General features: G+C 39.0%; 1 protein-coding gene across 2 annotated transcripts; it reads left to right on the top strand.

The window, feature by feature from the left end:
• Positions 1 to 35935: 35935 nt before the first annotated feature.
• On the top strand, positions 35936 to 68629 carry GRAMD2B (GRAM domain containing 2B). Of its 2 annotated transcripts, none has more exons than XM_032206485.1 (14): positions 35936 to 36058; positions 47894 to 48016; positions 49975 to 50062; positions 50357 to 50423; positions 51399 to 51502; positions 56998 to 57093; positions 58104 to 58175; positions 58298 to 58378; positions 59053 to 59164; positions 60850 to 60972; positions 61110 to 61197; positions 61668 to 61769; positions 63711 to 63804; positions 67465 to 68629. In XM_032206485.1, the coding sequence occupies exons 1-14, from the start codon at positions 35967 to 35969 to the stop codon at positions 67504 to 67506; spliced, it is 1284 nt and encodes a 427-aa protein (XP_032062376.1). In that variant the 5' UTR covers positions 35936 to 35966; the 3' UTR covers positions 67507 to 68629. The 2 variants fall into 2 exon arrangements, with proteins under 2 accessions (XP_032062376.1, XP_032062375.1); XM_032206484.1 differs by having other exon boundaries at positions 61107 to 61197.
• The last annotated feature ends 3460 nt before the right edge of the window (positions 68630 to 72089 follow it).

Genomic DNA, 72089 nt, shown 5'->3' with positions numbered 1-72089 from the left:
ACCTGAATTTGCTTAATAAGAATAGAGACTGATTTGCCATTGCAAATGCTGAAGCATTTCAAAGAACAAATAACTAGAATCCACATTTCCATTTAATTTATTTATCATTTTCAATTCCAAGATGTACCTAGTAATAAAAATTTGAAGTGGATAAGAGTGTAATTAGGTTTCATGTCAGCCTCTGTGTGGATTTTCTTTTTCTTACAGTTTTAGGAAGCTACATTGGTAGTGCATAGTAGCATACAAGGAATGTTGGAGGTCTCCAGTAGTAGGAAAACAAACACCGTGTGCCTGATTTAAACAAAAGATCCTTCTCAGTGGTTTTCTAGAACATAATAAACCGCAGTACAGCGTGGCACTGTGGTCTGGTGGAAGAAGTTGCAAAAATAGCAACACCTATTGTTTTTCAACAGCAGATTTGCTTACATATCTCACTGCCAGTAATAATAAACTGCCTATTTAGTCCTTGTTTACATTTATGGCACACTTTTGCTTTTAAAGAAAGGTAAAAGAAAACATATGCCCTATCACATTAGTCTGTCTTACTGTTTAACATCAGCTGTAATGATCTTTCAAGAGTCTGACTGAAAGCCTGGAGTTTCTCTACATGATGTCCCTTTAGTCTCTTCAAAAACAGCACAGAATGCCTGCCGTGTAGAATTAGGCCTAATCTTAATTATCTTGCTGTCTATTTCCTGAACTTAATTAACTTTCCTTAGTGCTTTTCTATGCTAAAAGGAGGACAAAACCCATTTTGTCTTATTCAGCATTTCGTAATTTCTTTTCCCTCAATTCCTAGGACAACAAAAAGCTCTTCACAGTCCTAATTGCTATGGCAAAAGCTAAAATACAGATTTGAAAGAAAAGCTATAACAAAAAATTTGAGAATGTACAGCCATGCATACTAATAGAAAGGCAGAAATTTGCAAATGTGGAAAGATAATTCATTCTAGCCTCTAAATGAACTGACTTTAAATATTTAATTACCTTGTTAAGTAAATTCAGATTACAGGATTCAAAACCTAGTCATTACAGGTCATCAGGCTGTTTTAGATGGAGTGCAAATTGTCTGTTAATACTCCACAGTGCTTAAATAAGTTTAGAATAATATAGCAGCTAATTTGCATGGCCATGCCCTCTTTCCCTTATTTCTTTTCCAAGTTTTTCTGTGCTCTGGCCACTTTTACCATATTGAGAACAACATCTCACTTTCCTACCAGTGGAATTTCATTTCCTTTTTTCATACTACAAATAAAATAAAATAAAACAATATAAAATAAATAAATAATAAAATAAAATAAACATACTTTATAAAAATAAATATACTTTATAAAAACAAACAAAAGGACGTACTCTATTTTTCCCTATTCGGGATGTAAAAGGGGAGTTTTATTTAAACTGACTGTTTAAAAAAGCCAGTACAATTACTTTAATTAAAAGAGTACTTTCTTCTAAACTCAGTCAACTTCAATTAGTTATTATGGTGCCTTTAATACATATGACTTTCTCCATCTCTACCCTGGTTTCATCTCCAGGCATGATCAGAAGAGATTATGTGAACAACTAGCTGATATACAGGTGTTCAGCTAAGCTGCTTTTTAACTGAATTGGAGACAGATCAGATAAGTAAACAGACAGTAAGTGGACAGCACTCATACCCTGCTCAGAAGTCTACCAGCTTTGACAGAACATTTGGCTTAATATCTCAGGATTTGATCCTGTCAGTCTTTGACTGTCAGCAACAGAAGCCAGACTCAGATATAAAAATAACCAGCATCTAAGAATAACATAATTAGGTCAGTTGAACATCCAGAAAACAAGGTGTGCTACTGTCGTCTGTAGCTACATTTCCCCTAACACCCACAAACAACAATCAACTGGCTTAACCATATCTATCAGCATGAAAAAGAAAGCTCTAACATGGTAGATAATTAATTACAGAACTATGCAAGAATTGCATTTGTAGTCTTCTCCTTGGGGAGGTACTGGCTCAGTGAGTTAGATTCTTTCCCCTTCTGCCATGACCTACAACCACTGGCTCAATTTAAGCAGCACTAATGTGCTGAACAGTGTCACTGCCCTCAGAGTGGGCTAGGTACAGCCCCTCAGTTCACAGGAGACCCTTATCAATGTTTCTAATTCTCTCCTGTTCCTTATACACAAGTTCTCCACCTCTGTTCTTTAAAGCACTCAACCCTACTACCTCAGTCTTCTGCCATTTATATCTGACACTTCCCTGCTTTCGAATAAGATGCAGTTTGTTATAAACAAGAGATGCAAAACACAACTGGATGACTATTTTACTTTCAAAGTTTCCAGCACAGTGTAAACTAGAACAAAATTTCATCTGAATTTTTTGAAAATGCAAAGAAATAGTGCCTTTCCCTTCAAGACCAACCTTTCCCATGAAACAGATCCCAAAACAGCTTACTGGAGACCAGCTCTGAAAATTTCTTTTAAGCCAGGGCTGTTCATGCTGCTGTGAATCCTGCTGCATCAACAAAGACCCACCAAAATTCCTGAGGGCAGCTGAAAAGATTTGCGTATAGGTAAGTGACAAGTTGGATTTTAAAATCTTAACATATGAAACTCAAAAAATAAAAAAAAATAATAAAAAATAAGTAAATAAATAGTAATAATAATAATAGCTTTATCTTTAAGTGGTTTAATGTTTATATCACAGTACCACTTGTCTTTGGACTTGTAAACTGTTTTCAGCTCATAGACCAACTAGATTAATTCCCACATGATTGGAGGGCAGCTTGACCAACAGATCAGACAAAACATTTCTCAATTCCTAGCCTTCCAGCACTAGGCTGATGGTGTAAGAAACTATTGCTTAAACAAAAGAAAAGTACATTGTCTTCAACCACACACCTACCACCTTACTGTATTTATTGAAGTTCTTGTATCTTGATCTTGTATCTTGAAGTCAGTGACCTGCTCTTCATGATATGTCAGTTGCTTCATAAAAGCTAGTTAGTAACTGCTTTGTGTTCTTAGAGAATGTCTCTTTAGCATGGGACTGAACTGAAGATAATGAGAGGATTAGCTAGATACACCAAATTAAACTCCCATGCAAGAGAAACACAGACTGTATTTATCAAAACCATTCAAGAGCAATAGATTCTCTATATCTGAGTATTAACAGTACTAGTAGCTACTAGTAGGTACTAACTGTATCCAGTACTAGTAGCTACTAGTAGTAACTACTAGTACCAGCAGCTGCCTGGAGCGTTTTATAAACTGTAGATTTAATTCTCACTGAAAGCTGCATCCAGAAACACATATATACACATGCATGTGCAAACCCACTCAACATTCATTTGAAAAGGAGGCATGGGAAATAGGTACATTCTTCACTATTTTGAAAGCGTACTATCATATACTTTCTGATGTATTTCTTTGAAATGAAGGAGGTGGTTAGGAGAGAACAGACTGAGGAACTAAACATCATGTAGAGTAAGTGTTAAAAGAAACTAAGCTCACATTATCCAAACTTCACCACCATGTTAAAAAGGAATGAAATTAACAATTAGGTAAACATAAACAAGAATTAAAATAAACCCTAGTAAGTGACTCTTTATAATAGCAGCCCAAACCTTTTCTACGTAAATAAATAAATAAATAAATACATAAATAAATAAATAAAAATTTAATGGCTCATTTAAAAAATAGTTTCTAGCACCAGTTAGAAGAAAGATGCTCATGTCTTCATATGCAGTGGGTTTCCAAGTTTGTTTTATGTTGGACAGAAAATGTACTAGTTTTATTTTACCTACATGAATAATAATAATAGTAATAATAAATTCCATATCTGCCAAAGCCACTAAGAGTTTATTAGATACATTCAAATGAGCCTCTTCCAGATTTTCTCTACTTCAATACATATCCTGGTTGTCAGTGGAAACAACAATAAAGCATAGTATTTCAGGAGAAAGGGGAAAAAGCAATTCAAGGCTACAGAAAAACTTAGATCAAAAGTTTAAAGAAACTTTTTCTTCCATGTTTTTATTTTTTTTCCTATGTGTATGTGTCTTGATGATTTTCTATGGTTATGTATTTACAGGAGTTACAGTTAAAATTAATATGAATTTAACATATTAAAATGAGAACATACCTCTCCACTCTTAAGACTTCAGATTTCTTCCTATGTCTTAGGGATTCTGAGATGACAGGTCCCAGCAGCTACAGAAGCATTTAACATACATACAAACATAATGCACAAACGCATTCACACATAATATTTAAGTAAAGCTCCAGTGTTCATTGATTGACTCTTCCTTTTCTGCCATGCTACACAAGTGAATATCCACTCCTTTGCTCTAGTACAATTTATCTAACGGTATTCCCATATAAAAATACTCCTAGGATTTTTCAATAAATTAAAATATTTTCAAAATAGGAGAGCTTTAAGAGGAAGTGTTCCTAAGAAATAAACATTCTTTCTGCTTGTAACACCTTTTGTTTGTTTGTTTGTTTCCTTTTTAAGATTGTACTGGTATCTGTAGAGCAAAGGAGTGGATATTCACTTATTCTTTGAATCCAGGCCCTTCATAGATATGGAAAATCAGCTGATATATAACAAATACAATACTATATTCTAATGTAGTTGAGATAGGTCTGTATTTATTTATATATATACACTTATACCCACAGCTGTATACAACTCAACTGCATTGTAAAGTATTGACTTTGATTTATACCTACTGGTTTGCCATTTATTAGACAGCCCATCAGAGATCTTGTGTAATTATAATGTTTTAATACTTTTTTCATCCCTGTATCTTCGTTGTGACTTTGGCACCCACAGAGCTTGGTTTACTTCATTTTTGTTCTGGCAATGAATTAAGATTTCCAAATTCTTTCTATAAATCTTACTTTTCTAAAATAATTAGCTTAAGTTAAACTATGAAGAAGGTATAAGAGTTGAAAATTCCATTACTTCTTTCTTACTTCTCCAGTGGAATTTACAAAGGACATGAATATTTATTTTTCTGCCCTTCTGATCACTACCATTCCTATATGTTTAGTCAGTACAGGACAGACAACACTTGTAACACTCTTTGCAAACAAACACAAAGAAAAAAATCAGTAATATATTTCCACTTTTCCAGTGCAACTTTTGTTCGCATTCATATATCACTGTTAACAAAAAAATCTGCTGTTAGGCCCTAAAAGAATTAAAGGGCAACTCTACTTACAATGTTATGTTGCAAGAATAGTGGGGAAGAAGCACAGTGACATAGAGCATATTATTCATAATTTAAGTTATGATTTCTTACTTGCTGGAAAATAGTTTGTATAAGTTTAACAGGAAATCTAGAACAATATATCCTGTTGCAGAAAGTCAACTAAGAAAAAATGTCTCAAACATACTTGCTGTTACATCCAAATTATACGGAGGCATAAGGCAACTGGAAACTGCTAAATAACAGAATAGAAAAACAAGAAAGGTGGCAGAGCACAAAACTAACATAAATTCAGATGGCGAGATCAGTCTGCACGTCCCTTTTCTGGGGCACTAGGTACCAGGGTCATCTAGGCACCAGAAGTTTATGATAATGGGCATGTTTAACACTGAAACAGAGCAGGATAAAAACTAGTTCTTTTACACATAGTGGCATCATTTAATTACAAATACAAGACAGCAGCACAATTTGGAAGTGATAGAAAGTAAAGGCATAAAGTAACTGAGGTGAGAACAGCAATAAAAAAATAACACTCCTGGTTCTTAGGAAGGAAACTGGGGGGGGGGGGGGGGGGGGGGGGGGTGAGGAAAAAATAAATAGCTTTCAGGAAAGTAGACTTTTATAACCTTACAGATGTGGTCACAGAGGTCTCATGGGATGAATGTCTAAAAGAAGAGAAGGGAATAAGATCTTGTAACCTTTAAAGGGAACAATGGTAAGGGCACAAGTGCAAGTTCTCACAGTGCAATGAAAAGATAAGGAAGGCTTGGAAGACACCAACTTGGTTAATTCAGTTTTTCCATGAATTCAAAAAGAAATTTATATTTAGAAATCAGGTTAGATTATTTTTTAATGCCATTTGTAATTTAAACACACAGGAGAACTAAGTCTAGAAAGACCAATTCTTGAAGAGTTAAGGAGAAAGTAAAGTTATTTTGTAAATAACTTAATGAGAAGACAACCACCAAACAGGTTGGTTTGATACACAATGGAGAGGAAGTGCTGCTTTGCAGTCCTCAGTGACTGCCACATTCAGTATCAATTTGCCTCCTTCTTTACACAGTATGTCATCAGACAGTTTGTGTGACCAGCCCTAGTAACAGAGAGGTAAGATCTCCAGCTATCACAGGTTAAAGAGCATGTTGGATGTTTTCAAGCTGGCAGTGTTTTGAAATCCATCTTTGAATGTACTGAGACGAGAGTCCCCATGAACAATGGAGACAGTCTAACAGTGCACTAGGTCTGAGCAGGGAAGAGGAGAGTGCCTTCAAAGAGCCAAAGGAAGCAACTCCAGCACTGTTAGCAGCTATCTCTCACAATTCATAAATGACCTGGAGGAGCCCAGACAACTGCGAATAGTACAACAACAACAATAACAATAATGGTGTCTGCCATTGAAAAAGGAAAAAGAACTTGGGAGTCAGAGGTCTGTCTGTCAGCTTACCTCCACTTCATAAAAAAAAAAAAAAAAAAAAAAAAAAAAAAAGTAGAACAAGAAAATTTCTGTACCACAAAAGTAGCCCATAGAGCAGTACCAAATTAATCTCACTTCCTCCCTTCTTCTAACAGGGTATAGACCCTTCCAGACAGGGGAGACATAGGAAGCATTAGTAGCTCAACTTCTCATCTTTAAGCCTTGATTACAAAGCTGTTTCAGATTACATTCTTGTAAGAAATATAATATCAAGAGACATAAACATGTAAGACAAGCTAAACAGCAAATTTATCAGCAGTTTAGTGACAAATTATAACAGGATACAGACTGACTTTTTGCAGAAGTCTTTCCCATGTCCAGATCTATTTGGTACTTCATTGCTAGCTTGGATGAAAGAAATAAGACGTATGTTTAGTAAATTTATAGACAATACCAACCTGGAAGAGACCAAGCTGAAAGAATGTATTAGTATGAAAATCCCGATTAACTGAATTCTAACTCACTACAGCAGAGGTTAGGCAGTATTCAGTAAGAACAAATGCAAATTTTCATGGTTAGAGATAATCAGTTGCACAGTCAGAGGGTAACAGATGACTGCACATGCAGCTGTGCTGTAGAAAGAGATCCAGGAGTTAACTGGGTTGTTTGTGATACAAGGGAAAAAGCATAATAGAACAGGCTTTATCACCCATGAGAATTTCTTCACACATTTAAGCAATGGAATTGCCCTCAGCTTGAATGTTATGCCTGGTTTTTGGCACTCATTCAAAAAAAGATGTGAGCAATCTGGAAAGAGCAGTAAGAATAATCAGGGGTTTGGAAAACTGGAAGAGCTGAAAGAACTAGGGTTGTTCAGTCTTGAGGGATGTGGTAAAAATCTTCCATTGAGGAAGAGTTATATGAAAAACATATATTGGAATAAATTCTTAAGGTCCCCTGTAAACCTCAGTGATCTTAAAGGTTGAAAGTTTTACACTACATCCCATGGAAAAAATAAATAAATAAAAATAAAATAAAAAATCTTAGCATCCAGGTCTTTTAGAAAAGGAAGAGAGCACTTATCATTACTCTTTTGAGATCAGGCTAGACAAATCATTATGACAGACAGTAGAAACATACTAAATGTTTTAAATCTCTAATGAACTTCAAGATGAATTCAAATATTCAAGTAAAAAAGGCTGGAGTTGTGGAAAGAGGTGAGTGACTGTCCTATAGAGGTGAGTGACTGTCCTATAGACGGTATGCTTCTGAATTATTTGAATTACATTAAGGATATTGTACTTCAAGTAGGTATCCCCTTATTTTTCTTCCAATTATCAGTGACTACTGCATCCAAACTTCACATTGTATTGCCTTTAAATCTGTCTAGATTGTCAATTTATGATACATATTATTTGCAAATCTGATATTATTTCAGGAGCTGAATCGTGAAAAGGTAGAAAGTAATGATCTCATTCTACCTTAGCATCTGTAAACTTTGCAAATGGGATTAATCCTCATGGGATTAAAGAAACAAAAAACAACTGATTGATATTCAGTGTCTCATTGAAAGGTATTCATCACTTAAACCATAGAACATTTTCTCACGCCAAACCACCATGTCTAGTGAGATTATATATTGCCTACTGTGGTATTTGTTACCTGGGCAGACAACTCAAATGTGATACCAGAAACGCAGCAGTAGATGGCATAATTACACTGTGATCTACTGGAAATTCTAGGTCCACTTTGCTCAAAAATCTCTTTTGCTTAAATGATTAATTTAAAATACATAAATAAATAAATAAGTGCCTCTATCTAACATTTTCCTCAAAACTGAGGAAGGATGAAGCTCACTGATGTACTGTAAAAGCAGAAACAATGTAAGGGAAAATATACATCTGTTTTCATGTTGGAGAAAGTTGTGTTCCAACCCCAGTTTTTTGTAACAAGAGCCAGAACCAAACTGGAACTCAGTGTTTAAATTTACTACTTGCAATTTTACTTTACAAAACTTTCAGAAAAGATACTCATTGTGTTCTTCTGCAGATATATAGATATCATTAATGTTACTAACCATTGCTTTAGATTTTTTATTTTTTTTTCCATGCAGGTTTTATAGTAAGTTCAGTGTGGTGAAGTCTAGTTGGAGGCTGGTAGCTAGTGGTGTCCCCCAGGGGTCAGTACTGGGTCCAGCATTTAACTTACTCAACAACCTGAATAATGGAACAGAGAGCACCCTTAGCAAGTTTGCTGATGACACAAAGCTGGGAGGAGTGGCTGATACCACAGAGGGCCATGCTGCCATTCAGAGGGACTTCAACAGGCTGGAGGGTTGGGCCGTGATCAACCTCATGAAATTCAATAAAGGCAAATGCAGGGTCCTGCACCTAGGGAGGAATAACCCCAAGCACCAGTACAGACTGGGGGCTGACCTGCTGGAGAGCAGCTCTGCAGGGAGGGACTTGGGAGTCCTGGAGGACAGCAGGCTGACCATGAGCCAGCAGTGTGCCCATGTGGCCACGAAGGCCAACAAGATCCTGACTGCATTAGGAAGAGTGCTGCCAGCAGGCCAGGGTGATCAGCCCTGGTGAGGCCACACCTGGAGTGCTTTTCTGGGCTCCCCAGTACAAGAGGGACATAGAGCTACTGGAGCAAGTCCAGAGGAGGGCTACAAAGACAATGAGAGGCCTGGAGCACCAGTCGTACGAAGACAGGCTGAGAGAGCTGGGCCTATTTAGCCTGGAAAAGAGAAGGTTGAGGGGAGACCTCATCAATCTGTATAAATATCTGAGGGGAGAGTGTCAAGAGGATGGAGCCAGTCTCTTTTCAGTTGCATCCAGTGACAGGATGAGTGGCAACAGGCAGAAACTGAAGCACAGGAGGTTCCGGCTCAATATGAGGGGGTACTTGATTACTGTGAAGGTGACAAAGCACTGGGATAGGCTGCCCAGAGAGGTTATGGAGTCTCCTTCTCTGGAGATATTGAAACCCCGCCTGGATGCCATCCTGTGCAACATGCTGTAGGTGATCCTCCTCACCAAGGGGGTTGGATTGCGTGATCTTCAGAGGTCCCTTCCAACCTGCCTATTCTGTGATTCTGTAAGGTTGATTTACTTAAATGCTACAGTTTTGCCTTTGCTTTGTTTTTCTGTTGTTGTTTTAAGGAATCAATGTCATAATAATAAATAAGTGTATATCAGAATTTTTCCCTTTACTATCTCAACTATCATAGGTCTTCAGAAATTTCACCTGAAGTTGTTTTAAATTATCAGTAAAAGCCCTCAGTGCCTTTCAGATAATGATGTCAAAGTGATGAATGGATATTACAACATTTCGCTGTAAAATAAATAAATAAAATAAATAAATAAATTGCCATAAAGAATATAATATAACAACTTCAGAAGTACAGGCAGCAGTAAAACTAAGCTTCCCTACCAGCAGGAGTCACCAATACCTTAAAGAAAAATGAATTGCCTGGTGCTTTTTTCCTTTGGACATAAGAATGTTTCAAGAAGCATGTTGTCTTGCAATGTACTTTGATCTTTATAGACTGCAGAACAAACTCTCCAACATATATCAGCATTACTTGTTCAAATGATTCTCATTCACTGGATTGTACTGCAGGCTTTGAAAAGTAAAAAAAGAACAAGGAAGGTATCCTCAAACTCCTGTAACATGACATAGCATCTAGGGATATCAGCATCTCTATCAGATCACACTAACCCCTTTAGAATCCCAGATCATCATTTCTCCATCTTAACAGTGCCTGATTTTGTTAATAAAAACATATATGTATACATATATATATTCATATTTTATGGCAAAACTCTGTCAGCATAACCACTGCTCAAGCGGCTACGTCAACTGGTATCAAAAGAGACCTACAGTGTTGCCAGGTTTAACACCACTCATTACTGCATGCACATTCACTGCATTGTCCATAGACAACCTATGGCAACAAGGAAGCTGGAGCCAGAGGAGCTATGAGATGTCATTGACGTAGTTCATTTTTTAAAAACAAGACCTTTAAACAGTACAACCTTCACAATATTCTGTAATGAGATGAGGAATGACCATGAAAATCTTATGTTCCTCACAGAGATTTGCTGGTTACCTCATGGCAAAGGGCTTTAACAAAATGTCAAAATTAAAAAGGAATTATGCATTTTCCTTTTACAAAAAGAAGAGCCTTCCAATTTTACTGACTTGCAATGTGAAGTCAAATGAACACCAGTAGTATGGTGCCTAGCAGACATTCTCAGAAAAATAAACAGACTTAAGGTATCCCTTCAAAGTGAAGGTGACCTTTTAACAATGAATGAGAAAGTAATTGCTTTTCAAAAGAAAAATTTGTTTACCTCAGCAGGCAACTCATTTTTCATAAGTCTGTCTACTTAAATTCACAGTAGTGTTATAAGTGGAGGTCAGACAGTTAAAACTGACAGACATGAGTGTTTTCAGTGCAATTGGATCATGATCCTGAAGAAAGTTGCAGCAAGGAAATGGGTTTAAAAAAAAAAAAAAAAAGTGTCAGAAGTTCAGAAAAGAGCAACAGTCCAACCCAAAAGTTTCAAATACTGGAAGTATGTAACTACTTAATAAACAAACATAATCTTAGCTACAGCTACTAATTACCAATGCTATAGCTGAAATCCTTTAACAGCATACACTGAAAAAATGGCATGCATAGCCAAGTCCTGGAGATACCATTATCAACATCCAGCTTCTCAGCCTGGGACCTGCACACTGGGGCAAGATGCAGGAAAGGTGGACAGAGACAACCCCAGCTGATGAACAGCCCACTTTCTGCCCACTAATTCATAGTGCTTCTGTCTTTCATTATGGACCACATTTACACAGTAAAAAAAAAAAAAAAAAAAAAAAAAAAAAAAAAAAAAGAGTTCTTACTGCTTTCAGGCTATAGCACTAAAAGAGTCGGGTAAGACAATTCTTGAGCAGAATCAAGAATTTGCTTCACATGGGCCATTACTCCTCTAGTTTTTGTTTCAATGAGCATTAGCTGCAGTCAGGTTCCAGGTACTCAAATCATCCATTCCCTTGCTCTACGCCCTAACACCTGTTCACAAGTGATCTGCATTTTGGGAGCTCCTGGTACTTCAACTAGAGGCTGAGCTGATTTCAGAAATCAACAATTACCAATGAAAAGCAGCGATTCATTAAATCCTGATACCATCACTGTCTGATCACGTCAGCCCTAAATTTTAATCTACACAGCGATAGCTTTTGTTTTGTTTGACATTTTCCACTCCTGTGTCAAAGAAGTGCCAAATAGCTCCCAATTTGTTTGATTGGTTTATGTATAATTGGGATGTTATTTGAAGCTATTCATGTGAAGCTGCAAAGACAGTTGTTCTGAAAAATACAACAAGAGCAAAAGATTTTTTCTCAAAAGGAACTGAAACAGCTATGCAGAGTCTGAATGAGATGTTAAGCATAAAAGCTGAAGGCCCACAGAGCACGCACGCGTTCTGATGATGTAGTCCCTAAAGGCAACATGGGACCCAATACAATTTCCACCATATACTCTCAGTAAAAGCAGGGCAGGTCAGGATGACTTTTCTTGGGTTGCTGTACTCTTTGTCATTTCATCAACAGCCTCTTTATCCTTTTATAAACCAGGTAGTCTGAATCCTGGAAGGAAAACAAGGTATCACAAATTTAATATCCAGCTGAAGTTCCTCTGAGAAGAAATACATACAGACATATTCAGCTAGCAGCTTTATCTGGCTTTATAACAGGCCTTGGAGATTACATATCACCAAATGCACACTTCAGATTTACTTCCCATGGTTTGGGATGAGATGAAAGGCTAATTTTCCAATAGTACACAAATGCCTACACTTTGATTGATAACCAACTGAGGGAAGAGCTTTGTATTTATTAGAATGTAGTCGGTTCAATAAGTAACATGGGAAGCATTACTAAATCAATAGTCCCTTCTTGCCAGGGTTGTTGATTGTTGCAGAGTGTGCTGACACCCTTCTGCTTTCCTGCACACAGAGTCTTTGTACAATAAAATCAAGCATACTATGAAATCAAAACACCCCTGGATCTTTCTTAGTGTGCAACAGCTCATTCACTTGTTACCATAACAACAACAAAAGATGCAGTGGATGAGAAGTTATTCTCAACCTGGAATATCTGAAGAACTGTGTTCTTCAGGAAAATAATCAAAAGGCACTAAATACCCTCTTCTTCAATTGTATAAAGATTACAAGCTCCTGCAAGCTAAAAACATGCTTTCAAAGTGTTCCTGTGTAGTTTTAGCTAGCTCAGACAGAAAGACAATAAGTAAATAAATCATAATCCTAAAGAATTAAAACAATTAAAGCTGTCTAAGTTTACTTGATACAACACCTGAATTGTTCTTCACTTGTTTTTTTGGTTTGTTTGTTTTTTCCTCAGGCACTTGTAACAAACAGCTGTCAAATTAAGTGCTGTACAAGCTTTCAGGGGGTAAGCTATTAAATAAACAATTTTTTCAATGTAATCCAACCAGAAAATTAATTTGTTATTAAAGCTTAGCCAAAGTGCAAGCCAGGAACTCCAGATATTCATTTTAGTGCATTAACAAACAGAACACATTACTTATATCTCTAATGTAATACTCAAGACCAAGTCGATTTCCAAAGCAAACTAGGATGAGTATCCGGCTGATAGAATATTTCATCAACTAGATAGTTTAAAAGAAAAAAATGTCCACAGAAGCAGTTTAGAATGATTTTAGAGCTTCTTCACCTTCCACAGAAGTTATATATGGATGTGCTGAGGACAGAAGAATTCTCCTTTTTACTCTTTCAAATTGCTGTTATAATTCACTGACACACATGTATGGTTTTCTTGATCAGCACAGTACTTGCTTGTCTCAATACTTTAAGCACATTCGTAAGTACAGGTCTCTCATCACATTATGCTTTCCAACACAACATAAGGGAAAGCAAAACAAAACAAAACAAAACAAAACAAACACCTCAGAAAAATAAACGTACAAGAATGAGGATTCAGTTTAACCAAGAGAAAAAAATGTATTAATGGAATAGGAATATATATTAGGAAAATATTCAACAAAGTTGCCTGCACTCACAAGCCTCTTGCTGTGGATGCAGTCAAATAAATAATGTCAGGACACACATAACGTGTCTACAGTGATGCTTGGTCCCATATCTGTGCAACCAACTAGGAAATTTCGTGCTTATGATATAATAGAGCTTGAGTACATAGTGTAGCTTGTGCAGTAAGAGCAAAACTATAAAAGGTTTTATGTAAATATAATACTAAATACAAGGGGGTAGCAATTAAAATCAAAAATACAGGGGGTAATAATATAAAATAATAAAACAGATACAGGGGGTTAGCAATTCTAGCTACCTAGACCATTGCCCACAGACAACGTTGCCCACAAACTGTGCAGATACCTGTGTGCAACAGGCAGAGATACTAACAACTGGGCAGAAAAATTCAGTCTCCCAGGTCAGGAAAACCAGACACTGCAAAAGTCTTCAAAAGCCTCAGATTCATAAATAGTTAGATGTAGATGAACTAAAGGTGTGCTAAAATATGTCAGCGCATTTCATGGTAAAATTGATATTCCTGATTCATCTTCTACCCATCTTCTTTTAGCGAGTATAATCTACAAAATGTTTTTTTTCAGAGACCTTTTTGTACAAAGGTGACAAAAACAAATTTGGGTTGTTTTTTGCTTTTCTCCAGGGGTGGGAGTTTGTGTTTTAAAACCACAGATATCAAACAAGCAAATCACAAAGACTCATTTTTCCCCCCCAAAAAAAAATAATAATAATAATAATAATTCCAGTTCTACTTTCCACTGTGGTTTTTTTTTAGAACTGAAGATGAATGCTCAAGTCCACAAATAATTTCAGTGGTGAGCCCTTCTCACGAATTGGCCAACCAGCACTGCATGCACTTCTGTATCAGGCTCAGGACTATACCACCACTTATAATTCATCCCAGGAAGCTCAATATTTCCATCAGAATATTGTTACAAGATTGCCACCCAGGCCTAGAGCCAGAGATTCAGTCTGTGAGCATGTTCTACCACCATGGCACTCCTGTATCTTTTAGCAGTGTGGGGAACTAGGAAGGAAATAAGCAATAACCACAACGAGTGCATTTGAGGATAAGGCATAGGAGGTGGACATTCCATGTGAAACAGATGAAGAGCTTCACACAGATAGGTATATTGCTACAGGGAAAAAAAACAGCACAAGTCAGAAGATCACTGAACTGTTCCCAGAGACCTCTCAGCTACAGAAGTATCATGTCCTGTTCACATTTCTGTGCCCTGTCCTATCAAATGAAGCACTGTCATCAGCACAACCTCTCCAGCACTAGCTTGGCAACAGCTTTCACACCAGCTTTGATCCCCTGTCAGATTACTACATTATCTGCATCTGCAAGCTTATATTGTACAATAGGCAGTCTGGATTAGTGTTCATCATTTTAACAAGTGTATTCCTGAGAGCAGACAAACTATGGATTACACAGGTATCTACAACAGTTTCTGACTAAGCATAAATTTACCAGCAAACACAAAAACAATTCATCTTTCTAAATCTAGATTCCATAGCTAAATCTCCTTGGATAATACTTTTGCCCCATCATTTTCAGGATATATTCAAGGTTTGCATTTGACAGTCAGATCAATTAGGATCTGGTATTTGCCACTCTCCATAACTCATTTCAGATATATCATTTAAAATACCTGAGACCTGATATTTTAAAGCTCTTGCATAAAAATTAGATGCTGAGAAATTCCCACCTGCAGGTCAGTGGAGAAAACAACAACAAAAAATAAATAAATAAATAAATAAATAAAATCCAACAACAAATAATATTAAACAGACAAAGCTAATGCAGAGAACAGACTCAGCAGTTCTGCAGCTAACTAGCCTTCTCAGAACTACACATAGCACCCTCTTTTCCTTTTCTTTTATTGAAGGCTTGAGATATTAATTCACAAAAGCTAGTTATCATTCATCACAATCATTCTGCAATGCTTGATTTATTCACCATAATTTTTATAGCTTCTCTTATAATTAACAAACTACAAACATCCACATCACAAGCGAGCTACAGATGAGGCAGCAGGACCTCACTGGTACTCGCTTATATCAGGTGGACACCTTCTACTCTGTTCTTTGGTAATCTCTGGTGCATAAAATGCAATATTGTCACAGAGGCTAGACAATGTTGAGTAAAAAACAGCATAAAAAAACTTTTTTTTTGTTCTCATAGAGAAAATATATGACTTTCTTCTATTAAAAAAATTCTTACTTTCTATCATTTTCCATTAAAAATAGCAAATACAACAAAAAATTACTAAGAACTTGTCTTGATATCTGGCTGCTTTCAGAACAGAACTTCCTCATTTGTTCTATGATTCCTGAATCAACCCCTTAAAGTAGCTTTTATTTATCGTCTTACAAAAATAAACATCCCTTGCACATCATTTTATGAGTCAGAAGGACTGATGGATCATACTGCAAAAAGTTTACTTTGGAAGAAAGGCTACCGATGAAGTGCTAGATTAACTTTTAATAAGTTCATTGCTGAGGTAGTCAAGAAGTTCCTAGACCATTGATTAGTCAAGCAGGAAATATTTGTAGGGGATGCTCTTTAACTGAAATGATGTGATAATAGTTTTTGCACGATAAATGGAATATGCTAAATGCCCCCCAGTCTGTGAGGAAGGAGAAAAGAAAAAAAAAAAAAAAAATTGCAGTACTGTTCCATGTTGACTTCAGGACCTACACTTTGTCTCACTGCTGTTAGCTACCGTTCACGGTGGCCCTTGACCATGGCTCAGGTGGAGGAGGAGAGCAAACGCCTCCTGCCAGCCCTCGCGGTGCCAGGATCCAGCAGATGGAGCTGTTCTCCCACAGATTTAAGAACTGTGCGTTTCAACAAAAAAGCAAGAATAGGAAAATATTCACTAGGGGGCGTGCTGTAGGTTTCTTTTTTTTTTTTTCTTTTTTTTTCTTTTTTTTTTTCTTTTTTCTTTTTTTTTTTTTTTTTCTTTTTTTTTTTCTTTTTTCTTTTTTTTTTTTTTTTTTTAATTGTGGGGTGGTATTTGTTTGTTTATTTTTAAGGAGAAAAGTGGAGAAAGCTCCGGAAGAATATTTTATCAGCTTCCTCTCTTAATGTATCTATATCACATCTTTTGCTTGAGGCAATGTTGGATCAGAAAATTACAATTTGCCCTGCTATTAGGAAGTTTTCTTTTTTCCTATTTTTTTAAACTGTTGTGGTCTACAATAATTTATTACTTAGACTACTCTAGTGATGTTTTCTATTATTCAACCAAATCCTAAATTATACCATGAGGGAGTCTTCTTACTTTACTAACTCAAAGAAATAGTCAACGTTAGAAAATAATGTATGTGGAAAGTACAAATTTCCTTTGTAAGTAAAAAAAAAAAAAAAAAAAAAAAAAAAAAGAGTTTAAATTAAATTGCAGGTAATATAACCTGATTTTTTTGCAGTTTTATATGTATATGTCACACGTTCAGTGCACACAAAGACTCTTTTTTCTAGATGACCTATTTCATTTTGTCTTCATTTCAAAGTAATAGTCTATGGCCTTCCATACCTCCTGAGGGCATACCAGGAAAATAAATTCACTGATCAGAGGGGGCAAATGATGTCCTGGCCAGATGGAGAAACGAGTAAATGATAATAAAAGATAGAATTTTCAGAAAAAAATGGTGTAAAAGTGTGACTTGAGCAACATGAGTTAATAACTTTGTTAAGGAAAAATGTTTTAAAAGATTATGAAGGGTATCATATATAGTTGTAGGGAAACTTTTCTAAAGGGGATGGGAAGAAAGGTGTGAAAAATACTAAGCCATTAAACAAGCAGGAAAAAAAGCCATAACAAAACAACAACAACAAAAAGTGGAGAATTATCCAGTTTTACTTTCAATAGAGTTCAGAAAATAGGCACCTTGTTGCTGAAGGCCTGCATAAAGTTAGAGGAGAATTCAAGACAGTGATTGCAAGAAGCACGTTACCATCTATCCTTCCTAGTTCCAAACAGAAAGTTCAGAAACAAGGCTGAAACCAAAAGTTAGGTTGAAAATATATTAGGCAAGAACAAATCCTGTGTTATTCTGAAAGAAATATGTTGATGAAAACTGCTATTGCACATGCAAAATTACCACCACACCAAAGAACCATGTATAAAATGGTAAGTTTGAACAGTGTTTGTAAGGATATAGTCTTCTTATGGTGCTTCGTCTGCTATTAGCTTACTAGATAGTTTCTTATGTGTTTCGTTCACCATAGAAGGTATTTTTCCACACAGCATAATGGCCTGTACTGAAATTCTAAGTCATAGAATTCTAAGTTATAACCTATGTAACCCCTGGAAAGTACAGAATGCTTGATGCATAAAGCCAGATCTTAGTACAAAGATTTTTGAAGCTTTTCCTTGTACTTTCAAACACATCTTTTTAATTTAATCAAGATTTATGCTAACATTTTTCTTGCAAGTCTTGCCAGCTTTGTTATTTTTTATACATATGCTTTGTCTAGTCTCATCCAAAAAAAAAAAAAAAATGCTACTAGAACATTAAAATGTATATGTAAAAAAGGTTGCTTAAAAATTGACCCCAGTCACCGCCACTGGAGGAATTTATACAGAGACAAACAAACCAGAATTACCATGGATCATCTCCTTTAAGTAACATTTCACTCAGCATTGATTGGTAACAGAGACTAGATCAAAATCAGCCTTTAGCCTCAGCTTTAGCCCTTAGCCTTCCTCAAATACCTTCATATCTTCAAGATTCACGTAATGTCATTGTAAAAAGTGGTCTAATGCTATTCAGGGTGGTGTTTGTACAATGGTTTAACCTCCTCATTAGAACACCCACAGAGGTATTTTTGACCAATGAGGCCCTGTTGTTATAACCTATCACTGCATAATTCCATTGTCTTTACTAGCAACTAAAGTGGGGCAAATTCTCTTAAGTGATAAATACCGGTACTGGTATTCCTATCTCCTTTGCACCTCAAGGAAAAAAAAAAAAAAAAAAAAAAAAGGACTGTAGGCTTATATAATTTAAATCCTGTACATAGCTAAACATAACGTAATGTTCAAGGACAAAGAGCCACACCTGAACTTTAGTTTCTCTTTTGCCCCAACATGTCTCTTTCTAATTATCCTACTCTGGTAAAATAAATAAATAGATAAATAAATAAAACTTTTCTTTTAACATACTTGCACAGAGAAATACAGCAGATTAAAATAGATTTTTACTTGCAGGGGCTGCAGTTTATTTCTGGAAAGGCAGTCAAAAGGAAAAGGTTTGTTTTGTTTTTTAAATGTACTTTATTTTGCTTTCAGGAAACTACCTCCTGTACAATCATATAAGATTAAATCAGTCTGTCTGATTCTTCCTCATATTGTTTGTTTTAAGCACAGCAAAATATATATGATAGGAGGTAGGATGGGAATGTAACTGTTGAACCTGTATTCTGACAGGACTGCTAGGCATCAGAGCAGTAATTTGCCACCTTCCTGATAAAGAACAGAAAAACAGGTTTGAAAATATGGTTACATTTCCTGGACATGTTTATATTCCTCATGGGCTAGTCTAACAACTTTCAGAGAAAATCAGAGCAATCACATCCATGATTTGTTCAGAGTGTTGATTTGATTACCGTCGGCAAGCTTCTATCAAGTGAGTTTTTTCCATAACTCTTATCTATAAATTAAGTTCAGTGTTGCAGCACAGGGTTGTCTGACAGTGATCTCACTGTAAGTCTGACAAAGTATATGAATCTTTTATTCATTTCAGTGGTGTTTTACATAATACCTTAAATGCTCATCCCGTTTAACGATTTAGTGTACTGACATATTACAGCCGGCCTTGCTGGACTACTATTCCTATTTTGACCTTGTTGCTGATTTTTCTGATAACTGCATTACTAGCTGTTATCTCACTGTATGTCCCACATGTTATTATTGGCTCACATGTCTTTCTGGCACTGTTACACTAGATAAATGCTACTGGAATTTCTTTTTTTATTCACTAATGTCTTCAGCCACACTACCCTCAAGAAGGGGTGCCAATGCATAGCCAGTGTTGGTACTCCACGCTGTGGAAACCAGTACCTCATTTACAAAGTGGAGTGTTTGATACAGCAGAGTCTAGATGGAAGACAGCTAGCACAAGCTCACCTCAGAGATGATGATAATTCTACAAGTAAGCAAAATTTTTCAGCATACCACAGTGCTGCTTACTGAACTTACACTGCCTTTCACATCACCAGCATGGTAAGCTAATGCCAATTCTCATTCTTAGCAACATTTTACTGCAGGCCTTGGCTGTAATCCTCACAGTGACCACAGAAAGACAAGAAAGGTGCACTTTATGAACAGAAAACAATGGAGAGAAAATGCACAGGCTTGCACAAGGCAGTGAAAGAAAAATAAATAAATAAAGGCATCCCTAACCATCAAGGACAATGTCAGATCTGAATCAGAGCAGCTGCTGTTTTAGGTAACACAGAAAATGAAAATGATTTGAGCCAAATCAACAAAGCAAGAACCCAGTGCTTTAGGCTATTTGATAAGTGTTGCTCTGTCCCCGTTCCCCATTATTTTAGGGTTTATAACATACTAATTATGCGCAGGCTTATTCCATAATCTTACAAGACTGTAACTTTTTAGACTCAGAACAAACTGATGAAACACTCAGTCATGCACCTCCCTCCTCTTTTTTATAAAATCTGTAAGGTTTTGTGGCTAAATTCCAGACAAGATGGAAACTGTTTTGAAGCTGTATGTAAAAATATTCACTATGATCTCAAATCATAAGTATTACATTCTGCCATGAGTACAACAGCTGGTTTAGTGTTGATTGGATTTATTCTTGGGTGAGTAACAAGAATGAATGTTTCCTTCAGAATGTATTTCCAGTCATCTCTTTACTTTTTTTTTTTTAGTAGTCTCTCTTTATCATCACTTCAACTTACAATCTTTATGCAGTTTATCAGCCACCTATTGGAAGGCACAAATGATTTCTCAGCAACCAAAGATCTTACTCTAATACCCAGAATTTTCCACTTTTTTCTTCTTATCTGATAACATGGGATCACTTCATCAGGATACAGTGAGTTAAAACAAATGCAACACAATTCCATGTGTTGTTAATATATGTCATGGTACCTCTTTCCCCAGAACAAATTCTTCAGGAGAAAGTGAAAACAAACCACCATTTCTTTTACTGGAGTAACTTGCTTTGAAAAAAATTCCCAGCAGTCATGAGGATTAAAACTAAACAAAACAAAACAAAACAAAACAAGAAAAAAAGAGAGAGAGAGAACTGTAATTTTTTCAGAATAAATTCTAACCTCTTAGTGGTGGCTGTGCCTGAGAATAAAGTTGTATGAAGTTCAAGGGCACCAATCATTTCTTTAATTTCCTCTACCTGCCTATCAGAAACAGTTGCAACAGCGCTAGACTCCAGAAGATATAGCCTAGCAGGTGAGCGATAAAATGTCAGGGCCAAAGGTAAGAATTAAAGGGTGTAGTTCAATAACTGAGGAAAATAAGCAGCCAGATATGAATATGGTGTTGGAGAAAAATAGAAGAGAGGAAGAGAAACAGTAAGTAAAAGGGGGAAACCTGTTTTTGTCATAACGGCCACCGAGAAACAGTCAGAAAAATGCATTTAAGCTTACACATCACTGAGCTACCAATTTCTGCAGAACATGGTGAACAATTCTCTGGGGAGAAGTCAGTGTACAGCAGATAGCTACACCATCAGGAGTATCAGCTTCTCTCCACACCTGATCCACCACATCAGAACGAGAAAAGATATACTGACAAAAATGGTTTCTTTTAACTACTGCTAAGAGATCTGAAACAAGCAGAGAGAAAAGTAAGCACTGTCTCTGCCACATGCCTCTATAGATGAAGTTTATCTGAGCATAGAAAATTTTATGGATACCAATATCCAAAAGAGAGTGTCTGTCTTAAAAATTGGCAGACTAATCACAAACTAAAATGCTTGCACATACATGCATCAGAACAGGACAATCCCCAGGCAGATCATACTGTTGAGAATCTCTTCCTGTAAAAACAGCATGAATTCAAGCCATTCAAGATTCTTATACAGCTGTGTGGACTCCTAACTATAAACTACCATCTTCTTCTTTCCCAGCCCCAATACAATCTGCAAAACATACCACACTCACAGTCGTGCAGAGGCATTAAAAATCCATCATAAGTTCAGTTTGTCTGACACTAATAGTAAGGAGAGGAAAGCTCCATGTCTTGGGCATACAACAGTACCACCACTGCACCTTCATTCTTTCCACCAGAAAAAAAATCCTTTAGGGCCTGCTTCCCTTCCTTCTAGTGGCAGCTACTGCTAGTGCTGTCAACATCCAACAAATGAGAGCATTCTTAACAAGCAGCAGCAACACATTTGAGGTCACCATCTGTAGTGGGTTTACGTGGCAAGGTTTTGGTAGCAGGGGGCTATAGGGGTGGTTTCTGTGAGAAAGATCTAGAAGCTGCCCCATGTTTGGGAAGGGCCCCATTGTTTTCCAGATCCGAGCCAATAAGCGATGTTGTTTGCGCCTCCGTGAGAGCATATTTAAGACAGGGAAAAAACACTGCGCCACACAGCAGCCGGGAGAGTCAAAGGAGTGAGAGAACAGCCTTGCACCAAGGTCAGTGTAGAAGGAGGGGGAGAGGTGCTCCAGGCGCCGGAGCAGAAGTCCCCTGCGGCCTGTGGTGAGGACCATGGTGAAGCAGGATGTCCCCCTGCAGCCCATGCAGTACCACGGTGGAGCAGGGTTCCACGCTGCAGCCCGTGGAAGAGACCACGGTGGAGCAGGTGGCCCTGCACCGACGGAGGCTGCCGCCTGTGGAAGACCCCTGCCGGAGCAGATTCCGGGCCGGACCTGTAGCCCGTGGAGAGGAGCTCACGCAGGAGCAGGTGACCTGGCAGGAGCTGCTGCCTGTAGGGAAGCCAGGTTGGAGCAGTTTTCTCCTGAGGGATGGACCCCGTGGTACGGACCCATATCTGGAGCAGTTCTGGAAGAGCTGCTGCCTGTGGGAAGCCCACGCCAGATCAGTTCATCAAGGACTGCATCCCGTGGGTGGGACCCCACAGCACAGGGGACAAGAGTGACCGAGAAGGAGCGGCAGAGAAGAAGTGCTGTAGACTGACCATAACCCCCATTCCCTGTTCCCCTGCGCCGCTCGGGGGGAGGAGGTGGAAAAGGGGTGGATGGGGGGGAAGGTGCTTTTGTGTTTTTTTTCCTTTGTTTTCTCACTTCTCTCGCTTGTTAGTTGTAGGCAATAAATCTTACTATCTCCTTATGCCGAGTCTGTTTTGCCCGTTACAATAATTATTGCGTGATTTTCTCGTCCTTATCTCAATCCTTGAGCCCTTTTCACATATTTTCTCCCCATTCCTCTTTGAGGAGGGGGAGTGAGAGAGCGGCTGTGGTGGAGCTCGGCTGCCCACTCGAGCGGAACCACGACACCATCCCACTCTCTAGTTTTGTTTCTCATGGCTGTGGATAATGCCAGTGTTGCTGCAACAAAGTTCACATAGTCAGATAATATCAGCTCTGTAGCCACAAGAGCATTTAACTCACTAGGCAAGTACATGATCTGGCTAGTTTAGCACCAACATTGGGAAACCTGGAAGCTCTTCAGTACAAGCACAAGAAGAAATTCTTCACTCAGAGGGTGGTGAGGCACTGGCACAGGCTGCCCAGAGAAGCTGTGGATGCCCCATCCCTGGAGGTGTTCAAGGCCAGGCTGGATGGGGCTTTGGGCAGCCTGGTCTGGTGGGAGGTGTCCCTGCCCATGGCAGGGGGTTGGAACTGGGTGGTCTTTAAGGTGCCTTCCAACCCAAACCATGCTATGATCCTGTGGTTCTATAAGCATACTCAACATGGTCATGTTATTGCAGGCTGGAAAGCATACACTTAACATGTGTTAGCATATGACAAAAAATGGTAATTTAGAGAGGGTCAGGGTGCTCAATAAGAGAACTTAACTGTTTTGTGGACAAACACATGGATACATAAACTTTAAGGAAGGAAACTATGTAATAGTTGCTCCTTGCTGAAAAAATTCCTGCTGTTACCCATTCAGGAAAAAAATTCAACTGCTCTCTCTCTTATACTTGCTCTTTAATGTCCAGAGGGAATAGAGTTGTCATGAAAGGTTTTCATTACTTTTTGATATACTAATACTGTGTTTTCAAAGATAAATATTTCATACTAATAATTTACAAGCTCTGTATCATAGAATCATAGAATCAATAAGGACCTCCAAGATCATCTGGTCCAACCACCCCCCTACCACCAATGCCACCCACTAAGCCATGTCCCTAAGCACCAAGTCTAACCTTTCCTTGAACACCCCCAGGGACAGTGACTCCATCACCTCCCTGGGCAACCCATCCCAGTGCCTGACTGCTCTTTCTGAGAACAAATGCCTCTTAATTTCCAACCTGAACCTCCCCTAGAACAACTTGAGGCCATTCCCTCTGGTCCTATCACTTGTCATCTGCAAGAAGAAGCTGACCCCCAGCTCCCCACAACTTCCTTTCAGGTAGTTGCAGAGAGCTATAAGGTCTCCCCTGAGTCTCTTCTTCTCCAGACTAAGTAACCGCAGTTCTCTCAGCCTCTCCTATGTCACTTAAGTTTTCTCATCAGTTACAAGGACATTTGTTTCTTTAAAAAGAATAAGGACTTAGTATCACAAGTGGGTAGATGTCAACAAAACAAGAGAGCCAAGGCAAATTCTCCCTATGACTAGAGGAAGAAGACAGCTTTTCTTTGTTGTATGTGTTGAAGGTTATATCACCTGTTTTATGGAATAGGAATAGAGTAAAGAAAGACTGCATAGCTTACCATCCCTGTGTCTGTAGTCTATGATCACACAGAATCAAGCAGAACCAAAGTAACAGAAAGGCTCAGATGGCAGGAACCAAAGACGTATAGCATAGCTACTGAAAGATGCATTCATTCTGAAAAATTAACTTAGGAAAATTTTGAGCAGCTTGAACATTGCTCCTAAATACAGATTGTTTCATTTGTTCTGTTTCACAGGGAATATCTAAGAGGATCAAGAGTGTGTATTTCTTCTTCTTTTTTTTTTTTTTTTTTTCCTTTCAAGAAAAGATAGAGTCGCATCTATTTGGAATTTTCACTTCCAATAAAATGGTTGTTTCATCTTTACCTTTACTTCTTGACTGTTATGCTAATCCTGTATTTTAATAGTTACTGTTCTTCCTGTTGTTTCTGTCATTTGCAGAGTTCATTACAGTTTGTCTAGTACTGTCTGCAAAATGAATTTTATCTTTAAAAATGCAAAGACCAGGTTTTAAGTATTTAGGAAGGTGTGACTTGGGGGGAGGGAGGGTTGAACAGGGAATGACACATTCAGAAAGACAGAATAGTTTGATTAGATTTCATTCAGCTTAGCAGCAAAATATGAGAACAGTCCAAATGCATTTGTATTGTTTCACAATCTATTTATAGATACTGACAAGAGAAAGAGAGAGCTACACTCCGCATGTTTGTTCAGTCTCACAGACTAGGGCTTATTATCATGCAGACCCTAAATGAACATTAGCTTAAGTTCTGGAGATCTTGGGGTGTTGCTTCAGTTTTATAGGAGGGTTCACAATTTAAAGAAATGCTCCTTAACATTTCTTTTACTAACCTAATCATTATAGTCATCTTCAACAAACAGAAAACCAAGCAATTTTGTAGTTAATGTTTGCCAATTCCTATGGAAAATGAATAAATAAAAATGATTAGGCAAACTGGCTTTGTTCAGTTGGTGTTTGGTGCACTGAGATTTAAAAAGATTTTCCATGGTTAGGATGAACTGTGATGACTTTATTTCATGGCAACTACCTGCATGCATGTGCACAAATATGTTACTGCAGAAATGCAATATAATGACTTTGGCATGTCAGAACAGGTGGATATAGTCACTTCTGAAACATATACTCATGTTGTTCAAACTTGGAAAATTAGAGACCAGCAGATAATTCACAAAGTAGAATTTCTGACAGATCATGTTACTACTTTCAGCACAAGGCTGGCAATGCAACGTCATTTGAATTAAGAGTTCTTGGCTTTTTTTTTTCCTAAATTCATCCAAACAATTTATTGCTATTTGTACCAACTTTCCAAAGACATAAATTTGATGAAATTTGTTTCAAAGTGTATCTATGAAGTGCTGCAGGTATAAAAGAAAAAAAAAAAAAAAAAAAAAAACTTGTGATGTCACATCAATGTGTTACTGATTAACTGATTTTAAAACCAGCCCGAGCTGGAGTCACACCAAGAATGCATTTCCTACAGCAGTGAAAGGCTGTGCGCTTGAAGGATCGCTCCAGACCCAAACTTACCTAACTCTGCAGTTAGCACCATTAACATGATGAGAAAAGGGAATTCTTTGGAAGACTCGGTTTTTCATTTTGAAAGTCAGAGCAGCTTCAGAAAGTCAAGTAATGACCCTCCTCCAGTCAGCCCTACAGAGAGTTCCGGATCAGTATTTATAAGGTAAATTCAGGGGCGTTTGGGTGCTCTGTACATACTTGATGCAGGGAGGGACAGGGGAGCAATGTAGGAGGGCACCGGTACAAACACAATGGTGGAAATACCCTGATGGGGAAGCTTAATTTTTGAAGGCAATGCACACAGAGCTGATAATTTATCTTACATTACTGATTGCACTGGGAAGGGGAGTGTAAAGGAGGAATTTGTTGGAGGGGGGACAGGAGGGCATTGTTCTCTTTTCGTGTAACTTTTAGACTGAAGCAGGTCTTTGAGTGTGTATGCTAGTATATAAACTCAAGTCTTTAAATGACCTCTGCAAGGTCATCAAATACTATCTACTATCTTTGTACAAAACAAATTTAAACTGGGATAGAACAGGGAATTTGACAAAATATTTTGATGTATGTTTTGGCCTATAGGAAACTTTACAATGCTTATTAAGTTATGTTTCAAGAGAAATTCTACCATCAGAAAAAGGAGTATTCATGCAAGTTGAGATATTTAATGGCTTTTCTGATAGAGCAATTGCAAATGATTGTCAAGGTGAAATCTCTTTTCTTACTTTAGAAGTGTGGACTTGTTGGGTTGTGAAGTTATAATGAGGTAGAATTCATTGTAAGGAAGAGTTCTGGACAAATTGTGCACATTTTAGACAGCATGGATAAATGAGGAAATGCAGAGTCAGATGGTTGCTGGCACTCCGCATTTATTCCTTCCCATCTACTGCAGGAGAGGGACAGGTAAACATCACCACTATCTATGTCAACCCATTATGAATAAATTATCTTTAAAAAGCTATTCAAAGTAACATTAAATATTTATTGTTCCTTAACCAACATGAAAATTCGTTAGTAAGCTCTGTCTTTCATATCTGCTCATATCCACCTTGAAGACTGATTTGCAGGGAGCACCTCTATTTATTCTCTGTGTGACTAAATTAAATTTCTTTGTAGCTGGGTGATGGGTTGTATCACTAATTGGGTCACGAGTATAAATAAGTCTGCTGGCCTCATTTTTCCCCTTGTGAAATGTTATTTGGGCTTTTTAATACTATACCTGTATAATGTATTTTCTTACAACTCAAATGTCAGAGAGTTAATGTCCAACAGTCTGAACACAATAAGGAACCACAAATGTAAAGTTTTAATTAGAACTCTCAGGGGCTTTTACCTAGAAGTAGTTAGTCAGAGCTTGTTTTTTAAAACAGCATCCACACATGTATTTTTATGCTTCTCTTAATCTTTTCCAGTTAGGCAAGTAAGTACAGAGTAAATACAGTGGTGGACAGAGGGTTCAACGCAAGTAGGTTATGTTTAACCACTTGTAATTTGGGCAACAAGAAGTTTGCCCTCTTTTCTCTCTCCAGCCTGGAACTCTGAGCAGACAGATTTACCCACTTTTTATTTACCACTAGATAACCTGTACACAAAAAGCTACCATATACACTTTGATAGCAACATGATCAACCCTTACAAAGAACAGAGTCCTTTGCCTTGTGTTTCTCAATAATCAACCTCCCTGCCAAGTAGCAAGTGGCAGGGGGCAGGCCTTCCAGAAATAGAATTTATTCAACTGTTTCTCCAGTAAGAAGGAATCGTATGATCATAAAGCTCTGCATGAAACTATACCTCCATCAGCAGAAAATACAGAATAACAGGCTGTAAATACAAGGCAATCTAATAAGAAGCATGCATGATTGCACACGGTGAGCTTAGCAGTTGGACTGGGCTTGTTTTCACTGAACTTGCTTTTCATGTGTTTGATGCAGTCATGATATGCTTATCTAAAATGAGGCACGTGAAAAATCAAGGGAACAACTCTTGGGAAAAAGAAATGCAGACTCTGCGGTTTCACATGCTGTTTTCAATACCATCCTATTTTCTGAAAGGATATTTCCTATTAATGAAGATGTATCCACAGAGACAATTTAACTATATTAACGATTGCTCCTGTTCATCCTAATTATTCATGCCTGAGGCCCAAAACTGCCAATATACCCAAGTTTTTATACACTTCCGTTTGCACCTCACTGTAATTGGCACCATGCAGATGAGCACAAATTTTCCAGCATCCATGGGGTTATTAACATTTCAGACTAGCGAGCTCACAGTTTATCACCATGGCAGCATGTTATTCCTGACACAGAGCAGAACTGATTTCAGAAGCAAATTATGATTCTGAAGCTATAGCTGAGGTGTCACCCATGCATAATAGATCAGAGAGAGATGTGGACACATGTATATTAAGCATTTTATCAGTATGAATGTATTGAGTTACTCTGACATTAAAATGAAATATTTTCCAGTAGTCTCAAAATATTGGCCAGAAAATGAGGATTTCAACTCCCCCACCGGAACTCATCTTTATAATGTGAGTCAATATCCTGCATCCAGATCTCCTAAACTTTAGATAAACTTCAAGCCTTCTGGTTTTGACCAACCTCCAGAACAAATCTGAAAAAAAAAAAAAATACTTTGAACACAAGGAAATATGTTTTTTCAGCAATTTAGATTCAGAACTAGTGACTAGATCAGATCTATACCAGAAGCTCTGTCAATGTCATACTTCTAAATATGTTAAGATCAACCTTAGCAGCAATCAACTGCAGGCATAAAAGATCTAAGTATATCAGATATCTTAAAAAAAAGGCGTGGAGGGAGGGGGCAGGAAGGGGAAGCAGGGGTTCAGCATTGGCCATTGGCACTCATTGATACTAGGTAACATTAAAAAATCAGAAAGAAAGAAAGAAAAAAAAAAAAAAAAAACATAATATGAATGAATTATAGAATTATGTTTTCTAAAGGCATAGTCATGGGAATGGAAGTCAAAAGGGTCTTCTTGACTTGTCATCTTCAGAGATTTTTCAATGTGATGCACCAAAAACCAGTTAATTAAATACTAGTTTTTTTCTATCTCTGATCTGCCACTAATATTTTTCCTACAGCAGAATAAGAGAAATATATATACATATTTGTAACACAATTTGTAACATAAATTGTAATGACTGTTTTATTGCAGTTGCATTTTTGTTTGGGTACAACAAAGGATTCATACACTTAGGCTTTCTTGCTGAAAATTTTTATATGGGATTGTGAACTTTTTTTTAACAAAATGTCTTGTATGTTAAAATTACAGACCTCAGAAACATATTCAATGTACTGTTGTGAGGCTGAGGCTTAGTTCGGACAAGTCCAAGCAGTAAAGTTAAAGAGATAAGTACATACCTACCACACTCCAAAAGGCATATTACGTTGCCTTTATAGCTTAATTACAAGTACTTGAAACACCAGCAAACACTTCACAGTTCAGTGGTTTGTATCTGGGGTTTGGTGCTCATGCTGTATGGCCTTCCTATCCAGGATGTACCTAGGTAATATTTTCCTCAGAATAATATAACTCCTGCTTCTGAGTGAGATGAAACAGTAAATCCATCCAGTTTATAATTCACAAGTCCATCCAGTAATTATTATAATCCAGCTTATCATTCACAACCACCTCCAGCGTAGACTGTGAGAACCCATAGCATCATGAATTTTTTCATGTCATCTTGTTCTCTTGTGCCCATCACTTTAAGCTTGCTGTCCTCAGGATAAGAGCAATACCTTTCTAAGCTCCCGGAAAGTCTGGACAATAGATATATTATTATATATATATAATTATTTATATACATATATATTTTTTGGGAAGATTCAGTGTATCCTCAAGGAAGCTGTGCTAGCTTTCACTTTCTTACATACTTAATATACTGCTGCTCCTCAGAGACTGAATGATTCTCTTCACAACGTGATCACCAAATTTAGATGTACAATGAATGTGTAAATGCATGTATATGTGGTCCAAGAAGGTGTATGTATATATACACTCCTGTACCACACACAGATCGAAAAACTGCATACATGCATGCACATTATTCATCATTATTCATTAGACATGTAATCTGTTTGATGCCGTAACATACTGGTGCACCTGGATTGAAAATTTTGTCCACATAATCTACACAAAGAAAAGTGACACGTGCATGACACCCAGGATTTCCTTTGGACATTTACAAACAAATCAAGCTAAGCTGATCCACCACAGCAGAACAAGCAATATTTTTACTTAGCTCTTGTTGCCTAGCTGGGCAAAGCATTAAATGATGGTCATAAATGCAGAAAATAAATGAATTTTACTGCCATGGGATTTGGTACTTTCATTATAAGTGACAAGATCTAGGCATCACCGCATTCTAACAGTGCCATCCATGAAGCATCCAGGGCAATGTATTGCTTGGGAAATATGCTATGACTGCTTTTTTTCCTCATGAAATATGAGGAGACAGTGACTTGTGCTTTTCAGCAGTGCCAGCTGGCTGAATGCTATCTCGTAGAGAGCAAGAATGAACTACTACATGTACCAAGGCTGCTGTGTTCAGAATATGAGAAAATTGCCATGAATGATTTGGGGAGAGAAGAATGTTCCTTTGCCTCACCACTTCCACTGTGCTTTGCTGAGGCTGCATATTGCAGCCCCCCTTTTTCATATTTTTCTTTTGATGCATTGTGTAAGTATGCAGTGTGTCTTCAACGACTTTACACAGTAAGTTGTGTGAAGGGCATTGGTATTGAAATGACAGTGAATGTGCTGATGGAATGCATGTGCAATGTTATTATACATTCACCATGAGGGAGGCTGACACCATATTACTAATACCCCATAAGTTTTCTGTGAAAATGTTTCTGCTTTTTCCTGCTGGCTGCTACAATGCATACTTTCAGTGTGGTCTGCTGCATCCACTTCCTTCAGTATTCAGCCACTACGTACAGCCTCAGCATCCCTCACTGTCTATGGTGAGAAATGCTCCAGCTAGCTGTAAAGCCAACCTAGTTCACGTGCCCCAGGCACTTCCCTGTCTGAAGGGTCATACAACCAACACAGTAATCTAGGCTCCTTTAAACCAAAACAGGGATGGATAAGTTGATAGGACTTCTAGCAAAATGATCAGATGAAACCTATCACTTGCCATAGGTCTCTATATCACACGCTTTTAGAAAGGAATAAATTATGAAAATATTAATCCAGGCAGAGAATGGGGATCAGCTAACCAAAACTGCCTTTTAGCCTTTACAAAACTCTCACTGCGTTCTGGCACTAGTTATCTTCTACTGACTGTTTACAATGTTGATTTATTCCATTCGTTTTGAGCACACTTCAAGTATGCTGAGTGATTTGCAGATGTTTCTGAGCATTCCTGCTTGAGATAGGAGTATCACCAACACTAAATCAGGTCAGGTGTGGTTTTATATAGCTGAGACTTGAAACCTCCAAAGATACAGTCTACAGCCTCTCTGGGTAACCTTCTACAGTGCTGCACCACTCTTTTAGCATATATTTTTTTTTCTCTTTTGCAGTCTGCACCTCCCAAGCTGTAAGTCATTTCACTGTGACCTGTGGGTGCTTTACATACATTCTGGAAATTAATTTTTCTTACTTACTTACATCTTCTCAAATGCGTCTAACTTGTGTCTGGTACTATCACAGCTCCCAGTCATATGCTATTTATCATACATCTGCTTTCCTATTGTATTTCCACAGAGCAATATAAGGATTTATTTAATGGTTCTTTCATCACTTAATGGCTCCCAAGACATTTGAGTATCTTTTACAGAATCCTAACAATGCAGAATATCATATAGGAAACTGAAGAAAAGATATAACTTGAGATGTGGTCTGCCATTCAAAAGTAATAGTATTGAGGCACTATAAAGGCTGTATCTTTTTGTATCTTTGTTTTTTTTTTTTTTTTTTTTGATTGCACCTGATTTTGTCATTTTTGAGAAACTGTTCCAATTGACATTTCTGATAAAAATCACCTCATTCATGGAAAGCATTTAGACTGTAACACTATGGTTTAGAAATTCATTGTACTGAATATAATAGCCAAATTTACCTACAAGTTCTCTACTATTTGACTTTGTACTGAAATTTGTAACAGACAAAGGATGTGAAAGAATAATATATGCTGTGAGAGATAAAACTCAATGACTTTATTTTAATCATCACTTACTGTAGTAGAGGCTTCTCTTTTAGATCAGATTTGCTTTCAGTTTAAAGTAGAAAAGCTTTTGTTCTGCATCTAGTATTGCAAATGAAACATTAAAGTACGGTCTTTCAGATAGCAGACTTCATTAATTATGCAGAAGACACCAGACCAAGCTTTAGGTACTCAAATTCATCTTCAACATAGGGACATCCATCTCCTAGAAAGTTGTTTTACGCAGTCTTAAACTCAAAATTTTCTTAACATGGAAATCAACTGTAACACTGAAAGGAACAGATGGAAGAGTTACTTTCAGAGCAAAACTTGTGGACTTAGGAGAAGGAATGGCACAAACAATTACAGAATAATTCTCTACTGAGTAGATAGATATGTGCTCAATATATACTGTAGTCATGTATATATAACCCTGTATGTCACTGTAGTCACTTCCTGCTTTGTTCTGTCCCAAGGAAGTTTGCTCACATTAGGCATGCTGATATCCACCATATAAACTGAGAAATACTTTATGAATATCCTTAATTACTGTACTGAAATAAAAATACAAGTTAAATAATGCTGATTATCACAATCTCTTCTGACCCAGTTTATTTCCAGCTAGATTGCCTTTTTTTTTTTTTTTATCTTTCATTGGCCATATTATATCCAAGAATCCCTAGGCATGAGTGGTAGTCCTACTGCTGTTTTATACTGACCTTCTAGGTGTGTCTCATTGGGCCCCTTTACCCTTCCCTTCCTCATGTTATTCAAGACAAGTGGAGATTAAGGACTCCCCCTGGATGATGATAGCAAACACTGGAATAGGGATAGGGAATGAACTTGATGACTTGGTGAGTCTCTCCCTGTTCAATTTTACTGTTTTCATATGTATCTTTTTTTTTTTAAAAAAAAAAAAAAAAAAAAAAGCTTTTCATAGTATTTCAGCTCTAGTTTTTCTTCATTCACTGTGTTATACATAATTTTAAGGTCCTACTTATTGAAAAAGGTATTCCTAACCTCCTTTGAAATTTTGACCCTTTAGGTGAGACTCTTCAGAGTGAAAGCATGTCAATTTTTGCCTACCTGGCATCACTAGTACTGCAGGTATTAAATAGTAATCTGAAATTTTAACACACTAATTTATTTTTCTCTCCCCAGTCTGAACTTCACCAGCTAGAAAAATACAGTTCAGATTTTCACACAACAGGTCTCTCTCTGTTGTTGATGGCTTCATCCTGACATATTCTCTTTACCATATCTATTATACACCAGCAATTATACCTGTACAGTAAAGGCTCCTTTGTGATTTTTTGCATATTTAAGACTTGCTGTAGCATATAAAAATAAAAGCATAAAGCTTTTGAGAATATTCCACCCACATGACCAGCTGTACATTTGATAGTTTAATATAACACCTCTTGTACTACTACTCTCTCTCTCTTTACTACTGTGAATTCTGGCATTCACAGTTTTTATCACTCTGGAATCTGTCGTTTGCTCTGGAGCTGCTGCACTGTGCACATTTTGACAAAGGTTGTCCACAGAGTTTCTTTTTCAAATCCTCCAAAAACAACAAGCTACAGCCATGGCTTACTACTTCCACTGATATTAAAGGAAAATAACAAAATTTGGAAGAATCACTATCGAAAACTTGCCAGAACCAAGTCTCTGACAAGGGTTAAGATACCATGATATGGGATAAAGTATCTAGTAAGGATTCACTTTTAGTGTCTATGCTGCAGGAATCAATTTATTTGAATGTCACTTTCTTTTTACAGCAAATACCTTGACTATTCAGTGCAGCATGTTTTGCATACCTTGAGAATGGAGCTGGCTGAAACTACAGCTGCAGAGACTAAGCTCCAGGGGCCAAGCAGCTTCTTCCCAGTTTTTTCACCACTGTGGTCGAGGCAGAAATCTCTGGAGAGGAGTGAGCAAAACAGACAGCAGTAGCATTTCTCTGCTGTAGCTAGATCTGTCAGAGCTTGAAAGCCAAAGTGTTCAAAAGGCAAATGATTTTATCTGTTCAAATATCTAAATGCTAGACTCTCACCTACTGGAAATCAGCATTATTCTGCTGGAGGGAGCAGCGCTACACAAGAAAACTAAAATAGTAACTGATACATTTTCAGTGCATCCCAGTAATGAAAGGCCTTCAAAAACAGAACAAAGGGAAGCCTGTTACTTTTTCTGCTGGTTCTAGACATACTGTGCATGCCATGGTAGTGCACACTGTCAGTGAGAATAACTCCCAGGGAACCCAAAACCTCACACAGGTTGCTGCATCCTAGCCAAGGGTCCTGGATCCTAAGAGACACAGGAAGACAGCACTGCCTTTCAGCTCCAGCTCTACTCACAGCCCATACACCTGAAGTGGGGCCTATTCTGTTTTCCTTTCCATAATCAGGACACCACTGTACAGCCACTGGTTGTGTCTGGCATACAGTGGTGATGGAGGGAATGCCAAACCAGCTCAGGTGCTGCACAGGGGAGGATAAGGCAGCAAAGTCTCACAGATACAGGACCTAACAGGTTAGGGTAATGTTTCCTAAAACTACAGCTCATTTGTTTTTCTGCGCTTGCCTTGGTTTTCACATTCTTATACATAAACATTAGTTAATGGTTTCTCCCAGAAGTACAGCTATTTAAAAATTCTTACTTCCCACTCAGCTTGGTGCATGGAGTTTACATTTTATAGGTCTGGAGCTAGCAAAACCCATCCGGTCTAGTTAAGACCAGAAATTAATCTCACATTTTCTGCAGGATGTCCAACCAGTTTTGGCAGTCCTGATCCTTTTAACCTTTGACACTTGTTTCTCTTTAGCCATTTCCTGAATATATTGCAACATTACCTAATGCTTAGTTCTTTCACTTTTCAAGATACTGTGCAAGTGTCAAGCATCTCTGAATCTTATCAATGCCACTGGAAGATACATTAGCATCAATATCCTACTCTGGTATCCACAAAGAGTTTTCTATGTGTTTTCCCCTTACCTCCCGTGAGTCTGGTGGCTGAGATGAGTGTAGATGAAGAAAATGTGATAAAACTACTATTAATTTCATTGATATATTCTAATGCATTAAGCCATGAAAATCGACCTTTTCCTAGAGACTTCTTTTTGAACTTTCATCCCAAGGTTGGCCTTTTTTAGATTGCGTCCCTAAAGCCACAGACTCTGTCCTTCTGTGTTACGGTGCTTCGTGAAAACACTAGTTCCCCAAACTGAACTATTTGTCAGGTGTTAACCAGATAAGGAGAGCATTTTCCTCCATATGTGTGTGCTCACATTTCGTGCCAGGTAGGATGGCTTGCGCCAAACTCTGCCGGGCTGCGAACAAATGCCCCCTCGACCTGACGAGCACCGTGGGGGGGGGGGGGGGGGGGGGGGGGAGGCTGTTACTTTTTGTCTGATTTTACACAACACTCTGTGATTTACCTGGGCTGACAAACCAGCCCGAAAAGAAAGGAAAACGAAAATCCTGGGGGGAGCTGGCAGGTGGAAGGAATATCCAGGCGGGGGGGGGGCGAAACGGAGATGTGTATGTGGGGGGCTGCCCCTCTGCACCTCCCCTCAGCGCCTCCACACTCCTACGAAGCCGCTCGGAGGCCATTTGCTCGTTCAGCCTCCATAGCTCCGGATCCGCCTCCCCACCGCCCGCCCCGGGGCGGGGGCAGCACGGCCCGGCCCTGCCCGGCCTGTCCCGGGCACCCGGCGGTGTGTGGTGGCCGTGAGGCAGCGCCTTGCCCATGGTGCTCATGACAGAGCAGCGCTGCGAGGCGGAGGAGCCGAAGGCTGGGCGGGCCGGAGGCAGGCGGGAATGCCGGGGCGCCCTGCGGCTGTGAGTAGCGGGGAGCCCCGGCCTCAGCTCGGGACGGGAGAGGTCGGGGAAGGGGGTCGGGTCCCTGGCTAGCCGGGGAGGGAGGTGGCGAGTGCCCCTGGCCATTTGCCACCCCGCCGTGGTGGCCGTCGATGTGCGAGGAGTTTGGCGCCGGGGAAGGACGGCGCTGGAAAACCCGCAGCTTTTCCCCGAGAGTCGCTTTCTGCCTCTCTTCGGGGGCTTTCCTCCCCGGAGGAAAACTCTGCACAAAGATTTAATCTGAAGCAGGCTCCAGGAGAGCAACTTAACAGCCACTGGCGCCTTTTCTGTAAAGAAAGTCTGTGAGGGTCTGTGGTCATTATTTTTTCTTTTGTAGCCCTGATCCCCAAGCAGCTGTATCCCCAAAATAAGTATCACGATGAAATCTGTTGCCAGAAATAACTTTCTGGTTGGAGAACAGCAATAACCCAGGTTTCTTCTAAACGTCCTTCGTCCCATCTGATGTAGTCACATCAGAGAGTTCACGAAACAAGGGAGGTGTAGCTCCCTAAACTCCCCAAAAACAGCCCTCTGACTTCCAGCCTTGGGTCCTGATCCCCCCCACAGAACTGTGCCGATGAACCTAACGAAGCTTTTCAGGTATGCAAGATCCATATCTGATTCCATGCTTAAGAATGGGGCCGGGAGCCTGATGATAAAATTTATCACCAGAGAGATTTTACACGATGCTCTCTTTTGTCCCCGAGCGTTTAATCCTTCAGAGTTGGATCTAGTGTGCTTTCAGGAGTGAGGTTAGTCCTAACCAGTGTGACAAATGGAAAAGTCTCCTTAATTACAGCCCTTTTCCTAGCCCTCAGTTTTTGCTGCACAGGAGAAGGTAGGTGTCGTGTGGGGGACAGCGTGGTGGTCTTTGGCTACAAAGTTTTTAGCAATCCTAACCTGGGCAGCAGGAGGGTAAAAAGACTGGGTGTTGCGGAACACAGCGGAAGATGTTGTGAAATGCTTTGTCATAAGCTAGAGAATCACTTACACATTTCATAGCTGGAAACAAAGCTAGAAGTTATTTGCCAATCCTGCCTTAACCGAGAAGTGGATCCCTGAAGAAGCATTGTGCTTATTTGACCGTGACTTAACGTCAGAGGCTAAGTAACTTCGGTTTGGCTGAAGTGAATCTGCAGGCGGGATTGTTCAGCTGAAGAACAAGGGCCGTGACTTGGTTTTGATACACTCAGAGCTGAGCTAGCAAAAAGTTGAATCATTGAAATTTTTTGTGTGTGTTTTTTTGTTGTTTTTTTTTAATATCTTAAATAAGCGTGTGCATTTCAGGGTGGGAGGACGGGGTGTTCTTTCCCTCCATGTACTTTCTGGAAACAGTGTGCAACCAACAGGGCTCGTGCTATCTTCTGCTTGGAAAAAAAAAATCCTTGCAGAGTTGTAGAGGCTCATGGAATCTTTTAGCATTTTCCATTGCACAGGGGAGAGAGATTTATGTGTATGCTAATCTGTACTTCCTGAAGGAATGCCTAAAATGTTCAGTTTAAAGATGGACTTTATGGCTCCATAACCTTCTGCCAGCACAACAGTTCCTCGGGGGATAGGTGCCTGTGACGGATTGAAGCTGTACAAGTATCCATTTATTTATTTATTTATTTATTTATTTAATTTATTTCAAGGTTAAATCTGAGGAGATTATCTGCTAGTGATTCAGGAAACTTTACATGGAGTTAAATACATTTGTATAGATTTAGAAAATGGACTTCTCTAGCATATTTGGTGACAGGCATGTCTTCTTTGCAAAGCCTGCAGTTCATCTCAGGGGCTTGAGCAATCCCAGAGGTATCACTGAACGGAAGATGTGTGCTGTCATTATCCACATCCAAAACAGTGGTGTGCGGAAAGTTCATCATTAAATGGAGTTCCTCCCAAGTGAGCCAAAAGTTCCTGGTCAGATAGCACTTTCCAAGTGGTCTTCAATGACAACGAGGATGGCCTGGCACCAAAAGGGATTTAACCATTGTGTTGTCTTCAGAAGACATTTATTTCTCTGACTTGTGGTGTGTTATTTGGAACATTTATGGTGGTGCTCAACCTGTCTAAGGAGCTGTTAACCCTACTGCAGGGACTGCTGGTGGAAAAGAAGTTGTATCTCTGAAAACAAAATGCTGCGTATTAAAGAGAAGTGGCAGAGATATAATAAAGAGCACTTCGTATTCAATGTCAGCATGCTTCTCCTCTCACACATACTTGTTTCTGGTGAGTTAGGGTAGCATTTTCTGTTTTCCACTACAGGCAGGATTTGTCCTGAGACCATTAAGTCTGTCTGTGTGAGGGCACTGAGTGACTGAATGGTAAGATATTGCTAACATTAAGTGGCATGTTCTGTCCTCTTACAGTTGCAGGCACAAGGTAATGTCCAGTTACTGAGTATAGCAAAGAAATGACAGGCTGAGGCTTTGAAAGGAGTAGAATCTTTTTTTTTTTTGAGCTAAAAAAGGTTGTAGATCCTGGGGAAAATGTGCTACTGAAAGCAGTAGAAAATGCTTACAAGCAAATTATGTACTTCTGGTAAAAGGCAGAATGCAATTTTTATCATTCTTTTCTTTTTGTTATGCTGTAATATCAGTTGACAAATAATTATGAGTTAAGTTAAAAGATAATTGTTTGGCTGACCTGCATGTAATCACAGCACACTAACTTTTGTCCTTAATGATATTACTTGAGAGAAATAGAATATGCACAGAGGTAAATGTAGGTTATTTATTACTCATTAAAAGCTGTAACATCTGATACAGATCAACCTTTTTCCAGCAGCTAAATTTCTGCTGTTTTTGTTATTGCTGCTGTTTGTATGTACCTCGCATACCTTTTTAGACTTGTGTTACTGTTACATCTGAGACACATGGTGATATTCTTTAGATATTCTTTATTCTAACCAAAATTGATAGGAAGGTGTGGATCCAGCTAGGATGCTTAGCAGCAGTCTCTTCAAAAACTGTCATCACGCAGAAAGTTCCTTCTCTGAACATAACAGGAGAGTAGGACAACCTGTTCGTTCCTGTTCCTCCATTTTTATTTGGAAATAAATATCTTGCTTTTTCTAGATCATCTCCGAGTTACCCAAAATTAGAGACATTTTCATGTTTTCTTGCCAGAAAATTGCAAACAAATATTTAAAACATCTGTTTTTCCTTCCTGACAGTGGAAGGAGGGTCAGTGGGAGACTGCAGGAGGACATGGGCAGCTGTTCCCACACAGCCCTCTGCACAGAGCCCTTGCCTCTTCTTTGTAAAACGGTGTAGCATGCTGCCTGTTACAGTAATGGAATTAAGTGCAGGTAGGTGGGACACCTGAATAAAAGGGAGAACCAGGACTGTAGTGTATGTACGAAGAGAACACGTTTTCCTCTTCTTAATTACCCGGCAACTGACCGTCAGTTCTACCCCAAAATACTCGCTTCCTTTAACTCAGTCTTCTACCTGGCACTGACAGGCTTCTGCCTACATCCTTGAAAAATAATCACACCAAGGTGAGAAATGTTAATAAACTTTCCTGAAATAGTGGCAGGAAATAATGTGCAAGTTGCAGATAGGCAGCAGAGAAACTCAGCAGGACAGAGGAGGTAGAGGCAGTCTGAAGCCTTCTTCCTCTGTGCATGGATGGGGGAAGCCTTCTAGTTACTTTACTATGAAACAGCAGTTCCTGATGCCCCCCAGGAATCAATCCTATCTAGCTGTGTCCATTACAAAGATCCGTTCTTGTGGCCACTTCATTGATTTAGCCCTCTGGGAATCTTGCCATAGAAGAATCTCTAAGTTTGAGAGTGCTGGGTAGATACTGGCAGATGAAATGCTGCAGTTAGATACCCTCGTAAAATGATGAAGTCTTCTCCCAGAAAAATGAGCTGCATTAACTTTGGCTTTTTTTTTTTTTTTCTTTGTTAAAGGGTAATTTTAACTCCCTTTAAAAGGTAAACCTGCAGACTATTAATGTGTGTCCCATCAGACTGTCTAGTGGCTGTCTACCTTCTGCTTCCCTCCCCCTTGCTAGGTTTCCTAATACACCCTTTCTCCTTACTGGTAGGTGGTGTGTTTTTGTTTTGTTTTGTTTTCCTTCTAGTTTAGGCTATTTCTAAAGATAGACCACCTACAATCTTGATAGTAGTTTTGCAGTTACCATTTATGTTACAGTAGTTCAAGAAGAACCATTTAGGTTTGTTCAACATTTTTCTGGACAAGAAGGAATATTATAATTTCATTATACACTGGACTTTTGTATTATAAGTCCATTCATCTGTGGGGAATTTTAGAATCCATGTGAATTTGCCAAAGGCCAGCAAATGCATGGTGGTGGAGGATAGCGTATGGACTGTGGAAGTGCTCCACAAAGTAGAGGAAGAGATATACCCAAGTAAAAAATCATAATGATGATGATCATCATCATAGATTGCAGAGATAATTATGGGAAATTCAGCATTGCGAGACCCTTGGCGAGCAGGGAGCCTCCAGTAGTTATTTCACCTTCCATCAAGGGTGGAAACTGATCAAAGTGTAATGAAACAGGATAGATGGACACAATTAGATAACCATTTTCATCTCAGTTAGGCATTAAGCTTTGTTGTGTATGGTTCTTGCTGGGAATCCTAGAGGAACGAGTTGTAGATGGGCATCCCATGAAATAACTTTTTTACACTTTCTGTGCTAATATAGTGTTACCTTTTTCACAGAGAAATCTCATTGATGATTGTGGATTATTGTTGTCAATGCCAGGTATGAAAGAAACTGTTACATGATCAACCCTGATTAAAGAAAGAAAATGATTTTTTTTATCACCTTACATTGATTCAAATAGCTTGTATGCAGGATATTGAGTCAATATTTCTAAAAGAGCCATGAAACAATGTTCTGATCAAGTGATTCCTGATTTATGGCTTTATTCCATCCCCTGCCACTTAGGAAACACAAAGGTGTCAGTAGGAATGCTCCCAAACCCCTCCTGTGATCTCTAATTGTTCTGCATTGTTAATTGCAGTAGCTGGTGTGTGCTGCTTTTTTTTTTTTTCTTTTTTTAATCCTAATGCAGTCTGATATAACTACTTAATTCTTATTTTTTTTCAGAAACACAGTTATTGCTGTCAGCCAAGTCTTTTATCATGTGGATGCATGTTGCTCTGGAGTTCTTACTCCAAAACAGAAATGTAGCTTCAAGTAGTGAGGCCAAACCTTTGTGTGTATGCTCTGGTGATTGTGCCTCAATTGTGCAGGTACAGAGAGAGATCTGTATCACCTTTGCCTGAGTTACGTAGCAGATGTAGTTGATATAGCCCTGTGCGGTCATATTGAACACAAGGATTGTGTACAGTTGCAGTATTTATTTTAATTTAATGTGGTGTAGAACAGTTGGTAGCCCAGGCGCGTAAGTGCCTTTGTGCTCTTTTGCTCTTTTTTTTTTTCTGCACCCTGAACAAACCATAGATCAGGAATTTTTTCTTCTTTCTCTTCCCTTTTTCCTGTCACTTGTGGCAGCTAAAGACAAAAATGTGGTTTAATAAAAGGCTGCACACTACTTCAATAGGAATTATGGTTTTGCATTTTATCTTCTTCTGGGTTAGAAGATAAGGTAGGCTAGAGATAGGAAGTAGAAAAAAACTTCCCACCTAAAGGCTGCCAGCCAGCTGGAGAATGAAAAGAGCACATGCTCCTGTCCAAAGTAGAAATGAAGGAGTATCTTCCCCAGAGACCTTTTACCCCTTTTTTTTTTTTTTTTCCCCAGAAATGTGTCTATTAAGATTTGTGTCTTGTGTTTGACTTGTCTTTGCCTACATTCAGATGAATATTTGTTGGGCACCCTGCTGAGACTCCCACAAAAACTGCATCATGGGGATCTGGTGGGGTTGAGCGAAGATGTGTGTGAGCAGGCTTTTGCTTTTTGAAGTGGATATCTGAAATGGAAACTCCTGACGAGACAAGAGAGCTAAATGGCTTATGTTCCTGTGCTAGTGTTAACCTAATAAAATATCTTGTTATAGTGTATCACGTTTCAGAGCACAGGGAATTCTTTTTCTTTTTTTTTTTTTTCTTTCTGGGGAACTTGATAGCAGTCTGGTTTTGATTAGACAGGGAATACAGCCAGTTAATAATAGATGGTATTTAGAGCAGAGAATTTACATACTTGCTAATGACATCTGTGGTGTCACAGTGATCTTGTTGATGTCCAAGTGGTAAGGTGGTGTGAAACCTGATCTGGTTATTATGTGAAATGTCTGGTCAGTGGAGGGGAAAAAAAAAAAAATACTTCCTCTATCCTTCACAGTGTTGGAAGCTTTATTGCTCAGTATTAACTCAAAAATTTCATTCATCCTTTTAATATAGTTTCACAGACACTTGTAACACTCACAGGTAATTCTGTTCTTAGAGGTAAGTGTGAAATAGAACACAGTAAATTGTTCTGAAACAGTAATTCTGAAATTCAGAACTTATATAAAAATAAGACAATAATAATTAAAAAGCTGTTAGCCACTGAGAGGCAATGCTAGCTGATGTCAAGATTCCACCTGTGTTCACAGACCAGTTTCATCAAAGAAATGCATGGAGGAGCACATGGACGTGGTATATAGGTCTGTGCTTCCATCCACTTGTGTATGATATTTGGCTAACATGCTGTTGTATGATTTGGCCTCCATTATGCTGTATTTGACCATGATCTAATGAGAAGAGAATTAGCCTGCACCTCAAACAACCTGAAGCAACTGAATCTCAGCCTGGTTCATGCTTATTTGTATTAATAAATTGACCCTTTCCCTTGTGCAGGATTTCACACCTCTGCTTCTTCATTAATGCTTTCCTGCTCTTTTCCATCTTGGGTGCAAATACCTCTGCTGGCTGTATATCTGTCATAAAAATACTTGAGTAAGAAGCACCATACAGCTGCTTTACCCATTTACTTTTCAGCCTTGAGTACAGGCTATATACTAAGTAGGATGTCAAATTACACAAATACCAAAGATACTCTGCTGGGATACGTTATGGCTATCCTTAACATCTATTACAGCACTGTTAAAGCAGATTGCTATTCCTTTGTGAGTAAGGTAACTGTAGCTCATTTTCTTCCCATTTTGATGATCTGTGACAACGTTTGGCTTTCTAGTTGCACAGTAAAAGTGATACTTTGTCTTAGAAAGAGGTTAAAACTTATTACTGTGAGCCATATTTCTCCAGGAGATGTACTTTCCCCCATTAACAGTGCCTCGTGCCATGTAGAGCTGGAGCACGGCTGCACAGCCACTGCAGGCTACGCAGGTGTTTCGGCTCTGAGCAACCAAATTTTGTAGGAATAAATGGCTCTAAAATCCTTGACTTGAGCTCTGTTGGTTTGTGCAGTACTGTTCTATGAAGAGGACAACAGGAGAGTTTACAAAGAAAGAAAGAAAAAAAAAAGGGTATTTTCTTCTGTCCAGGGGTGAAATAATTCAACTATAAAAGGTGTGAATGCAGACTTACCAGATGAAGCACTCCAGCGTCTGATTACATGACCAAAAAAGGTTTGTTCAGGCTTGCTTGGGGTAGAAAAGATGTTTAGTGAACATAGCTTCTGAAGGAAGATTTAAGACCCCAGCATGGTTAGGCCTGGTGAAGGGAAGGCTGCGATGATTGCTCCTTCGGGGATGTCTGTGCTGAGGCAGTGGTGGCAGCCTGCGACGTGCTTAGCAGTGTCCTTCCAGACATCAGCATGCTTTGTCATGCCCACTTGCAGTCACCTCTGCTTGAAGCAGGTTGCTGGGACATTTTTAGCCTCTCCCTTTAATTTTCAGTTTCGGAAAGAATAAGCAGTTCCTTTGTCTGAACAGACTCATGTCTGCCAGTAAGAATGGCTTAGGTAACACTACTGTTATTATTTTGGCCTTTTGCACAACTTCAATTTCTTTGACAAGTCCCAAGTCCCTTTGATCTGTTAACATCTACCCAGTAAATCCAGTAGCTACCTAAATGAGCTGAAATATACAGAATATCTTTGTATTCATGGTAAATATTTCCACGTATGTTGTACCAAGCCTGGCCACGGACAATAGAGGTGAAGTTGCTCCATGCTCTTTTGGTCGACCTTTTGCAACAATGCAGCAGTCTAGCTGCTGCTGCAAAATTAACCCTTTTCATATAAAAGAGATGGAGAAGGGTAACAGGGTGACATGACAATCCAATATGTATGCCTCGTCCACAGAGGCAAGGTTGAGCAATGCTGACTGACTCCTCTTAAACCCTAGGAAAATACTGTTTTGTCTGTGGTTTTGCAGACAATCGAAATTGCAACCCCCGGGTATTCAAGAGGCCTTTTTCTTTTCCATAGCTGCTGCGTAACCTGTGGACTGAGGGACTGGTTTGTAATAACTTTCCGTGGCTTTCAAACTTCTTTGAGACCTGTTATCACACAGACCAAGTAGCCCAGGGTTGTCTTTGTGACAGATCTGAGGAAGCTTTGTGCACAGGTGTGTGTGGATGTGGGCATTTGGAAGACAGTAACCACTAAACAGTCCTCAAATTTTTGAGGTCTTTTACATATGTCTGAGGAGTGTTTGGTAAGACTGTATCTGGCTTTTAAAAACAGCAATTGTTCTGGGTTACTCCTTAAGGCTTGCTTTCCAAACTGTGGCCTATTACCACATCTCTTATATTACTCTGTTAAGTGTTTCTTGTTCTAACGAGTTTTGAAAAGGACAGGGAAAAAAATACATTCTATCTTTAATTCTTGATTTCTTGAAAAATTCCCACTGAATTAATGGGACACAGCACATTTTCGTAGGAGTTCTGAATTTTCCAGGTGCTGTGGAAGATTAGCTCCAAGCAAGAAAAGCACTTGAAGTTCAGAAAGCTTCCTGTAGTGCCAAGAGCTTGATACACCAGTCTGTCAGAAAGCTTTTGTTTCACAGAAACAATTCAAAGCAGACGAGGTGAAGTTCCTCTGACTTTTGAAATACAGCGACTGATAGCGTACCTCTGAGCGCTTCAGTAGAATGAAACTTTGTCTGTTTGCCTTGGTTAATTTATTTCTTCCCGTTTTCCCTTTTATGTGATTTAATCTTAAACTACCTATGTCAGTTACTGGTGTATGTTTTTAAAAGAGACATTTTTACAAGGAGTTTAACTACACTGCTTATAACTAGTGTTTATTTTATCCTCATATCTAAGCAAAGTTATGATCCCATAGTAAGCACAAGCCCTGGGGTTTGAAAATACTCCCTGTGACAAACTTCCTTTACGCTGGAGACAACTTTTTTCTTTCGGCTGTTATTTTAAATAGGTTTAGTAGTAGTATCAAGTCTACGATACACGTTCAATTTGAAAAATGTTTATTTTCATATCAGCAAAGTCCAGTGTTTCAAAGTTTACATGCTTTGCTGTGATATTTGCATGTATTCATTTACAACAACAGTTGTATTAAGCACCATATGATTTCTTAAGTGCCCTTGATCTTCATTTTTGCACGGATTGCTGACTTCCATGGTCTTTTCAGCAAGCATTTATGAATCCAGACTTAGACGTGAAAAATGTAAGGAGTGCTTTAATTTGCTTGTGGCTTGACGAAAGATAGTGTGCTGCTTTTTAGGTCATACCTATGATCTTGCCTTCTCCAGAAGGTCAACTAAAATAAGATTCTTCTGATATTTTAAAAATAGCTATTAGGGAATCAGCTGCTTTGTGGAGCTACAAATACCAGAAATATGAGGACAAATCCTTACATAGTTTTTGAAGTGGGCACACGGGAGAGGGGTGAAGGATTGATACAGCAAGACTGTCGGCTGGTAGGAATGTACCCAATTGCTACTACCAGCCACATGTGTTTAGGAGGTTGAGTCTCCTCACCTTCGAGATGTTTTGGAGGCAACTGTGGGTGTGACACAGCCTGCTCTGACCTGCCAGGAGCATTGCCAGGTCAGAAAGGCCAGCTGTCCTTGGCAGTGATGAAGGATGCTGGTCAGGCTCTAGGCTCAAGCAGCTACCTCTTAAGAATATCACTGTGTCATAGCCTTATTCACATGGGATTTTCCATGCTGCACTGCTCTTCTCAAACACAGGTGGGATTGAACCCGACAAATTTGCCTCACCTTGTTCCTCGTAGCACTAATGACTGGTATTCTCTGGCCTTCCTTGAATCCTACAAATTTGGGGAACAGAAAAATAACAGATAGCGAGACCTTAGCTAAGACATTTTGTAGGATTTGCAAGTTTTTGCTGTGTAGGCTTGACAGGTCCATCCATTTAAAATCTCAAATGATGTAAAATCTCTTTATTTGGGTTTTTCAGGCCAAAGACTGCATTCCACTTAAAATCACCCCATTTAATTCTAGTTTATATTGGCTGAGACTAAAGCTGGTGCCTGATGATCAGGCAGGGCCAATCCAGGAGTGAAGCAACAGGGAAACTATTTCTTTTTTTCCTCATAGATTTTTATTAGTCCTGTAACCTTTTCAAGTATATAAAAATGTGACTTAGTGTGTGTCAATTCAGTGCCCCTGTTGTGGGGAGGGGTAAGTGGTGGGGAAGGATTAGGAAGGGGAATAATTGCTGTATGTAAGTTTAAGACCCCTTGAGAACAAATCCCGGGACCAGCAAGGCAAAATTTGCCTGGCTTTGGTCCTGTTGCTTTAACCCCAGTGTAGCTGTGAAGTAGGATATTACTGAACTCACTAGATCTCCACTAAGACCATGTGAGGAGTGTCTTCTGACCTTTTTTTTTTACCAAAGTATAATCTAAGCAATGGATTTTATTATGCCCTTATTAAAAGCAAATTAAATTACTCTGGAAACCTGTGTCAGCAAAACTTTTGTCTTAGTAGGAAGAATAAATTGTTTGTTGTCATGACATTGTCCCTTAATGGCAGTGGCTGTGTTGTTGCTGTAAAATTGCAGAAATTAAAAACTGCAATGGAAGACTTCTGTAAATGGGCTCATTCAGACCAGGCATTTAGTTAATGGGCAACATAGTTTGTCTGTCTTTAATGTGGATATCATCCTATAATCTTGCTGAGGCATTCGTCTGCCAAAAGAGGGTGTGTGTGTCTGTATGTCCATACATGTGATGTCTTATTTTAAAGTATTGCCGTTCTTCATACTCTGCTATTAATGATGTTTATTTCAAGAAAATCTAGAGGAAAAATTGTATTTGAAAATGATTAAAAGGGGATTCTGAGAAAGTGCTTTGATGTGTTTTGATGACACATCTGTTAGCACTTACTCTCGTTGCTTAGTCTGTGTTTGTGAGGCAGTGCCATGTGCCCTGAAAGGACAGCACACTGTGACAGAAGTTTTGCCTTGGTAAAGTCAGTGCTTTTGACACTTTGAGAGGACCCTTCATTTGTGAAAACCATGCCAGTCAATTCTCATGGAAAAGGTAAAGAGGCAAAATAGGATCCAGCTTCCTCTTGGAACATGGAACCACCAATTCTCTGTTAAGCACTGCGTATTGTTATGCAGGATGTTTTTCTCCCAAAGTGCCAATCAAATCAATTTCCATTAGTCATTGACTCTAAGTACTGAACATGGAATGCATTTTTCCAAAACGGCACGTTATCTTTGGAAAGGAAGCTAGAGCTGCAAATGTTATAAGCACTGAAATATCCTTGGCAGTATTTCAGTTTATTGAGGCTCTACTCATTGCTGAAATTCCAGTACGGGAGCTCATACCTGTTCAGATGTATAATACTGTCAAGTCAGTAGATGAACACTTTCCAGGACCTCAGTGCAAAATATGTCATAATTTTGTTCTTTAGTATATGCAATAATGTCAACATGTTGAAGTGGCATTTGACATTGTTATGAATCCTGCAAAACACATTGCTTTCTTTTTTTTTTTCCCCCTCTGCAGTTCAGATGGAGAAAATGGAACAGATGAAAGAAGAAAGCCAGGAAAATCACCTACTCTGTTGCTTCAGACTCCTACTGGTGAAGTGGAACATTTTGATGACCGGAAGAAAGTTGATGTTGCTAGGTAATGTCAGGAGCATTGTCAGGTTTCTGCTAGTGAGATAATCGGAATGTTTACCATCTATTCAAGAAGCTAAACTGAACGGCGAGGGTCATCAGACATCTCGGTTGTGGGTTACCTTGCACACGACGTGAGTAAACAGGGATCAGAGCCTACGTCCAGGGTCTGATACGTCATTCCCCAGAAGCAGCCAGAAGAGTGGGAATATGAACTTTTGGGCTGTGTCTCAGTTTTCCTGTTCTAGGGAAAAATACTGTCCTGGTTTCAGTTAGGACAAAGTTAACTTTCTTCCTAGTAGCTGGTAGAGTGCTACGTTTTGGCTTAGAATGAGAAGAGTGCTGATAACACCCCAGTGTTTTAAGTGTTGCAGAGCAGTGCTTACACCAAGCCAAGGACGTTTCAGCTTCTTGCTCTGTCCTGCCAACAGGCAGGCTGGGGGTGCAGCAGGAGCTGGGAGGGGACAGACCCTGGACAGCTGACCCAAACTGGCCAAAGGAGTATTCCATACCTTATGGGGTCATGATGAACAATATATAGGGGTGGCTAGCCAGGGTGGGAGGGCTGGACTGCTCAGGGTTAGACTGGGCATCAGTCAATGGGTGGTGAGCAATTGCATTGTGCATCACTTGTTTGTACACATTATTAGAAGTAGTACTATTATCATCTTTATTGTTATTATTTTTTTCTGTCTTAATAAACTGTCTTCATCTCAACTCACGGGCTTCACTTTCCAATTTCTCTCCCCCATCCCAGAGAGCGAGGGGGGATGGTGAGCGAACGGCTGTGTGGTGTTTAGCTGCCGGCCGGGTTAAACCACAACAAATACATTGCACTCTTCAGTGCCTCTGCTGGTTACATCACTTTCACAGTCAGTTTCACAAGCAGAAGTCCACCACATGGTGGACTTAAATACAGATTTTGCATCCCTTTCACTCTCAACTGAGCAGCCAGTGCAAAAGCTAGCTATACCTCTAGTACCTATGGGGATTCTCTCCTTTTCAGGAGAAAGCCTTACAGTTTTGACTGGAAACCCTGAACCTCACAAGTTTAGGAAATAGTGAAGATGGAAGATTTACCATGCAAGATGCAGTGCGGTAGTGGAAACTTGTAGCACCTTTTTTTCCCGATGGTATTAGCATTGCTCAGCACAACACATTCTTCCAGTCATTCAGCAAAGTTGCTGTATTGTGTTTTATCCTTCCTGCTGATCTTCACCAGTCTGCATCTGAAGACCTCTAAAAAGATCTAACTTCTTTTATAGCCTGTTTATGCATTTCTGCATGCAGTGTAGCTCAGGGATAATGTTCTCTTTCTCATTTCTGCAGTGTTATCCCACCTCTAGTTTTGTTTTTCTAAACAGTTCATGTAATTAATTTCTCCTGTTTAAAACAAACAGAACGTATTTTCACATTCATCCTCAGAGATTTTCCTCTATATTCATTCTAAAAACCCAACAACTCAGAAATAGTTGTTTTCTCTTTTTCCAGTGTGGGTGGCTAAAGGTGTACAGGAACAATTTTGTATCCAACTGTCAATCATAACTCCATTTATTGGAGACCTCAGTTCTAGCCTTGCATGCTCTACTACTATGTTTTGCCTTATTTTTCTTACATTACTAAGTAACATGCTTAGTATTTTATGTGTTGACCAGAAACAAACAAATGTGGAGCTATACACTCTGATTAAGTTTGTAAAAATGCCTTTTTCTTTTTCTTTTTTTTTTTTTTTGTTACAGTTAGTAATTTAGAATATTCCTTCCAAATTAAAAAAAGACCTTCAGTGAGGACTGTCATGGTTTAAGTCTAAGACAGACTCCTCTTCATTGCTGTACAGTCCTTGAAGAATTGGATAATTGTTACTGGAGGATTAATGTGTTTTGTAGACAAGCATGTCCTGTTGATAACTTACAAAGACACATGAAATGAGATCAAGTATCTCACATGCCTTCTTTTTTTTTTCAGGGCAAAAAGCAGTTCGGATAGTCCAGTCCTGACAACAGATATCAAGAATGATTCCAAGATTGAAAGGAAAAAACGTGCCTCAAATCAGGTAGGGCAGAGGATGGACTTCTTTGTTTATGACTAGTAAGAATAAATGCATAACTGCCACAAGAGCACCCTTGTTTACTAGTATTATAGTTCACAGTTGTATAAGAATACAGCTTCCTTTATTCATCTGTGTAGGGTAATGATTTTATAACCACATAGCGAAAGTGAGGATTTACTAAAAGCAAATGGGCAAAATGAGAAGGTACTGGGAGAATATGCAGTGGAATGGGTCACTTGATCATAAGAATATCTAATAAGGCATGTATCTTTGGTGGTGGGGCTTTTTGTTTTTTAGCTGAAGGCAAATGCACACTTTCATAAGCTGTTTCTGGATGTTCCCATTGATGAGCCACTGAAACAAAGTAAGTATTAAGACCCTTGTCACTGCCGGCTGTGGACCAAAATACTCTTGTTACCTGCCAACTGTGGCAGCATATAAAAGGCACTACCTACATTTTAAAATCCTTAAACTACAGCTGCCTGTAGCTTCGAGGCCTTCACCTGCATGCAGTGGGCGTTTCCAAAACATAATGCAGTGGGTGTTTGCAAAACATAATTTCTTTATTCTTCAGGTGTTGGGCATGTTTTGGAGTTGTAGTTTACTTTGCACTTCTTCACAGAGTAACCTAGTGCAACATTTTTTAGTACTGAAGCTCCCTCACTAAAGGCACTGCCTAATTGAGACAGCACCAGTCAGGTGCTTGGGCCTTTCTTGTTGATGGTGCTTTGAAATTTAAAAGCACTGTTAGGAGGAAGACTTAAAAGATTCTGCTGTTTCCTGTGATAGTTTTAACAAGAGAATTCTACATAGAGATGAAGAGCAAATGTTTCTTGAAAGGAATACAAGGATAGCAGTTCATGAATGAGAATTGCTTTGCTCAGTGGCTGTGAAGTAAAAGCAGGATTATTTTCATGTGTTCTACCTCTGTTGGTCATCTGGTCCAGACAACTGTTGACGACCTACAAGATTTTAAAGTTAAAACATTTAATTTATGCTTTTTATATTTACATAATACAGTTACAGAAAGCTAGTCTAAAATTTTGTAGGAGCCTAGCTGGTACTCTTTCAGAAAAGATTCTTGGCTTATGGGAGCCAAGTTACGCATTTCAGTCTTCTTTCAGATGTTTTGAATTAAATTTAGGTTTGTGAAATCTTCTGAGCTTCTTTATATTCTTAAAACTTTTTGAATATTTCAGGGTTTGACAATGTTTATCAAAAGACATATAGCCAAACAAATTATGGCTTGAAAAAAAAAAAAAAAGAGAAAAAAAAGATGCCAGAGTTTTAGTGTGGGTTGTGGCTACCTTAAATGTTATAGAATATCTTTGTGTTTTAGGTTTTACCTGTGCTCTGCAGAAAGAAATTCTGTACCAAGGAAAGCTATTCCTTTCTGAAAACTGGATTTGCTTCCATTCCAAGGTTTTTGGTAAAGACACTAAGGTTTGTAAAATCATTATGTATGAAATAGTAATGCTGTTCCTTAGGAATTTGGTCATCACTAGAAATTCAATCTATTATGTAAGGCTAGAAAACACAGACTGGATACATGGACTGTTCAGAATCTAAGCCCAAAAATCACTCTAGCAATGAGTGTCTGTCAAGTATTTCCTGTACGGAAAAAAAAAAAAAAAAAAAAAAAAAAGAAGAAAGGAAAGGATATGAAATGTAATGATGCCAAGCTGACTTAACAGAAACTGTACAAAAATGTGTCTTTTGGGTTTGAAAACACTTGAAAAAGAGGAGGAGGAGGCAAGGTTGAAAAGTTTAAGGATTACATTGGGGAAATGAAGGGAAGGATCAAGCATGCTCAGTAACAGACAGTTAAAGAAGAAACTAAACCTGTCTTCAGAGTGGAGTGGCAAAGGGGGCTCTTCTAGCTGATCCTTCTGGTTTTGCATGAACAGACGAGTAGGAAAGAAAAAACAGCCTGCAAGGTTTTTACTTGTGAGTCTAATGTGAAGAACAGAAATAGGACATGAACAATTGGGAAGATCCTAATTTACTAGTTCATCATTTACTCCTTCCTCGATATAGATATGACCCACATAAGGTTTTAGGATGGCCCCTGTGGCAAATGTTATTTATACAGATCAAAAACTGTGTCCAAGAGGAAGTGTGATCTGTTTTTATTGGTTTGGAGGTTTGGGGGTCTTTTTCTTTGTTTATGTAATCTCTGCTCTGTCTTTGAGCTTTTATTGGAAAACAGCTTGATTTTTGCTTCCTTCTTTCTCAAGTACTTCCTTGAATTATTTCCTATTCAGATCCAGCCCCTTCTCAGTGAATTTAGGTGCTGAAACCAGTTTAGTAGTTGCAATATCTTATTTCTCTTCTGTCAAATGTTGTGATGGAACACAGTATGTCTTTGAAATGGCTTTTATGATGGTAGAATAGGTTTACAAAATGATTAAAATGATTAACACACTGCTGAGAGTGACTTCATGGCTGATTGCATATTACTGCTTGGCCCAAGAACTGAGCTATGGTTGTTCCCTAGTTGATGTATTAGTTATAGGTAGTATGTTAATGTGGATAGGGTGCATGTTAGTGAAAGCTGTGTAGCACTACAAGGAAATCAAAATTAACAAAGGGTTGGGCACTAGCTCATCATTTACTCTTTTCATTCATAGTTAGTAGCACCTATCCTGTCATTAAAATTAAAGTCACTGTGTAAGTAATTTCCTGCTCAGCACAAATGAAATGTGCATGGGTCTATTCCAAGCTGAGGGACAGCTTTCTAAAATTCAAGCTAAGCTAAATGTATATGACTAAAACCTAGTAAGAGTCTGCCAAGTAGAACTGGAAGACCTTTAAAAAGGTGCAAAATGATAATCATGTAGTACTAGAAAATAATGTTTGTAGAATATTTTTTAGAAAATATTGAGGGGAAAAAATGAAGAGTGAAAGAGATGGGCCTGATCATTCACTTCCGTCTGTCTTCCTCAGCCCCCGCAACACACACACTTTAAAGCTAGGTTCAGTCACGTAGAGCATGCACTGACTTTTAGTAATACCACCAACAAAACAACAGGGAAATCAGGGATATAATGAAGAATAATGTAAAAAAGGGAGGAGGAAATCAAGCCTGACAGGAAGAACCACCTTCATAGCAGTCACGCATACTGACACAGTTGCCAAGATGCAAGATCTCTATTGCTTGGAACCATCTAAACTTATTCAGAACCCATCTGTTTTGAGAAGTAGCAAGTCTACATGTTCTATTTAATTTTTCAACACGAGTTTTCTACCTACAGAATCTTTGTTAAAATCTTTGGTGGGTAAAATAGCTATGCAGGTCAGGAGACTTGAATCTGCAATACAAACACTTCGCATGTTTGAAAAACAGATTCCTTCCGCAGGACTTAATAGGCATTGAAAGACTTCACTCTTTCCACGTCATTCTGTTTTGCCTATATGTATGGGCCTGCGGTCTTTCCTGGAGCTAAGCATCATCATAGTGTTTTAGTTGCTTTCCAAGATGCCTGCAGGAAAACTTTGTTTCATGAAAGAATTATTGCTCCAGACAGAAATAAAATACTTTGCAGTGATTTTCCCATTTTAATCTAATGCTGAAGTAAGAGTGCAGTAAGCAAGTACTTAATCCCACTTAAGTACTCTTTAGTCTTGATTACAGTAACATTATCCATCAAAATTGCATGCAGCAGAATGCCATTAACATCTCTTATTTAAAGATCTTTGAGGTGGACTGAACCAATTCAAAAACTTCTAAAACACATTTTTTTTATTATTACTGTTAGCAGAATTACTGCTGGAAAATCTGTATTGTTTTTGGATTTTGTTTAGTTTGGCTTTGTTTGCTTTTTAAAAGTGATGCAAATTCTTTTCTGACTACGTGGCAGTTGTTTTTTTTCCAGTCAAACACGCATCATAGCTACTCCCTTCTTTCCACCCAGAAAAAGAGTTTTTGGAATGAAAGTGTTACAAAAACTTTGTGGAACAAGAAAATATCCACTTCAAGAAAGAGTATAGTGGAGTACCTGCTTAATAACTGCTTTTCAAAAGACTTGACCTCTGAAGCAGGGCAAATAGACTTGACATATCAAGAACTGATAGAAAAATGGTGTCCAGACTTATGGGCCTAGGCCTAAAAATATGAAATTACAGAAATTGGGTTTTGTTTTGGTAGTCTTACCCCCTTACCCCTTCCCCTCTAGCACAGATTTTTTAAATGAAACTAAATTACTGAGTAATTGTCCTGGTTTCAGTTAGAACAGAATTAATTTTCTTCCTAGTAGCTGGTGGAATGCTGTGTTTTGGCTTAGGATGAGAAGAGTGCTGATAACACCCCGATGTTTTAATTGTTGCAGAGCAGTGCTTATACCAAGCCAAGGACACCTCAGCCTTTTGCTCTGTCCTGCCAACAGGCAGGCTGGGGGTGCAGTAAGAGCTGGGAGGGGACAGACCCAGGACAGGTGACCCGAACTAGCCAAAGGGGTATTCCATACCATCTGACGTCATGCTAAACAATATATAGGGGTGGCTAGCCGGGGGAGGGGGCCGGACTGCTCGGGGTTAAGCTGGGCATCGGTCAGCGGGTGGTGAGCAATTGCATTGTGCATCACTTGTTTGTACATATTATTATTAGTAGTACTATTATCATCATTGTACTATTATTTTTTTATTTTTTTTTTTTTCTGTCTTATTAAACTGTCTTTATCTCAACTCACGGGCTTCACTTTACATTTCTCTCCCCCGTCCCAGAGAGGGAGGGGGGAGGGTGAGCGAACGGCTGCGTGGTGTTTAGCTGCCGGCCAGGTTAAACCACGACAGTCTTTTTGGCGCCCAACGTGGGGCATGAAAGGTTGAGATAACGGCAGATCTGACCACAGTGTGTTAAACTAAAATTGGTATAAGTATTAGACCTGCTTAATAGTCACTTGTCATAATGCTGATTGCTTTAATCTCAACTGTGCTGCGCCTGTTTTCCAAATTGAGTATTATAGCACGTTATTTTCCGTATGTGCTCTCTGTCATGTTGTTTATCCTCTCCGGGCCCTGGTTTCAGACCATTATGGTACTGTGTGTTGTATCAGTGGCTTATGAGATGATGAAATATCTGGCCATGACTCTAACCTGGTATTTGTACTCAGTAACATCTTCGATTCTATACTTTGGAAACTGTATTTTGGAAACTATTAGCAATTGTATCTGTTGCCTTTTTTCATTAGGGAGTCAACCTGTGGAGGGGAAAGGGGAAGATAATTTTTCTTACTTGATCACTCTCCCTTTCTCCTTCACCACCCGTGTACCCTCCTTGATCACTCTCCCTTCCTCCTTCACCACCCTCTTATCCTCCGAGTTTATTACAATAGCTCTCCAAGATATTGAATATCCTTGGGATACTCAGACCAGCATAGTCCTGTTGTTCTGCCTCCTGAATGCACTTCAGGTTCTGCTTAAAGTTAAACAACTACTTAGGAAGCTCATCCGGAGATCTGCCCGGAGGCAGTATAGTTGTGGGTGGCAGGGAGTATGGGAGGATATGGGCAGGCATCTGGAGCAGTTGGCACCCCCAGTGTTTTGGAAATTCACCCCTGAACAAGAGCAAAATCCTCAAAAACTGGCAGAATGCTTGAATAAAAGGTGTCGCGATTCGGGAAGTTCCAAAGTAACACAAATCATTGTAACATGCTGGGGCCTGGCTCATGCCTATCGAGCTGCCATGGATACTGCTATCAACTTAGTGACAGACCCTGCGGCCACTCCAAGTCCCGTGACAGATCCAACGGCCACTGTGACCCCTACGGTGGACTCTGCAGCCGCTCCAGTCCCAGCTCCTGAAGCTGCTCCAGTCCCAGCTCCTGCAGCAGCCCAGAGTGACCTTCTGGCCGTTAGATGACAATCATGGAAGTGATTAGCTGTGCTTAAACACTGTCTGGAAATCTTGCATCCAGATAAATGTATACAAGGGCATTTTTTTTATCTGAAACAAATGATAATTTTTCATTTCACGACTTGATGTTGCTTTGCATTTGTTATTCTGAAAAAAAGCTAACAAGGTTTTATGAAACTGCACAGAGTTAACTTAATTCTCCTGAACTGATGTTTTCATTTTGGTGTTCTGATCACTCCTTAATCAATCTTTGGACAATTTTAATTCTGAATTTCTCAGGTAGTTGAAGCAAAGGAATTCTTAACAGAAAGAGTAGTCTATTCTTGTGTATCCTGGATTGGTATATTTGTCTAACTCCCTAAGCTCTAGGCTTTTCAACAGCAATTCAAACCAGTTATTCAGTCCTGTGTTACATGAGGTTTACAAGACCCCATAAAGAATATCCGAATCGAAATACTCTGAAACTTAGCAGGCATATCACTAATGCAGTTGGATATAAATGCAAATGAGGCAAAATTGAGAACTGTTCAACATAAACGTTGAAGTTTGGATGGTACACACAAGAATCAATTTAAATGAGACAGTAGGTATGTGGGTATTGAATTTTTCAGTGATACCGAAGGACAAGCTGTTTACTCAGTTGCTTGCTGCAAATTAAGGGGTCTGTAAAGTAAGTGGTGAAGAGTTATAGGTTCATTCTTCAACAAGGCTCTTGTTTGATGTGTTCTGAAATGTGTTTGTTTGTTTTTTTTCCTAAACAGGAAGACTAACTTTAAGACTAGTTTGTTCTGCAGATCTACAGTGAACTAAACCTGTAGTCTTTTAAGAGCTGGAAGGAATAAGAAAAAGAAAACAGGAGCAAAAGCCTGGACTAGCATCTGATCAAAATAGAAATAGTTAAGAAATAGCGTTGTTCTGAAACCATACCTGCCCAAATGAGTTGTTAATAATCAGGGATGTAGCAGATAAATCTTTATGTGTAGAGCACTGAAGATCTGATTTATTGCAATTGGTAGACTGTCTCCTTGTGTATGCAGATTTGTGTGCATGTATTGGGACTAACACTACAATGGTCTTGTTTCAGATTAGCATACCTGTGCTCTCAGTGACACTTCTGAAGAAAACCAAAACTGCCCTTCTTGTGCCAAATGCTCTGATCATAGCAACAGTCACAGATAGAGTAAGTACTGGTAGAGAACAACACTCTCATACCCCACTGCTTTCCTTTTCATGTTTTTCTTGCTTTCTTGCCCTCACTATTTACAGGCAGTAATACCATGAGGGATTCTTGAAGGTGCCAGGTCATTTAAACAGCTAGAAGAATTGGTAAACTGTCATCATTTAGAGTTTTGACCCTGGAGGATCTGGTTTCTTAGGGGATAATTTGAGCTTCTGCCTCCTCTCTGTTGACAGGCAAAGACAATCTTTTCCCTCCTGCTAACTTCCTGTCTTTTTTCTTTGGACCTGCAGCAAACAAAATTATATTTAGCTTGATGAGGAGAAGAGAAAGGGAATCTCTAGTTGCAACTTGTTGCTTGTAATCTGTCATTCCTCATTCTCTGAGACTGCTCTGTAGTGGCACTGGGGGAACTAAAACAATTGGGTCAGAATGTGCATGCAGGGAGGGTTATCTACCTTGTTGGCAGCTCTTTACAGTATTCCTACATTTATTAGGGTGACTCATCTGATCAGCAACACCCTAGCTGCAACAAAATACAGTTTCTCCCAGTAATTCTCTGTAGTAATTGCATCAATCAGTAGAAAATGTGATTATCCGTCCTATCAGCAGCTTTAGAAATGACCCATTTTCACCACAGAATAGTTTTGTGGACATCAGGGGAGAATGTACAAAGAATGAGCTTTTTTTTTCTCTTTTTTTTTTTTTTTTATTTAGGGATAACACAGTATGCAAAGTCTTTAAAACAAAGAAGAAAATTTGTTTTGAATAATAGATCTGGGCTATACTCCGGTTCCTGCAGCAGAACATGGTGAATTTTCTGTGCCTGTTCTGTGTTCGATGTGATTAACCTCAGTTCATAGGTTTAGAAAGTGCAGACTTTTTCCCTGCTATATGAAGGTTCTTTAAAATAGTTATGTGATCAACAAAACCACCTACCATTTTTAGTTAGATGAAAGGAAGCTTGTACTGTGTGTCTTTTCTCAAACAGTTTTGGAAATTTTGTTTTTCAGTACATGTTTGTGTCCTTACTCTCCAGGGATACCACCTACAAGCTATTAAAATCTATCTGTAGACATCTTGGGGTAAGTACTAATGGGAATGAAAACAGTATGTAGCTTTGTGTTCATTATTACTGCTTTACTGCTTTTAAATGCTAGGCAGTTGCTAAATGTGTTCCTTGTTAAAACTGCTGCTTTTTTTTCAGGATACAAGTATGGGCAACAGTTCCAATCCATCTTCTGCTGAAAACAGCTTCAGGGCTGATCGTCCTACAACTCTGACCCTGGTAAACAGCTTCAGTGTTTGTTCTTTTGTTGCATGGCACTGTTCACTGCAAGTCCTACTTATAAATTCTGAGGGAAGGAAACCAAAGGAATTTGTGACATCTGTTTCTGAGGCTTCTAAGCTTCAGAAACATTATTTAACATTCTTAATTTAACATTAAGAAGTGATGGAAATGATTAGCAAAGGTGCAGTTTGATCTGATTAGGTGCGTATGCCCTATATATTTCTCTCTAGCTGACAGATTTCACAACTCTCAGTACTAACGTAGAGTTGCCACTTCCTCTGCCATTAACTATTTTTGAAGTGTTTCTTGCTGCAATTCTTCCTTTGTTGAACCAGCTCAGACAACTGAAAGGTTTGTGTTAGCCACATGCGATGACCAGATTCTAACTAGTAATGCCTGTTCTAGACTTCAGTGTTTGTCTAATAGCATTTCTTTTGCTGACAGGCTTAATCACTTCACTTAAACAAAGGCAGGAAATGAGGCTTAAATTCTGGTGATAAGGGGCTTATTTTGCTGACATTGATCTTAACATCTTGGTATCAAAAATTGTTCCTGGTCAGACAGTTTTAAGTCTGTAATTGCTTATTCGGTTTCTAAAGGGAGGTCAGAGGAAGTAAGACCAATTAGACTTAGAACAGGGCTGAATGTTGCTGTGATTCTTTTTCCATCAGGATTTCAATGAGGACTATTCTGATCTGGATAGAATAGTGCAGCAACGAAGACAAGAGATGGAGGAGTCCAGTAGCACAGGCTCACAGACCCCAGAGCTTGAGTGCTTTCAAGGTGAGTGGGATTGTGGGGCCCCAAGAAAATGGATAGAGCTTAGCTCTCAGTTTTGCTTCTGCAATCCCCTTCCCATGTGGAGGTGTATCTATGTTCTTCACAGTCCTGTGGAGTCCTTTTTATCTAAGGTCTTCCTCCAAGTCACAATAACTGGGTTTCCCTTATTATATCCTGTTGTCATCCCATGAGTTAAGAAATGACTTTGTAAGCATCAGACTTGATTTATCACTACTGCCTCCAGTTGCATGCATTGTCTGCTCCCTATACCCCCTATCAGTTATGCTACCAGACCTACAACTTGGGAGATGTTTGTCCTTTATTCTTCTCTTTTGTTGTTTTTTTCTTCTTTTTTTTCTTTTTTTTTTTAGTGAACTATTTTGAAGTTGTTCAGGTTACACAGTAATGTCTTACGTGTATAATTATACGAATAAAGATTATGTGCTCTGTCATTCACAGGCTTTTGGTCAACAAAAAAAAATTATTTTTGAAATAGTTTTCCTTTTTTTTAAACCCTAGTTTTATAGTTTTATGAACATAAGTTCATAAATATTGCAGAATTCATTTAATGTGGCACATGCTGCATGTTATTAACAGCAAAATCTAGGGTATTAGTCTGCTATGCAATTACTATATTAATAGTAATTAATATTATATCCACATATTATAACCACATATTAATGTGGTTTTGTTCAATTTTTATTCCTGGTTCCATCTGGACTTCAGTGAATTTGTATAATTAGAAATTTTTACCTTTACTTTGAAATGAAACATTATAAATACATATTTTTAATAGCAGTTTTCAGTTGGGTTAGTTTTATTTAACTTTTCTTTCTTCCGATGTCAGTTTTGTTCAGTAGTACAATTTGAGGTTATTTGCTTTCGTATTTAGTGTGTGTGTGTTTTTAATTATTTGGTGTTTGTGGAGCAGAAATTTTAGTGTCATTACTTGCAGTGTGAATGATTCTGAATAATGATCTAACTTGCTGTCTTTCTTCCTTAAAGCTGATAACTACTTCAAACCTTTCAATTTTCTTTTACACAGCAGAAAAAAAGCAATATCCAGTTAAAGAATCACCAGGAATTAAAGGAAAATCGTTTGAGGGGCCCTTGTAATTCTGTTTCTTGGTATCATTAGATCAGTCCAGAATGTACAATTAAAACATGAGCAAATCTGTGTGAGACATGATTTTTCTGTCCTATCTCACTCAAGATATCATCTGCAATTAGAGGAAAAAAAAAAAAAAAAAAAAAAAAAAAAGGCAGGAAAGGGAGCTATAGTCTTCCCTTTTAAAGTAACAATGTTTTATCTCCATTTGAAATTGCTATTAAAGTAATTTGGAATCATCACTACAGTATATTCAGTCCTTTTGAGAGATTACTTCTGGGTCTGTTTAATCTTCTGACTGGAAATTCATTGATCATCTGTGGAGCTTGCATGGGCTGCGATCTCTCAAAGGATCTGGAAATGTAAATTTACCATACACAATCTTCTTCCTGTCCAGTTGCTTCTTTCTGTTTTGTCATTATGTTAATTATTATGCAAACTGTTTTAAGGACAGTAAACCAACTGCTGCTTTCTATCCATGTCCAGAAATGCTTGTTAAAATCCTCCTGTTAAACCTAAGATACTAATAGTTTCCTTTGACTTCATATTTTGGCTTTATTCAAAATATTGCTTTTGACAGATTATCATGTCGTCAAGACACAGACTCACTTGAAAGTTTCAAAGACCGAAGCAAAGTCTGCCCGTTCAGATGCACACAGCAAACACGTACCTGATGGAAAAGCCAGAAACAGCCTTCAAAATGGTAAGGAATTAAGGGCAGATCTTCAGTTGGAGTTAGTTAAGTTATGTAACTTATATTGTCTGTTGCATGCTTCAGAACACCATTTGTGTACCCTGCTGTGTTTTGATCAAAATAATGCTTTGTTCTTTTCCTAGCAGGTCACTCTGAAGCTTTCAGATTCTTCCACAAAATGAAGTCCCAGAAGCTCGTATCGCTGAACCACATACTTATATTTTATGCAGTTCTGTACGTAAACAATTAATATAAAGATTGTCAAAATACTTGGATTTTCTTATGCATACATAGATTAGTATCTTCTAAGCTTTGCTTGAAAAGGAGGAAATTGTTGTGAATTTTGGCCTTTATCTTTCTCAGAAATAGAAATGCCAGGGCAGACCTATTTAATGTGCCTTTTACTTATAAAAGTAAAGGATGTTTTGGTTCAGGAAACGCTGGAGTTTAACAACTTGCAAGTTCATTTTATGGGGCATTTATCAAAGCCATACTAAAGGAATAGACTTTCAGATCTGTCTGAGTGCCATTGGTTGGGTATTCCTGAGTTTTAGAAACTTAAAAGATTTTTAAAAGATGCCATTATTATTCAACATGTACAAATAATGATTTAATTGCCTTTTAATATTAATTTTTTCAGGTACTTCTGAAGTTTCCATGTTCATACAAACTTAACTAATGTACCTTATTTTTCTCTCTTACAGTGTCTGTGTTTTAATATTTTCTACCTTCTACATGAGATACAAAATCAACGTCCTGGAGGAACGTCTTATTTCCATCACATCCTTTGATTCACATGTTAAAGAGTAAGATACACTCTGTAGCTACTTTAATTTAAAAAATATTTTTTTTCCAGTGCTTCAATCTGTTTTCTTCTGAAACTCCTGTGATATTGCAGTGCCCTTGGGATTCTTTGTGTACTGTAGTTCTTGTATCTGCACAAACCTCATCTCACAGGTTTCTGTTCAAGGGTTATCATGACATATTACACTTGCATTAAGTAATATTACTTTCAGCATGTTTCAGATAGCTGTGAGTAACTTAAGTGTAAACGGCTAAAGAGAAATTCTTTCCGGATTGATGATTCTCTTAAAAAGCTATGACTTCAGTCTTAATGTCATAGTATTAGCCTAAGATGACAGAAGGTATTTCATAGTGTTTGGACTAATACATCTGATTTGTTTGTAGGATGTTTTCCAAAGCTTTGGGCTGCCCAGATCCTCTTTAGAAACTGATGTCCTGTCCTGCTAAAATAAATAATAGTAATAATAGTAAAAACTGCAACCAGGAAGCATTCTTTGTTTATTTGAAGAGGAATGGCAAAAAGATATGCCATAGGAAAAGGGTTCAAGGACTGCTCTCTATATAAAGTAGAAAGATAGTCATCAAATCATGTTTCCTGGTAGCATGTAAAAAATACTCAAACTATATAAAAATAGAAAACGTGCTGTTATTGCATGATAAGTTTAGGGAAGGACTAGTGCAGGACTGCTGATCTTTTATTAGAATTCTCCTAGCAATTCTTCAGTAATTTTATTCCATAGCTATGGAAGAACCAAAGTCATGAATGTGATCTACCCCTGATGTTATTTTTTTATCCATGTTGCATGCACAGGAAATCTGTAAACAACAAATGGACAGGCAGTTCAGGGGCATGCACCATGGCAGTATGTCATTGTAGTTTCCGATTCTTCTCTTAGGACAGAAGGCAGTTCAGCTGTACGCTAAGAATGCTATGAGCTTATTTTGCATTAACTTCTCCCCTGCTTACAATGGATTTTTTTTTCTGAGCTTCTCTGAGAAACATGACTTAAAGTCATTTGTAAATCTCACTGCAAAGCCTGCAGTGACACACAGTTAGGAACGCTGACAACTAGAGAAGCACCACCTGAAAAACAGAAGAAAATAAAATTCAAGACAGCTGTACCAGGCTGGATGGAACTGTCTGCAAAGTGTTTCAGACTTGTAGCAAATCCTTGAGTGTGGTTGCTTGTTAACTCAGCTTTCTTTGACAACCCCTCCATGACAAATATGTCACTGACAATGCAATCTTGGTCATGCTGAACGATGACGCTTATGCTTAGGATCCAGCTGCTTTCATGTGTGTTCTGTGGAAAACAGCATGACAGGCATGCTTGTGCTAGAAGATTGATTTATGTCCTTGAAAAAAAGGAATATAAAGGAAGTGGTTCTTTATCTTAAAAAGGCTGTATTTGGCTGTATTAAAAAGGCTTTATCCTATAAAAAGGCTGTGAATCTGTATTTCACCAATAATACAAGGAGAAGGGTAAATTTACCAAATAGTAGGCAATGTTAAAAAACATTTTCCCACTTCTGGCACATTTTGATTAGCAGGATACTTTCCCCTCTTCAGAAGCACTCTTAAACAGGAAGGTCCTGTTTTCTGTCATTCTGATATAAAACAGTACAAGATACAGGATGACCTAATGTGCACTTCAACCATGTCAATAGGCTGGGCTTTTTGGTTTCCTCTAAGTCACAAGGCACAGAACTTATGCAACTCTAACTTCTAGTGGAAATAGCTGTAAAGTTTTCATCCAAGCTTCTGAGGAATGAGACAATACAAAGAATGCAGTCAAGAGTACAAAAGTGGCTTAGGCCTTTGCTTCTGTAAACAAGTACAGTTCACAATGTTACCATTCAAAGTATTTCTATCTATGTGTCTTTCAGTTCTGTTTTCTACTTTTTCACTTCCATTATACTGAATTCTTCATTCTGTTTGACAGCCATCCAGTGCGCCAAGGTTTGGGATCTCATCTGCAAATTAATGCTGATGCCCTCTGTGATGAATTAACTGCCAATCTTATAAAATTGGAAAAGGTAAATTCATACGATGTGATGCAAATGCTGATATATTAATCAGGTTCTTGCTGAATTTCTATAGTCTGTTATTTTGAAAATGTCAAGTCACTCCCAGGTTTGGTACACAGAACTGGCATGTTTAGTAGACAAAAGTCTGAGGTTTTCTCTATCATAAGTTAGCCCAAGTACATGCGTTAGTATATATAAAGTGTTTTGTCTAGAGTTGAGACCCACGATAAAGAACACTAGTAAACCAGACACTTCAGGAGGTGATTATTACATATATGGATCTTGATTTTTTTTTTCCTTTGTCCACTGGGGCTAAGGATTTGTTCAAAATTAGCAGGCAATTTCTTTAACAGGAGATCCTTTTCTGTAGCTTTTGTTTGCATTTTTGTATTTTTGATTTAAAAAAACAAACAAAAAACATGCTGGCATTCACAAATAGTCATCCTCCTTATACAGAATGGCTAGAATCTGCCTGTTTCTCTTCAGTAACACAAATGCTGCTTCACCAGCTGTGTAATTCCCTGTATATGACCTTTACACTTTACCATTCTCTAATTGCAAGACTAAATGCCCTTGCTGAAATTGGAATCCTATGCAAAACAAGAGTGGGTGGGGAGGCCTTATTTCCACTTTAGGTGTTGTGGTGGGTTAACTTTGGGCAGCAGTCAGACCCCTCATTTCAGCTGCTCTCTCACTCCCCCTCCTCAGCAGGACTGGGGAAGAAAATAGGATGAGAAAGTCTGTGGGTCAAAATAAAGACAGGGAAATCGCGAAACAGACTACTACTGCAGGCAAAAAAGACTCAACTTGTGGAAAATCAGAGTAAGTTATTGCTGTTTAAAATAGATTTGGGTAGCAAGAAACCAAGACAAATGCTAGAACATCACTTTTTAACCCCTCTATCCCAGGCTCATCTTCACTCCTGACTCCTCCCTCCCTGCCCCGAGCTGTTCTTGGGGATCAGTGGGGGGTTACAGTTGGTGCATAGGCAGTTTTGTCTCTGCCACTCCTTTGTTTCATTTTCCCCCTGCTCCAGAGTAGGCTCGTCCAAGGGCAGCAGTACCTTCAGGAAATACCTACTTGCTCTGCCATGGGCTCTCCACGAGCTGCAGTGTGGATATCTGCTCTGCCACTGGGGCACCTCCACCCTTCCTCTTCTCCTTTCCCTCCTCCACCCCCTCCTCCAGCCTTGATGTTCCCTGTGTTGTTTCAGACTCTTTCTTTCCTACTCTCTCTGTCTGGTGCCTTTGCCATGTATTAAATGTACTTGCCCAGAGGTGCAAACAACTTTTCTGCTGGGCTCAGCAGTGTCCTGAGGTGGGTCCACTGGAGTCAGCTGGAATGGCTGCATTTAACGTGGGACAGCCGCAGCCTCTCTTCACAGAGGTCACCCTGCAGTACACACTACCACCACCAAAATCTTGACACCTATGCCTAGTATAAGCATATGAAACATGTATATTGGGAAGAAGTCAGTATCACTCACCGAACACAGAAAAAAATGATTAGTGAAAACAAAACTTTCTGAAATTCCTACATGCTTAAGTCACATGGAATACTTTTGCCTCTGTTCTAAAACTGGGTGTTTGCCAAAGTCTTTCAGTGCCTTTTTATCCCCAAAGTAGGTTTCCCAAATAGCTTAAAGCTACATTTATATAATATCACTGTTACCTGTGTGGCATAGGATTCATAGAGCCTCTGCCAAAATCAGATTTTCCCCCATACACGGCCACCCCCTTGCCTGTAGAAATCTAGAGTAATACCAGCATAACCCCTTTGTATGCTCTGGATGATGGCATTACGAATACAAGAGAAAAATGCTTACCAGATGATTACTAGTTACAATCTTTAGCCATATTAGGCCATTTTAGAGGTTACTGCCTTCCAGCTGTCCGGGGCAGGCTTTCAGCTGGCGAGATGGTTCATGGGAGACCTCATTTCATTTCAGTGGGAAGCCAGCCAGTCTTTTGTAGCAGGCCTAGGCACTTTCACAGTCCCTTATATAGTCTGAGCTAGGAGCCATGGTAAAAGGCAGCCGGGTGGTCAGAGCATTCAGCTATTCCCGGAGAAGTGACCCTCTGTCCTGAATTAGAGTCTTAAGTCATGTGCTTTTTTCAGTTAGTGCCTGCAGAATTGAAGCCTTACTTTGTCTTTGCAAAATACTCAAGACACTATTACTTGCTTCTCATACAAGCTGAGCGTTGCCTGCAGCTGCATATCACCACGTCCCTAACCCAGATCAGCAGTTGTTAGAACAGTGTTTGACCCTACTCATGTACTGCAAAACTGGTGGAAGTCTAATAGCTCCATGTCCTCCTAGCAAAGTTTCTGTAGCTGTTCAACTGGGGTTTGTTTGTTCGCTTGTTTGTTTTATGTCTTGGTGAAAAGTGCTAGTAATTGACTGCAGCTGGCTTCAGAAGCAAAACTAGCATAAAAATTTCTGTGCAAATTCTCATCTCTTCCCCTCCCTTCCTGTGGGACTGCAGCATTGTAAGATACATTGCAGAAACTAGGTTAAAATCTAAAAATTACTCTTCAGTTAGCAAATGTTAAGCACAAAAGTATGTTGCAATGACTTTTTCAATGCAACCCTGTGATTTTTACCAGTTCCACTTCATACTTGGAGTCACAAAATTTCCATGGCCTAGTGGAAGTTTGCTTTGTTTTTTGTTTTGTTTTGTTTTTTAATGTTTTTAACAAGTTGTTAAAAAATGCACCATGTCTGTTAGGATAGAAGGGAAGGGAAAATGTGTCCTGATGTTACTCGTTCCCTTATTCTAATGTAGCTTGATGAATGGAAATTCATGTGTAAGGCTCTTATAAAACTACCTGCTTCTTACTGTTCTTGGAAAAGGTGTGCTTCTGGGCCAGAAGATCACGAGGTAGGATTAAGAAGTGGTATCTAGAACAGGAAGTACAATGTCTCCTCAAACTGATCCTCAAAATAAAGTCTGAAAGTAGCTGTGACTAAATCTGGCCGGTGACTACTAAGATGTATAGGACGTGTGTGGATAGGGTGTGTCCCAGTGTATTCCCCCTTTCCTGCTTTTAAAGACAGTGAGATGGAAGGTAGATAAATAGGCTGTGTAAAATTGATCTGCATAAGTAATCTTGAGGATGTGACTGACTTGAATTGCCTTCAGTGTAATTGACAGAATGTATCCCACAATCAGTACACTAAATCTGGAACATGGGACATGACTGCTTTTGTTTGGAAAACTTTATTTTTCTGTGCACATCAGCAGTCTATATAGCTGAAGCTGTTATAAAGCTCTTTCAATTACCCACTGAAACCTAGAAGCTGCGACTTGTAAGTCTGAGGCTTTTAGTAGATTTTGATCAAGTTCAAAATAATTGCATTTCTTGTCCATTCTTTCTAGCTCTGGTTTTGTTCTGTTGTTTTCTCAGACCTAATGAAGAAAAGAATCCATGGGAGGAGGAGATAGTTTTATCAGCCTGATTTCAGTTGGTCAGCTAGGTTTGCTGCTGGCTGATCATATCTAGATGTTCCTCTGACTAGTGCAGAAACACTTAACATGAATACCAGTGGTATAAATAGCTGTGGCAGAATTAACAGGCACACAGAAAGTATATTGAAGAATGTCTAGATTTTTATTAAAAATGCAGTATAACACTTCTTGTTGCCCAGTTAATTTTTGTCTTTTTTAGATACAGAACAACTTACAAAAACTACTTGAAGACGGTGAATAAAATGTTGATGTTCTTGGACTGCCTGAGCCTTCATTTGTTTCACTTGACAAACAGTTCCAAAGGAGCTCCGCTGGCCAGAGTTCAAACTTCTTTGTTTTCAGTCCAAGCCAAGGTTAAACTACTGTAAAGCTTATGTCACAATACAGAAAGTCGTTCTATTCTTGAGCAAATACATGTATCTGTATGTTTTGAAAATAAGAGTTTTTTTCCTTCTCTATTCTGTGTGAAGCAATTAATGAATTTTACAGCTTGTTTGATTTTAGACTTCCTTATACCAGTGCAAACCCGGTGCAACTCCTGTTACCTCAGCATTTATTTTCTGTCTATTGTCATGTAAGTATGAATGGGAAGAATTTCAGTTATAATTCATATTCTGAAGTGTTGTGTGAATGAGTTGGTATCTGACATGCAGCTGTGTAATGAATCAGTGCTGTTTTTTTTTCTGCCCTTGCATCCCAAAGATCAAAAAACAGACACCTCTGGATTTGATTTTATGAAGTTCTGAATGTTTTATGTGTGCTCAGGCTCTAAGGTGCTGTAAATAGGCTCAATTCCATATTGCATTAATGCTGAGGGTAAGGTCTGTTTCTACCGGGCATTAATTTTACATCAAAGTAAAGCTTGAAATATGTATGGACTTGCCAACTTACAATCAAGTTGCTTATGAACAGCAGTATGGGTGTGACAAGTCTGCACAACTTCAAAAAAATGATGATTTTTCTGTCCACACATAAAGTCTCTGTCCATTAAGTTAATCAACATGAAGACCTCAGTCACCTTTCCTTGTGGTTGCATGGAGTCTTGGTTGTCTGAGCAAGTGCAATTCATCTTCCAGTTGATAGAAGTCTTGTCTTGGTATGTGACTCCAGGGATGCCATGTTTCCACATAACAGAAACTGACAAATTAGTAAAGCAGCAATAAAAATAATTCCAGTAGACTGAATGAAGAAGTGAACATCTGCTTTGTCATATCATTATTTTATCCAGTGTCCTGAAGTGGGGATAACTTTTTTTAGCTTTCTGATTCATCAAGCAGGCTGGTTGGTTTTAAAAAAGCAATACTTAAAATAATAACAACTAGTATATGTAAAGTAACAGTATTGTTTATATATGCTATGCATTTTATGACCATTTCTGTGAAATGTACCTTACTTTGTTTAAATAAATTTTTAAAAAAACAAACGCCTCAGTACTATAATTTGGATCATCCCAATTCCATCCATCAGTTTTAGTCAAACACGAGGCTTATGATCTGAGTAGGCTCATACCTCACCACACAAAGTTCATGCAGAATGTAGTACCAAGTACCAAGGAATTGTATCCTGCCTGTGTGCTTCCACTTACTCAGTCTTACCCAAGGTCTTCCCTGTGTGGGAAGACAAAACAAGTAGAAGAAAATTGCCCCCCCAGCATGTGTAGGAATTGCAGTAGCATAGAGTGGTTGGCATGGACCTCTGGAGGCCATCTCCATGCTCAAGCAGGTTGCCCAGGACCACGTCCAGGTGGCTTTTAAATATCTCCAAGGAGGAAGACCACAACATCTGTGGGCAGCCTATACCGGTGCTGTCACCTGAGCAGTAAAGAACTTCTGTTGTTCAAATGGAACCTCTCACATTTCAGTTACCTCTTGTAAGGAAACATTAATAATTTTCTCAAGTGGTTCCTTGTCGAGGGATGACAGATGAATAATGTAATGCGGAGGCAGCTGACAGTGTTATGTAATCTGTAATTGTGCCTGCCTGGCTCAAGTTTACATCTGAGTATGCTTGGTCAGAAATCTGTGAGATTTGACTGTTCTGCCTGTTGCAACCTCTGCCTTTCCTTCCTTAGTCAACGTGGGCTTATTGTAAAACTTGTTTTCATGAGGGAACTGTTGTAAAAGGGTTTTATTTTTCAGTTTTATTTTCTTTTCTTCTCCTTTTTCCCTGCCCCCTCCTCTTCTCCACAGTTCTGCAGCTTATGCAATATCTTGGACTCTTACCTCTTTCCCTTCTCTGCTTACTTACCTGTAAAGTCAGTTTGAGTAACAAGGCTGTAGCTCCATTTATGGGGCTTTAAAACGAAGCCACGAGTCACCTTGTCAAAGGAACTTCACGGAAACTTGATCACATCCATCAGCTGAGCTGAATTAGCCTTTTACTCCATTACATCAGCAAGGATGTGCCTTGCTCTAGGAAAACATCGGGGAGACAGGTAATATTTGACATTTACCTTATGTAAAGCAGGCCGGCTAAGCCCTTGGGCAGGCTTATCGCCAGCCATGAGCGAACAGAATAATTATAGGAGCGAATGAGTAATCAGTCAGAGGTGGACGAGTGCCCTTTAGCCTGCGTGGAAGCATGCCAGGGGAGGTGAGCCTGGACAGAGGTGTGGCAGTGCCTCACATGAGGGAGAAGGCAACTGCGCTCCAGGGAGAGCGGCACCAGGGAGAGCTTTGGGTTCTGTGGTCACCTCAGCTCACTGCGCTGTTGTTGCACGGGGCCACCTCTTCTCAGCTCTGCAGTTTGTACCCTCACGCCTCATTTCCCCTGAGGTAGGGTGAGGATGATGTCTCAAGGATTTCGTGCTGTTCAGAGATGTTGGTGCGTATTTGTGTACTGTCACACTTCCAAACTGGGGGGCAGAGCACAGACAAGGCCTTGGTGGATGTGCAAGACTACAAGTGTGTTTGAAGGGGGCTGGCTTTTGTCCTGTGACTCGGTCTGGTGATTCAGTGCCATGGGTCAGCCTCGTGAAGAAGAGTGGTTTCCCTTAATCCTGTTTGGGAGGGAAGTATCAACAGCAAGGACGAGCAAGGAAAAGCGGCTTCCAAAGAGGGTAGGAATAGGGCGAAGAGTAAGGGGGATTCTTCTCCCAGGGTTGAGATAATGGCCCAAGTGATAGGGTTTTGCTGGGCTGCAAAGATGAAACACTAGTTGTGCAGAAATAGGTGGCTTCAGGGAAGTCAGAAATATATACCAAATGTTTAACAGACGGTGTTAATAATGATAACTAGTAATTTGTTGCAGAGGTTGCCTGAGAATCTGATAAAAAAAAAAATAAAAAAGCTTCCATCCTTCCTTCCCTCTTTCCCTTTCTTCTCTCCTTCCTTCTTCTTCTTTTAATTATCATTTATCACCGAATGGCTTGGGGTGGAAGAGACCTTAAAGATCATCTGACTCCAACCCTCCTGCCATGTGCAGGGACACCTCCCACCAGACCAGGCTCTCCAAAGCCCCATCCAGCCTGGCCTTGAACACCTCCAGGGATGGGACATCCACAGCTTCTCCGGGCAGCCTGTGTCAGGGCCTCACCACCCTCCTAGTGAAGAATTTCTTCCTAATGTCTAGTCTAAATCTGCCCTCGTTTAAGTTTAAGACCATTCCCCTTTGTCCTATCGTTATCTACTGGAGTAAAGAATCCCTCTCCATCCTTTTTATAAGCCCTCTTTAAGTATTGAAAGGCTGCAGTGGGGTCTCCCCGGAGCCTGCTCTTCTCCAGGTCTCTCAGCCTTTCTTCACAGGAGAGGTGCTCCACATCATAGGAGAGATAGTCCAGCTTATGTGTGTCTGTTGTCAGACACATAATTGTCTGTTGTCATAAGCTCCCTCATAGTTTAGAGGCGGGACAAAATGAGGACTAAGTTCACCCAGTTCTGAAGCATGGTGGAGCAGATAGGCAAAAGCTCGCTTGATCTTGATTTTCAGTATGAATACAGACCATGAAAGTGGGGCCTCACAATCCTTCTGACTTTTGGTTTTTTTTTCAGTAGTATTAATGGGTTCTGGCAAGATGCTATGAAAGTGGAGATGTGTGGAAGGCAACAGGAGTACATCAGCAATGTTTTTCCTAGTTCAAGTTGGTGATCCAGTTATTTTAACAATCTTAGCCAAACCTTCTTCAGTTCATGCAAGTTCTTATTCTAAGAGAGGAAAACAAACAAACAAACCAACAAACTTCAAAACACTTTGTTTGAATTTCTTTCTCAGAAAATTACTTTTGAAGAAAGTGCCAAGACATTTTGGTGGTTGTGGGTGGGAGTCCTAGGCATGGCCTGCCTTTTCCACAGTACATTCTGTCAATATGCAGCAAATACAGTCCTTGCATAGTAGACTGGTGAGAATACTTAAAGATAATTTTCTCCACTTCACTGGTACGAACTTAGACCAAACAGCTGAGAGTACCTGGAGGTGGAAGGGTGGAGGAATGGAATAAGTTATGGGCATGGTTCTCTGTATTTTTGAATTCATCTAACTTCAGGCTACTGTCAAGGAGAAGAGTCCTTCCTTTGCTTTATTCCCTTTTTCATATTCCCGGTTATTTTACTGTATGTTTTCACAGAAAGGAGAAGGGAGGAGAAAATAAAGTACTGTGAGTTTGGAGGGGATGAAGGGTTGAGGGGTTGTAGAGTTAGTTTTCTGCAAAATTACTGGCCTGATCTGGCTTGAGCTGAGGGGTATAAAGTGTATGCTACTACTGGTGAGAAGTAGTTCGTAGTCCAAGGAAGACAAATATAAAACCCCTCTCAGCAGAACATTAAAGGTGGTAGTTCATACTAACATTTGCAGATGGTTGTGTGTGTGTGTTTGATTTTAATGCTATCA

Source organism: Aythya fuligula, chromosome Z (genome assembly GCF_009819795.1).
Source record: "Aythya fuligula isolate bAytFul2 chromosome Z, bAytFul2.pri, whole genome shotgun sequence".
Taxonomy (NCBI): domain Eukaryota; kingdom Metazoa; phylum Chordata; class Aves; order Anseriformes; family Anatidae; genus Aythya; species Aythya fuligula.
Note: the sequence above shows the minus strand (reverse complement) of the source record. Positions and strands in the feature narration are given on the sequence as shown.

Excerpts from the sequence above, each read along its gene's own strand:
- GRAMD2B (XM_032206484.1), top strand. The coding sequence starts at position 35,967 with ATGGTGCTCATGACAGAGCAGCGCTGCGAGGCGGAGGAGCCGAAGGCT. Across the intron at positions 48,017-49,974 it reads AAGAAAGTTGATGTTGCTAG|GGCAAAAAGCAGTTCGGATA; the intron begins GTAATGTCAGGA and ends TTTTTTTTTCAG. Across the intron at positions 59,165-60,849 it reads AGAGCTTGAGTGCTTTCAAG|ATTATCATGTCGTCAAGACA; the intron begins GTGAGTGGGATT and ends TGCTTTTGACAG.